Here is a 72,089-nt window from a genome sequence, read left to right as displayed (position 1 = left end):
TTTTTTTTAATTCATTTATGGGATGTGGGCGTCGCTGGCAAGGCCAGCATTTATTGCCCATCCCTAATTGCCCCTTGAGAAGGTGGTGAGCCGCCTTCTTGAACTGTTGCAGTCCGTGTGGTGAAGGTGCTCCCAGAGTGCAGTTAGGGAGGGAGTTCCAGGATTTTGACCCAGCGACGATGAAGGATCGGCGATATACTTCTAAGTCAGAATGATGTGTGACCTGGAGGGGAACTTGGAGGTGGTGGTGTTCCCATGCGCCTGCTGCCCGTGTCCTTCTAGATGGAAGAGGTCGCGGGTTTGGGAGGTGTTGCCGAAGAAGCCTTGGCGAGTTGCTGCAGTGCATCTTGTAGATGGTACACACTGCACAGTGCGCCGGTGGTGGAGGGAGTGAATGTTTCGGAGGTGGATGGGGTGCCAGTCAAACGGGCTGCTTTGTCCTGGATGGTGTCGAGCTTCTTGAGTGTTGTTGGAGCTGCACTCATCCAGGCAAGTGGAGTGTATTCCATCACACTCCTTACCTGTGCCTTGTAGATGGTGGAAAGGTTTTGGGGAGTCAGGAGGTGAGACACTCGCCACAGAATACCCAGCCTCTGACCTGCTCTTGTTGCCACAATATTTATGTGGCTGGTCCAGTTAAGTTTCTGGTTAATGGTGACCCCCAGGATATTGATAGTGGGGGATTCGGCGATGATAGTGCCATTGAATGTCATGAGGAGGTGGTTAGACTCTCGCGTGTTGGAGATAGTCATTGCCTGGCACTTCTGTGGTGTGAATGTTACCTGCCAATTATCAACCCAAGCCTGAACGTCGTCCAGGCCTTATTGCATGCGGGCATGGACTGCTTCATTATCTGAGGAGTTGTGAGTGGCGCTGAACACTGTGCAGTCATCAGCGAACATCCCTTTTTCTGACCTTATGTTGGAGGGAAAGTCATTGATGAAGCAGCTGAAGATGGTTGGGCCTAGGACACTGCCCTGAGGAACTCCTGCAGCGATGTCCTGGGGCTATGATGATTGACCTTCAACAACCACAAACATTTACTTGGAACATATTTGGACATTGTATTGCTAGAGCATCTTTATTGCTAAGAGTAGAGTAAGAAGGGCATTGTATTGCCAGGTAGATTAAGATGGGCATTGTATTGCCGGGTAGATTAAGACGGGCATTGTATTGCCAGGTAGAGTAAGACGGGCATTGTATTGCCAGGTAGATTAAGACGGGCGTTGTATTGCCAGGTAGATTAAGATGGACATTGTATTGCCAGGTAGATTAAGACGGGCGTTGTATTGCCAGGTAGATTAAGATGGACATTGTATTGCCAGGTAGAGTAAGACGGGCATTGTATTGCTGGGTAGATTAAGACGGGCATTGTATTGCCGGGTAGATTAAGATGGGCATTGTATTGCCGGGTAGATTAAGACGGGCATTGTATTGCCAGGTAGAGTAAGACGGGCATTGTATTGCCGGGTAGATTAAGACGGGCATTGTATTGCCAGGTAGAGTAAGAGGGGCATTGTATTGCCGGGTAGATTAAGACGGGCATTGTATTGCCGGGTAGAGTAAGAGGGGCATTGTATTGCCGGGTAGATTAAGACGGGCATTGTATTGCCGGGTAGATTAAGATGGGCATTGTATTGCCGGGTAGATTAAGACGGGCATTGTATTGCCGGGTAGATTAAGACGGGCATTGTATTGCCGGGTAGATTAAGACGGGCATTGTATTGCCGGGTAGATTAAGACGGGCATTGTATTGCCGGGTAGATTAAGACGGGCATTGTATTGCTGGGTAGATTAAGACGGGCATTGTATTGCTGGGTAGAGTAAGACGGGCATTGTATTGCCGGGTAGATTAAGACGGGCATTGTATTGCTGGGTAGATTAAGACGGGCATTGTATTGCCGGGTAGATTAAGACGGGCATTGTATTGCTGGGTAGATTAAGACGGGCATTGTATTGCCGGGTAGATTAAGACGGGCATTGTATTGCTGGGTAGATTAAGACGGGCATTGTATTGCCGGGTAGATTAAGACGGGCATTGTATTGCCGGGTAGAGTAAGATGGGCATTGTATTGCCGGGTAGGTTAAGACGGGCATTGTATTGCCGGGAAGATTAAGACGGGCATTGTATTGCCAGGTAGATTAAGACGGGCATTGTATTGCCGGGTAGGTTAAGACGGGCATTGTATTGCCGGGTAGATTAAGACGGGCATTGTATTGCCGGGTAGATTAAGACGGGCATTGTATTGCCGGGTAGATTAAGACGGGCATTGTATTGCCGGGTAGATTAAGACGGGCATTGTATTGACATTTAAATCTATAAGCATTTTTTTTCTCTTCTCTCTTCTTTTCCTTTAATAAACGACCTTATTTAACTTAAGAGCTTTTTGGTGATTCATTAATTGTTTCCCTTGTAATTCATGGGTAAAAATGAATTACAATCTTCAGAATAGAACAGCGAGCCTTACAATACCAAACCTAGCATCACAGGTACCAAACCTAGCATCACAGGTACCAAACCTAGCATCACAGGTACCAAACCTAGCATCACAGGTACCAAAGCCAGCATCATAGGTACCAAACCTAGCATCATAGGTACCAAACCCAGCATCACAGGTACCAAACCCAGCATCATAGGTACCAAACCTAGCATCATAGGTACCAAACCCAGCATCACAGGTACCAAACCTAGCATCATAGGTACCAAACCTAGCATCATAGGTACCAAACCTAGCATCACAGGTACCAAAGCCAGCATCATAGGTACCAAACCTAGCATCATAGGTACCAAACCCAGCATCACAGGTACCAAACCTAGCATCATAGGTACCAAACCTAGCATCATAGGTACCAAACCTAGCATCACAGGTACCAAAGCCAGCATCATAGGTACCAAACCTAGCATCATAGGTACCAAACCCAGCATCACAGGTACCAAACCTAGCATCACAGGTACCAAACCTAGCATCACAGGTACCAAACCTAGCATCACAGGTACCAAACCTAGCATCACAGGTACCAAAGCCAGCATCATAGGTACCAAACCTAGCATCATAGGTACCAAACCTAGCATCACAGGTACCAAACCTAGCATCACAGGTACCAAAGCCAGCATCATAGGTACCAAATCTAGCATCATAGGTACCAAACCTAGCATCACAGGTACCAAACGCAGCATCACAGGTACCAAACCTAGCATCATAGGTACCAAACCTAGCATCACAGGTACCAAAGCCAGCATCATAGGTACCAAACCTAGCATCACAGGTACCAAACGCAGCATCACAGGTACCAAACCCAGCATCACAGGTACCAAAGCCAGCATCATAGGTACCAAACCTAGCATCACAGGTACCAAACGCAGCATCACAGGTACCAAACCCAGCATCACAGGTACCAAAGCCAGCATCATAGGTTCGTTGGTGAGACACAACAAAAGTTCACACAGAAAGTGATGTTTGCTAAAGTGTTTAGCTGTGAGAGATTTCACCAAGACATCTTCATTCGATTGATCCCTGGGATGAGAGGGTTGTCCTATGAGGAGAGATTGAGTAGGTTGGGCCTTTACTCTCTGGAGTTTAGAAGAATGAGAGGTGATCTCATTGAAATGTATAAGATTCTGAGGGGGATTGACAGGGTAGATGCTGAGAGGTTGTTTCTCCTGGGTGGAGAATCCAGAACTAGGGGGCACAGTCTCAGGATAAGGGGTCGGCCGTTTACAACTGAGATGATGAGGAATTTCTTCATTCAGAAGGTTGTGAATCTTTGGAATTCTCGCCGCAGAGGGCTGTGGATGCTGAGTCCTTGAGTATATTCAAGGCTGAGATCGATAGATTTTTGGAATCCAGGGGAATCAAGGGATATGGGGATCGGGCGGGAAAGTGGAGTTGAGGTAGAAGATCAGCCATGATCTTATTGAATGGTGGAGCAGGCTCGAGGGGCCGTATGGCCTACTCCTGCTCCTAATTCTTATGTTCTTATGTTCTTAATCAAGATGTAGATGTGTAGACGAACCATCAACTGCTGTGTGCTATTATTAAGAAGACAATAAACATAGAAATATAGAAGATAGGAGCAGGAGTAGGACATTCGGCCCCTCGAGCCTGCTCCGCCATTTAATGAGGTCATGGCTGATCATCCAAATTCAGTACCCTGTCCCTGCTTTCTCCCCATATCCCTTGATCCCTTTAGCCTTAAGAAATATATCTAACTCCTTCTTGAATATATTTAATGAATTGGCCTCAACTGCCTTCTGTGGTAGTGAATTCCACAGGTTCACCACTCTCTGGGTGAAGAAATTCCTCCTCATCTCTGTCCTAAATGGCTTATCCCTTATCCTTAGACTGTGACCCCTGGTTCTGGACTCGGGAACATCCTTCCTGCATCTAGTCTGTCTAGTCCTGTTAGAATTTTATAAGTTTCAATGAGATCCCCTCTCATTCTTCTAAATTCTGGTGAATACAAGCCCAATCGACCCAATCTCTCCTCATACGTCATTCATGCCATCCCGGGTATCAGTCTGGTGAATCTTCGCTGCACTCCCTCCTTGGCAAGAACATCCTTCCTCTGATAAGGCGACCTAAACTGCACACAATACTCAGGGTGTGTTCTCACCAAAGCCCTGTACAACTGCAACAAGACATCCTTGCTCCTGTACTCGAATCCTCTCGCTATGACGGCCAACATTTGCCTTCTTAACCGCCTGCTGCACCTGCATGCTTACCTTCAGCGACTGGTGCACAAGGACACCCAGGTCTCGTTGCACTTCCCCTTCTCCCAATCTATTGCTGTTCAGATAATAATCTGCCTTCCTGTTTTTGCCACCAAAGTGGATAACCTCGCATTTATCCACATTATACTGCATCTCAAGAAGCAACACACGGTGACAACACTCTCCAGAATTGGGAAGTATTTCAACTTTGGTCAGATGCAGATCACAGGTGACTCTTAAATTAAGATATTATTCGCATTATGATTTAAAAAAAATCAGATTCCATGATGAATTATTGGCTCAGGTATCCGTGGAGACATGTGCCATTGCATCTACAAAAATTTAAACATATCTGACACAACTGTAGACTGATGAGAACCACCCTGTGCAGCACTCTGAAAAATTCAACTAGACCAGATTATAGAGGAATGATGAACAAAATAATGAAAACTAGCAATGGCAATCTATCATCATATGATCATAGTGAGGGGAAGTTGAAATGAATTATAGAAAGCATAAAAACAATTGTTGCTATATACAGCATTTCAGACGTGAAAGCAACCTAATAGATTGGATTATGAAGTATGAAGCACCTTTGTTTACAATGAAATCCCGTTTTACAAAATCAAAATTTGGTTACATTTTCAGCATGAAGATCAGTAGAGGTAGATGTTGACTTTGTGCGATAGTGCAAAATGAGTGATAGCGAGGCGGCCGCCCGTTTTACATCTCGCCCCAGTTTTCATTCCCTTTTCCGTAGTGTCTTAGCAGCAATTGCCTTTGAATGTGGCTCTTCGAATATTAGATACAAATGCACGTTGCATTCGGTTAGACTCCGTTTGGCTGCTATTTTAACAAAGGCAATGATCGATTCATTGCAATGGGTTGGCACTTTGAGGTTTGGTCATGGAAATTAAATGAATCTTGACAATAATAGAGGAGCCTAATTTCAAGGCATTTGAAGAGATAAAATAAGAGCTGTCATGTTAGATTGTGCTGTTCAGAGATGTGTTGGTGAGACACCTGTTGGAGTTAAGCAGTATTACAACAATCTGAGTTAAATGTTAGAATTTTCTAACTTATTTATAAATCCATGAATTTGATTCTTTGGTGTGTTCTATTCATGCAGGTTGTCCAGTCTTCCCATTTCTGCTTTTAACTTAACCATAGCACACTTATACACACCTCTGGGTAAGTACAATTGTACTTATTAAAGAGATAGAGTAACCCTAGGGTGAAAATGGTACAAATTGGCTGAATCATAGAATCATAGAAATTTACGGCACAGAATAAGGCCAATTGGCCCATCGTATCTGTGCCGGCTGAAAAAGAGCTCTCCACCCTAATCCCACTTTCCAGCTCTTGGTCCGTAGCCCTGTAGGTTTTGGCACTTCAAGTGCATATCCAAGTACTTTTTAAATGTGATGAGGGTTTCTGCCTCTACCACCCTTTCAGGCAGTGAGTTCCAGACCCCCACCACCCTCTGGGTGAAAAAAGTCCTCCTCTACTCCTCTTTAATCCTTCTACCAATTACTTTAAATCTATGCCCCCTGGCTACTGACCTCTTTGTTAAGGGAAATAGGTCCTTCCAACCCACTCTATCTAGGCCCCTCATAATTTTATACATCTCAATCAAGTCTCCCCTCAGCCTCCTCTGTTCCAAAGAAAACAACCCCAGCCTATCCAATCTTTCCTCATAGCTAAAATTCCCCAGTCCTGGCAACATCCTGGTAACTCTCCTCTGTACCCTCGCTAGTGCAATCACGTCTTTCCTGTAATGTGGTGACCAGACCTGTACGCCATACTCTAGCTGTGGCCTAACTAGTGTTTTATACAGTTCAAGCATAACCTCCCTGCTCTTATATTCTGTGCCTCAGCTAATAAAGGCAAGTATCCCGTATGCCTTCTTAACCACCTGAAATTTGGTATTTACAGATTCTCCAAAATGGCCTTATTTTAGGTTGTTTTGGCGATTGGATTTTACTCCTAGCTTAGGGTCAGCAGTCACCTGAGAACTCATTTTTAGTGTGGAAGCAAGTCGTCCTTGGTTCCGAGGGGCTGCCTAAGAAGAAGAGGGTATCAAAATTCTGTTAGATACAGCAGGGATGAGAAAAATGATACTTAAACATTACAATAATACCCATACCAGTACTCTGCAATAGGTGACGAATAAGCTTGGATTTAGTACAAAGTTGCCTTTACAGTGGATTTACTTGTTTTTGTTTTATTCATTGCTTATTGACAGTTTTTGCTCGCATTTCAAATAAAGTATTTGCAAAACTCATTTTTCTATGACATCATACTCTTTATTAATTAGTGTTTGTTGACACATATTTAAAAGCAGTACCAAACCACATAAGTACAATTATTGTCTTGTTTTAACAGTTAAATGTAACATCTGAGTTTAGTCAGGAAGTTTGGTTGCAAGTGACAGAGAAAACACTGAAGATTTTTTTCTGGGAGGCCATCAGTATTTGATAGATAAAACAGTGAGGTACTATCAAAGGAGCTTTTGAAGTTCACTGGTAGAAAGCTTGGGTGTCAATCCTGAGTGCCTCCCGTACCAAATATGGGAATCCTTGAAGCATCGTCTGGGAGCTTTGAGATAATGTAGAGTGCCTTGAATATCCGATGAAGGAAATTCTGTTGCCATCATTTGCTTTTGAATAGCCATCCAGGGACCGTCTAGCCTCAGGGCAGCCCAGTCCTCTCATCTGGGAAAAGCTGAAGAGACTGTAAAAGCCTTAAGCATCTGACAATGAGAAGGAGCGTTCAATAACTTGGGATTTGATCATGGAGATTAAATGTCTCACATCCTGTGATATAGTTAGCAAAAGGAGATTTGGTATTCTGGGTGAATTTTATTAGCAGGAAGGATAAGCTGATCAGAGTAAAAAAAAAATTGGTCTCAATGTTAATTAAATTTGGACAATTCATTGTAGTTGGACTGAAAATCTTGGCATGAATTCCTCATACCTTGCATTCGGATAACGTTTTTCGGATAGCATATTAAACTGAGGCCTCATCTGCTCTCTCAGGGAAGAGCAGGGGAGTTCGTCCCAGTGTCCTGGCCAATATTTAAACGATTCTGAGGGGGATTGAAAGATTTTGAGAGGGATTGACAGGGTAGATGCTGAGAGGTTGTTTCCCCCTGGATGGAGAGTCTCGAACCAGGGGGCATAGTCTCAGGATTAGGGTCCGGCCATTTAAGACTGAGATGAGGAGGAGTTTCTTCACTCAGAGGGTTGTGAATCTTTGGAATTCTCTGCCTCAGAGGGCTGTGAATGCTGAATTGTTGAGTATATTCAAGGCTGAGATCGATAGATAGATGGATTTTTGGACTCCAGGGGAATCAAGGGATATGGGAATCGGGCGGGAAAGTGGAGTTGAGGTTGAAGATCAGCCATGATCTTATTGAATGGCGGAGCAGGCTCGAGGGGCCGAATAGCCTACTCCTCATACTAATTCTTATGTTCTTATGTTCAGACTCCCTCAAGAGTCATTGAATTACAGAAATAATTAAAGTACCAGACAGGGTAAACATTTTTGAATGTGCTACAAAATTAGTTATTTTAATGCTGTTTTGAGAAACGTGTTACATAGGAATAGGACTTTACTTCTGTGATTTGTATAGACAAGTATTCTGAGAATTTTCAGAATCTATAACCTTTAATAATTGCATCACCGACATAGGAAAACAACTGTCAAATGGCTGTGTTGATTGTAGTGTATGTACCCGTCTATCTTTAAGGGAACTATTGAATGTAACCGTTCACCTTTAAGGGAACTACTTTAGGTGTGGCACTATTTGTTTGGCTTCTGTATACTGTAATACCAATAGTGACCACACCAGTATATAAGTGTTGTGCCAGGAGTTATTGGGCAGATTCGCCCGGACCTTCGAATAGTAAAGACCTGTTTGTTGTTATTTCTGAAGTCTGTGTATTTATTAACTGCACAACCCACAGACTTTACAGTGGCGACGAGTCCGATCGTACCCTGCGGCAAGATTACCAAAGCAAGAAGAGCGTCGAAGAGAGGCAACCGCCCTCGTCGTGCTGCTGGAAGAAAACACGAGGCTGCAGCAGGAGAGAGGTGGAAGACTTTAGCAACAAAAGCTTCCATTAGCAACAGGCACTGACTACCCTTCTACCACGGTGCGGAGTGAGCCGATCAGCAGGGAACAAGGCGGCCGAAGAGACTGTGAGTAGGGGAAGGTGTAGAAGTATCCGGAGGATAAGGGCAGAGCACTCGACCTCGGTCGAGGGGGAGCTGTGCCGGCCAAAAGTCGGGTCCAACGGCGTCGGGTGACAGCCGGACCGCGATCGGCGGGAAAAATCCGGGCAGCGACCGCAGCCACGAAGCGCTGAGCCTGCGAGTAGGCGCGGGAAGAGAAACCCAGCTGCAGCCGGGGAGGGAAACACCGGTCTGCGAGAGGGCTGGGGAGGCGAACGGGAACCGTGCGGGTGAGAGCCGGGTGCGGAGAGAGAGACTGCGAGGAGCCAGTCCAGCGGCTGAACTGTTCTCCACCAACGGGGTACCCAGGGCCGGTAGCACCGAACGTGCGGGTGAGAGAGCGACAGAGCCGGGTACGGAGAGAGAGACTGCGCGAGAGCCAGTCCAGCGGCTGAACTGTCCTCCGTTAACGGGGTGTACCCAGCGCCGGTTGGGCCGTGCGGGCGGGAGGAAAAGACATAGCCGAGTAAGGGGAGCTGTGCGGAAGCCAGCCAGCGGCTGAACCTGTCCGCTGTGGGGGAAGCATGCCCCTTCCACCGGGAAGAAACGCGGGAAGCCGCCATTAGGCGGAGAAGACGCCAGAAGCGGGAAACCGCCATTGAGGTGGGTGGGGCGAGAAAGGAAGAGCGGGAAACCGCCATTTTCGCGGGAAAACCGCCATCTTGATTGACATACCGCCATTGAAGTGGGCGGGGAGAGAAGGAAAGAGCGGGAAACCGCCGATTTCGCGGGAAAACCGCCATCTTAGAAATACACAAATAAATAAGAATACTTAAAGAAATACTGGTGCTGCTCCCAAGGGAAGAAAAATGCCTAAGCGAGGGAATATTAACGACTTTAATTCGGAAATAGAAGACTGGGCCACGTACGTGGAACGCATAGAGATCTATTGCGAAGCCAACAAAATAGAGGAAGACGACAAGGCGATAACATTGCTAAACTCGATGGGGGCAAAAACATACGGGCTCTTGAAGCATCTAATAGCACCAAATAAACCAGCAGATCAGACCTTCGAAGAGATTGTGGCTGTGCTGAAGGACCATTTGAACCCCACACCGCTGATGCTGGCTGAACGATTCAAATTCTACGCCTGAACGCAGAAGAAAGACGAAAGCAATGCGGAATACTTGGTCGAACTGCGTAGGCTAGCGAAATACTGCCAGTTCGGAGGGAATCTGACAGAAGCGCTGCGGGACAAGTTCGTATGCGGATTGTCCAAAGAAGGGACGCAGAAGCGACTACTGGAAGAGAACGACCTCACACTGGACAGGGCTGTCCTTATAGCTGCATCGCACGAAGCCGCAGCGAAAGGAACGGCGGAAATGCAACTAAAGGCGGCGGCACTTGGGGTGGACCAAATTACTTCAAGCACAACAAAATGCTACCGTTGTGGGAAGACCACGCATGACCAGAATCAATGCTGGTTTAAGAACCAAGAGTGTAGGAAATGTGGCAAACTGGGTCACATCGCGAAGGTATGCCGGTCCGGGAAAAAGACCAATAATCAAAGGAAGCCACCACAAGAAAAGTACAACAAGGTACACAAGGTGGCTGAGAAGAGTTCAGACGAACAGAATTCAGACTCAGACCCAAACAACCAGGAGCTGGGTAGTCTGAGAATCCACAATGTGGGTAAAGAAGCGGATCTACAGGCCATCTGGGTCATACTAAAAATAGCTGGAGTCCAAGCAAGAATGGAGCTGGACACTGGAACAGCTCTATCAGTCATCAACCGAAGGGACTACCACCGGCTATTCTCTCACATACCTTTAAGAAATACCAAGTTCGTATTACAGACATACACGGGGCATAACGTATACCCCGTGGGGAAAATAAGAGTCAAGGTGAGAGATAGGGGTAAAGAACACCCAAGAATGAACTTGTACGTATTACCTGAGGGAGGACCACCACTTCTAGGACGGGAGTGGATTAAGAAAATAGACATGGAATGGCATTACCTAAAAGCCATAATGAGGGAGGACTCGGTGCAAGCTATTAGCTCAGATTCTGAAATGGATGATGATAAGACCAAGTCGAATATGGAAGACAAGGCTAAAAGGGACTTGCCGACGATGGGAAAGAAAACGAAGACATGCAGAAGGACTTATGGTACCAAGAATAATAAAGCTGCAGAGCAGAACTCCAGGTTGACAGAGAATTCTGAGCCTGTTCAAGCAAAGGATTCATCCATGACGGAAGAACACCGAGCTCGGACGCAAACTTATGTCAAAGTACGACAACAATTAGAACAGTTGAGTGACCGTCTCGTACAAGAGATGAAAAATATGGAAAGGTTCTGGGACACCGAATGGGAGAACCTGGAAAGACTACAGAGACAGCTAGCTCAAGCAGAGAGCGACCATAGAGCCATCGTGGTCAAATACCAATCATATTCCCCTGATGCTGTTCAGGAACTAGAATATTTCCAGAATGAACCAAAGGAAGAGGAATCTTCAGGGAGCCAGGATTTTATTCCAGTTCTGCTCTACGGCTCCTTACAAGCAGAGTGTGAGAAGTTGAAAGAACAGTATGAACAGGCCCAGGCTACAATTCTGGAGGGGGTTAACTCGGCAGCCTCCGAAAAGCTAGTTTCAGTAGAAGCATATGAACAACTAAAGGTTGAACATGAGCAAGAAGTCCAACGGCTGCAGGAAATTCTTGATGAGCTCAAGGCCAAGACAGACTCATCGGTAGGAGATCCATCCATAGATGAGAAATTAGAGGTGAAAATCATGGCAGAGCATGAAAGACAGGATGTCCAAGAACTTATAAAAACATTGAAGGACACCCAAGACAAATATGAGGCGGCAATGACCGAGGTTCAACAATTTGAAGAACAGATTCAACTGGGAATCCTTTCAGTGGAAGAACAGGACACTGTAAGAATGGTCCCTGAACATGAACTAGAGAGCATCAGGGCGCAACTTTTCCGAGCGCTGAAAGCCAAAGTTCAAGAGGAACGTAAGGTGGAAGTATTGGAGAAAGAGGTGGAGGAAATGGAGAAGACTCTGATCCACCGTGTTCCCAGGGAAGAGTTAACGGTCAGCCAACTCCTTCATATGCTGAAGGACAAGACTCTGCAAGGGGAACAATCTGTACACGAGCTTCAATTTTCAGGGGGAACGAGTTCGGAGCTCTCAAAAGTCACGGAGATAGCTGAGGTGGCAACACAAATTTTACAAGGATGCCAAAAGTACGTTGAATCACGTCAAGGTGAACAGAAGAATGTGGAAACCGTTACTTCAGTAGAAGGGTTAAATAGCCTGATAACGCAATTACCGATGGAAAGGAAGGTATTGAACTCACAAATGAGGTCCGTCGTGAAGGAATGGCAGATAACCCAGGAAGAGCGGGATGAATATGAATGCATGAAGAAGGCTTTTCAAGAAAGATGTTTAGGGCAGGAACCACTGTCAGCTAACGTCCAGACGGGTGAGGAGGAAGAAGAAGTCTCTCTCGCTGGCCTAACTCAGGACGAACCCGAATATTACCATGACCTGTTGAGTGACACTGAATATTACGAGGATGTGGTCTGCCCAGCTTGTGATGAAAACTCTCAAAGTGCTGAAATCCGGAGGAAGCACTTAAGGTCTAAGGAACATAGAGAGTTGGTGGCGCTACAGCTGGCAGCCGAGAAAGGAGCTCCGAGAGTTTCAAAAAGGCAGAAAAGAAAAAGAAGAAGCAGAAGATAATAACTGTCTAAAATATTAGCACTTCTACCATTCCAGGCGGGACATTACGAAAGGAGCTAAATTAGTTGAAAAACTGGAAAATGTCAAGACAGCCAGTTGGTTGTAAAAGTCCGCACTGCTGGTTCAACAGGACGAAGGTTCAAGCTGTTACGTCAAGAAAAAGGCTATGGAGGAGTCACGCTAGCCAGGTAATCCGGCTACACCAAAGAAATGTTCGGAACGAGTCAAGATCAGAGACTGAATCTATGAACTGTTTCCGCAGAGACTGAACCTGTGAACTGTTTCCACCGAGATTATATCTGTAATTTGTTTTATAGGAAGTTGAAGATATGTATGTTTAACGGGGACTCTGTAAGTAATAAGCTAAAAAGGGAGGATTGTAGTGTATGTACCCGTCTATCTTTAAGGGAACTATTGAATATAACCGTTCACCTTTAAGGGAACTACTTTAGGTGTGGCACTATTTGTTTGGCTTCTGTACACTGTAATACCGATAGTGACCACACCAGTATATAAGTGTTGTGCCAGGAGTTATTGGGCAGATTCGCCCGGACCTTCGAATAGTAAAGACCTGTTTTGTTTGTTACTTCTGAAGTCTGTGTATTTATTAACTGCACAACCCACAGACTTTACATTGATCAGGGTGAACCTATAACCACAAAGTAAGTAATGATGTTGAAAGTGCTTCTCCCACAGAAGGAGATCTGGTGCTTCCTCCTTTTCTTCACTTGAATAAAGATCCTGCTGTTCTTCTGATGATATTAGCAAGTCAATCGTGGCCTCTTGCATAGAGAGTTCTTGCACAGGATTAACTTTCCATTCTTATTTACAACAAGTAGATTGACAAGACTTATTCCTATCTTTTCTTTGACAAAAAGAACGTGCCATTGTGAGTCCCGTAACTTTTTTTTTTCCTCACAGTTTTTATGCTCCCCTCTTTTCCTCAAGGCATTGAGCCCTTGCTGGGGAATGGGTCCACTGACACCGATCGTCCGGTAACGCACTCAAGTGACCAATCATCACCGGGTCGTTTTAACGGGATGATATGGCGTCAGCTGTCAGTTATGCACCTCTCCCGGTCAATGGAAGCAAAAAATCAGCAGGGATGTACAACAGGCGGCCGATCCAATAACGCCCCTGTTAACAAGATCACTAAAATTTCAGATCACCCCCCTGTTATAAATCTCATCATTCAAGAAACTACTCATGAAATAACGCTGGACGGCCAGCTGGTGGCGCCGTCCAAGGAGTATAAATACTTGGGTGTCGGCCCCAGCTTGCCAGGGACACTTTGTAAGACAAGGAACTAGTAAAGTACAACTAGACCTCCATGTTCTGAAACAAGTTGATTAAAGCCTTGCTTTATACTCAAACCAAGTGCGTAGTGAGTTTTATTACATCACCCCCCAATGATGGTTTGAACCTGAACAGTGAATGTCAGCAGGCTACTTAACTATAAGGGCATCACAACTGAAGATAATCTTATCCTCGTCTAATAGCGACGCACACAAACACATACTTGCAGGAGCGGGTTGCTGGGTGGAGATCAGCAATGAGAACCTTAGCCAATCACCGTCCAACCTGCCTCCACCACTGCCTTCCCCCCCCACCCCACCCACCCTCCTCCCTCCCTATGCCAGTACAGCAAAGACAATTGCAGCGACCAAACCACCTCCTGCTGGAGAGCAGTTAAACTCAGCACAGGCTGGGGATCAAACCAGCTTTGCATGGCTCAGCTACTCACTGTGTCAGCTGGCTCATTCATCAGGGGTGCGCCTTCTGATCTCTTTTCTAGTCTAAATCACTTATGAGCTACCAAATCAGGAGTATGCAGAGATTCGCAAAGTGCACAGATTAGCTTTCAAAGCCAATTCCAAATAACAAAAAAACATATGAATAATAATTTATAGAGGGCCTTTAAAAGGTCATTGCTTTTAAATCAGTTGACCCATTCTGGTGCACCCACCTTTCCTTCCCTTGAATACATGTCCCCGTGGCATCTCAGTTTATGAAGTCAACTATTCGATGCGAGAAGTCGAGGACTGAAGTAAAACCACAACAATTACGTCCCTCTCTGCGGATCGACAAGGTAACATGAACTTACAGTGTTCAAATGCCCAGACATTTTTCACATTGCAGCCGAGTAAAAAATAAATCGGAGGAGATCCCCGATTCCGGGCGGGAAGTCGAGAGGAAATGGCAGAAATTCGCACAAGCCCAGACAGCCCGTCCGCTGAAGCTTCCCACTCAGGTCACGTGGTAAAGTCGGGTCCCGATTTCACCACCGAGGCCTGACCTGACTCTCAGAAAAAAGGGCCCTGATCGGGACAGTAGGTGAAAATCGGGAGCTGTCAGTTCCCGGCGGCTCCAGAACGGGTCAATAACTTGGGCGATTTTAACTGCCCACTCGCCTGGTTACCGCCGGGAGTGAGGGTTTAAAGCCGCCCCCAGGATAACTACTGAATAAAACATTTACCAGATCAGGTCGGAATGGTAACCTATTGTACTAATCTAGCAGTATCTATATATATAAAAGGATATGTCTATCTGTCTGTCTCTCTGTCTGTCTCTCTGTCTGCCCCTCTGTCTGTTTCTCTTTCTGTCTCTCTGGCCGGCTATACAATCAAAAGTTATAGAGCGTACCTACGCATATGTTATATCAAAAGAAAGCTCATCATTAGGGGACTCTTGTAGGTGTATTTACTTTTTGCTCCGACAAAAATTGTGCCGACGGTCGGACAAAAATTGTGCCGACAGTATCCAAAAAATGTTCAAAATTCCTCTCATTATCCGCTCATTTGCATCGAGTGGGGGCGGGTTCATTGTGTGTGCAGGCGGGCCATCCTACAGTTGAATGACGTGATGATTGACCAATCGTACAGTTCAGTAACCTGACGGTTGACCAATCGGTGCATGTGTGGGCGGGCCTTATCATTCTGAACCGAGGTGAGTCGCCGCCATCTTGATTTCAAACTTTTCATTTCTTTTTCCCACTTTCTGCGTGTTTCTTTTCAAATCTACATTTCCAGCAAAAAAAAAGTTGCTTTTAAAACACAAATTGTTTTTAAAAAAAAGTTAATTAATTTGTAAATCTTTTCTCTAACCTCTATAATTCTCCTACCTTTCACTGTTTTTCCAGGCCCGGGGCCTAGGCTTCTCCAACTGCCAGCAGCGCAACTCTAGTCCCAGGCTCCCGGCCTAGACAGAGACAAACACTGGCAGAGGGGAGAGGGTGTGCTGCCTCAGCTCCATTCCCGGGGTCAGTATGTGGGGAGGCTTCATAAGCAACTGGGGTAGGTCGCAAGCCCTGAATAATAATCTGAAGATCCTGTGTTTGCAGCTGAGGAAATTTCTTCTGCTGACAGCCCCAGGTTAACGGCAGCCATCTTTGTCAAGGAGGGCAAAAAGTTTCAGTGCGACGCCATTTTGATTCAGTGTGTAACAGAGTGCATGCGTGGCCATCTTAGTACAGGAACATAGAGTGGGTGGGGCTTCTGTGCTCCAAATCGGGTCCTGGTGACCGAGACAGACAATCGACTGTGTGGGCGGGGCCTAATCTTTCCAACTGAAAAGCAAGTGGCGGCCATTGTTTGTGATACAACACACTGTAGGTGAGGACCTCTTTTTTAATAAAAAGATTGGTGAGGTTGTAAAGTGTATGTTATAGAAAGATTTACCAAAAATGTTTTATAAGTACTTTAAGTTTCATGTTTCCCCACCCCTTGCTCCCCCGCTCCCTTTCCCCCCTCCCTTTTCCCCCCTCTCCCTTTCCCCCCCTTCCCCCCTCCCTTCCCCCCTCCCTTTCCCACCTCCTTCCCCCACACCCCCTTCCCCCAACCGCCCCCTTCCCCCCCTCCCTTTCCACACTTCCCCCCCACACCCCCACCCTCCCTTCCCCCCACACCCCCACCCCCCTTCCCCAAACCCCCACCCCCCCTCCCCCCTTTCCCCCCACCTTCACCCCACCCCCCTTCCCCCCCATTTCACCCTCACACCCCCCCACACCCCCTTCCCCCCCACACCCCCCCTTCACCCCCCACACCCCTTCACCCCCCACACCCCCCTTCACCCCCCCCACACCCCCTTCCCCCCCACACCCCCCACACCCCCTCCCCCCCCACACCCCCCCCACACCCCCTTCCCCCCACACGCACCCCCACACCCCCTTCCCCCCCACACCCCCCTCCCCCCACACCCCCCTCCCACTTCCCTCCCCACCCCCCCTTCCCCCACCCACCCCCTTTCTCCCCCATCCACCCCTTTCTCTCACCCACCCACTCCTCCCATCCCACTCCACCCCACCCACCCCTTCTCCCCCCCACCCCACCCCACCCTTCTCCCCCCCACCCCACCCCACCCTTCTCCCCCCCACCCCACCCCACCCTTCTCCCCCCCACCCCACCCTTCTCCCCCCCACCCACCCAATCTTCTCCCCCCCCACCCACCCCACCCTTCTCCCCCACCCACCCCACTCTTCTCCCCCGCCGACCCATTTCTCCCCCACCCCTTGCTCCCCCACCCCTTGCTCCCCCACCCCTTGCTCCCCCACCTCTTTCCCCTTTCTCTCCTCCTCTCTCTGTCTCTCTCCTTCCCTCTCTCTCTCTCCTTCCCTCTCTCTCTCTCCTTCTCTCTCTCTCTCCTTCACTCTCTCTCCTTCCCTCTCTCTCTCTTTCCTTCCCTCTCTCCCTCTCTCTTCTCCCCCGTCTCTCTCTTCCCCCCCGTCGCTCTCTCTCTTCCCCCCTGTCGCTCTCTCTCTTCCCATCGCTCTCTCTCTTCCCCCCCAGTCGCTCTCTCTCTTCCCCCCCAGTCGCTCTCTCTCTTCCCCCCCAGTTGCTCTCTCTCTTCCCCCCAGTCGCTCTCTCTCTTCCCCCCCGTCGCTCGCTCTCTCTCTTCCCCTCCAGTCGCTCTCTCTCTCTCTTCCCCCCAGGCGCTCTCTCTCTCTTCCCCCATCGCTCTCTCTCTCTCTTCCCCCCAGTCGCTCTCTCTCTCTCTTCCCCCCCAGTCGCTCTCTCTCTTCCCCCCAGTCGCTCTCTCTCTTCCCCCCCAGTCGCTCTCTCTCTCTTCCCCCCAGTCGCTCTCTCTCTCTCTTCCCCCCAGTCGCTCTCTCTCTCTCTTCCCCCCAGTCGCTCTCTCTCTCTTCCCCCCCAGTCGCTCTCTCTCTTCCCCCCCAGTCGCTCTCTCTCTTCCCCCCCAGTCGCTCTCTCTCTTCCCCAATCGCTCTCTCTCTTCCCCCCCAGTCGCTCTCTCTCTTCCCCCCCGTCACTCTCTCTCTTCCCCCCCAGTCGCTCTCTCTCTTCCCCCGAGTTGCTCTCTCTCTTCCCCCCCAGTCGCTCTCTCTCTTCCCCCCGAGTTGCTCTCTCTCTTCCCCCCAGTCGCTCTCTCTCTTCCCCCCAGTCACTCTCTCTCTTCCCCCAGTCGCTCTCTCTCTTCCCCCCCAGTCGCTCTCTCTCTTCCCCCCAGTCGCTCTCTCTCTTCCCCCCAGTCGCTCTCTCTCTTCCCCCCAGTCGCTCTCTCTCTCTCTTCCACCAACAACATGCCCTCAAAAGACCCTCGGCACCGCCGGGCACTTCAGCTAGTTAATAATAACTGACTGAATTAATACATTTTTTACTGGTTCAGCTGCTCTGCATCACTTGCCTTCACAGGTGTTTTTTTATTTATGTATGAAATGCTCATGACTTATGAATAATTGTGATGAAACTGTGCCATTTCTCATTAGCTCCTTTAGATTCCCTTGGTTGCTGCCATTGCTTCAATACCTGAAAGGAAAGAGACATTCAATCCAGTTTAAAGAGTTTATAATGAGAAAATGCGGTGGATTATTTTGAAATGGATCCACATTTGGGTTAAGATTTATTTAACATTTCATCTATTATTTGATAGGACATTTGAGGGCAAGAGTTCTGCATGTCAATAATTTAAAGCACCAAACAGGCCTACTTGAAGAACTTGCATGCTTGATGAAGCCTCCTTCTCTCCATAGGTGACAGCAAGTTTTTGCGTTTTAAAAGCACGAAGGATGTAGGAGTAAGGGAGGTGAAGCGAATCACAGTTTGTGAGCCCTTGGGAAAGAACAAGATAAAGTAAATAAAGAGAAACTGTTTCCAATGGCTGAAGGGTGGATAACCAGAGGGCACAGCCTTAAGGGGTGATTGGCAAAAGAACCAGAGGCGACATGGGGAAAAACATTTTTTACGCAACGAGTGGTTAGAATTTTGGAATGGCTGGTGGAGACATATTCAACAGTAGCCTTCAGAAGGGAATTGGATAAATACTTGAAGGAGAAAAGGTTGCAGGGATATGGGGAGAGAGCGGGGGAGTGGGAATAACTGGATTGCTCTTCGAAAGAGCCAGCGCGGATTCGGTGGGCTGAATGGCCGCTTTCTGTGCTGTACTATTACATATTTCTATGATTCTACGTTAGAGGAGGAAATAGTGCAATGAATCTTGATTTCAATACTTTGCAGATATGGGGATGAGGAAGACCATGTGGGAAACATAGAAACATAGAAGATAGGAGCAGGAGTAGGCCATTCGGCCCCTCGAGCCTGCTCCGCCATTTAATGCGATAATGGCTGATCATCCAAATTCAGTACCCTGTCCCTGCTTTCTCCCCATATCCCTTGATCCCTTTAGCCTTAAGAAATATATCTAACTCCTTCTTGAATATATTTAATGAATTGGCCTCAACTGCCTTTTGTGGTAGAGAATTCCACAGGTTCACCACTCTCTGGGTGAAGAAATTCCTCTCATCTCTGTCCTAAATGGCTTATCCCTTATCTTTAGACTGTGATCCCTGGTTCTGGACTCCCCTGCCATCGGGAACATCCTTCCTGCATCTAGTCTGTCTAGTCCTGTTAGAAATGTATAAGTTTCAATGAGATCCCCTCTCATTCTTCTAAACTCCAGCGAATATATGCCCAATCGACCCAATCTCTCCTCATACGTCATTCGTGCCATCCCAGGTATCAGTCTGGTGAACCTTCACTGCACTCGCTCCAGGGCAAGAACATCCTTCCTCAGATAAGGCGACCAAAACTGCACACAATACTCAAGGTGTGGTCTCACCAAGGCCCTGTACAACTGCAGCAAGTCATCCTTGCTCCTGTACTCGAATCCTCTCACTATGAAGGCCAACATACCATTTGCCTTCAGAACCGCCTGCTGCACCTGCATGCTTACCTTCAGTGACTGGTGAACAAGGACACCCAGGTCTCATTGCACTTCCCCTTCTCCCAATCTATTGCCATTCAGATAATAATCTGCCTTCCTGTTTTTGCCACCGAAGTGGATAACCTCACATTTAACCACATTATACAGCATCTGCCATGCATCTGCCCAATCACTCAGCCTGTCCAAATCATACTGGAGTTTCTCGGCGTCCTCCTCACAGCACACACGCCCACCCAGCTTTGTGGCGTCTGCAAACTTGGAGATATTACATCTAGTTCCTTGTCTAGATCATTAATATATATTGTGAATAGCTGGGGTCCTAGCACCAATCCCTGCGGTACCCCACTCGTCACTGCCTGCCACTCGGAAAAAGACCCGTTTACTCCAACTCTTTGCTTCCTGTCTGCCAACCAGTTCTCTATCCAAGTCAGTACCTTATCGCCAATCCCATGTGCTTTAACTTTACACGCTAATCTCTTATGCGGGACCTTATCAAAAGCCTTCTGAAAGTCCAAATACATCATATCCACTGGTTCTCCCTTATCTATTCTACCAGTTACATCCTCAAAAAATTCCAGTAGATTAGTCAAGCACGATTTACCTTTTGTAAATCCATGTTGACTTTGTCCGATCCTGTCACTGTTTTCCAAGTGCGCTGCTATTCCATCTTTTATAATGGATTCTCGCATTTTCCCCACTACCGATGTCAGGCTTACCAATCTATAATTCCCCGTTTTCTCTCTACCACCTTTTTAGAATAGTGGGGTAACATTAGCTACCCTCCAATCCATTGGAACTGTTCCAGAGTCTATTGAATTTTGGAAGATGACCAGCAATGCATCTACTATTTCTAGGCCCACTTCCTTAAGTACCCTAGGATGTAGATTATCAGGCCCTGGGGATTTATCAGCCTTCAATCCCGTCAATTTCCCTAACACCGTTTCCCTCCAAATACTGATTTCTTTCAGTTCCTCCCTCTCATTAGACCCTATGTTCCCCGACATCTCTGGGAGGTTATTTGTGTCCTCCTTTGTGAAGACAGAACCAAAGTATGTATTTAATTGGTCAGCCATTTCTTTGTTCCCCATTATAAATTCCCCTGATTCTGACTGCAAGGGACCTACGCTTGACTTCACCAATCTTTTTCTCTTCACATATCTATAGAAGCTTTTACAGTCAGTTTTTATGTTCCCTGAAAGCTTACTCTCATACTCTATTTGCCCCCTCTTAATTAATCCCTTTGTCCTCCTTTGCTGAATCCTAAACTGCTCCCAATCCTCAGGTTTGCTGCTTTTTCTGGCCAAATTATATGTCCTCTCCTTGGATCTTATGCTATCCCTAATTTCCCTTGTTAGAGATGGTTGAGTCACCTTCTTTGTTTTATTTTTATGCCAAAAAGGGATGAACAAATTCTATAGTTCATCTATGCGATCTTCAAATGTTTGCCATTGCCTATCCACCGTCAACACTTTAAGTAACATTCCCCAATCCATCCTAGCCAACACGCGCCTCATACCATCTTAGTTTCCTGGAGGGTCGTCGGCTGTTGTTTCAGTGCATTCCGCAACTATGACCTAACGATGTTTTGTAGTATGGGACTGAGGTGAAGGATGTTACAATTTGTTTCAGCTCGTCGCAAAATGTGATTTATTCATGAATGTCTTCAAATGGCAATTTTGTCTTTACTGCCAGGCACTTTGCTGCAAATATTCTTCCGTCATTCCAGCCTGGGAAGACAGCCTCTGACACTCCTTGCTTCCGAGATACTCAAAATATTGGCTTGAAATATCTCTTAGTCTGCGGTAGTTTACATTGATTGCATTGTCTCTAGATCTAGTCTGATGGAGAGATGGCTCATATTTTTGCTTATTGATGCCAGGAATTTTACTTTGAGGTATCACTTCAGTTATTTGATCAGTCGCTATTTCAAAATGACTCACCCGTTGCCTACACTCAAGTTTTTTAGGAGTAAAAGGATATGAGAAAAATTACTTTAGCAATTTATTCCCTGACCCTGAAGTACCCTTGGCAGTCTCCTACTTAAACTGTGCAATCTAGTTGTCAGTACTAACACTAGCTCGGTTTGTGCACTTTGTTGTGCTTACAGGTTCCTAAACAAGTACCTTTGGGAACCGTAGTTGTAGTGGTTGTGTTACTGGACTGGTAATCCAAGAGACCTGGACTATAATCCAAGAGACCTGGACTATAATCCACGAGACTGGAATATAATCCACGAGACCTGGACTATAATGCACGAGACTGGAATATAATCCACGAGACGTGGACGATAATCCAAGAGACCTGGACCAAAATCCACGAGACCTGGACTATAATCCAAGAGACCTGGACAATAATCCACGAGACCTGGGGCTAGATTTTCAGTCGCTTGCGCCAGCAGTTAGCGCCTTAAGAGAAGTGATTTCCGGGCGCTATGCGTGTAGCGCCCGGGCGCAGCGCAGTTTGCGCCCCGCCCCAAATTAAGTTGCCCGTTAGCGCCGGCGCAAAGTTTAGCGCCCGCCCGGATGCGCGCGCAGAAAATGACGTCACATCCTCGTGCAACGCCCTTTGGCCGCCTCGATTCCAAACTTCAGCCGGACCGCCCCATTGTGCGGCGGGCGGCCGGAGCGTTTGGAAAAAGGAACGCAACACAACCAGCGCGGGCCCCGGGGGGTGCTAATTAAAGGGAACGTCCTCTCCAGTATAAAGGCCAGCCTTTTTTCAGAAAACAGTCTTGTGCAATGCATTTCTGGAGACACAACAAGGAGGATAGCTAACTGGTTTCAAGCAGCAAGAGCCAGGTATTTTTGGACTCAGGCCATAGCGCTGCAAGTGGCCATTTGGAAATTAGACTGTTTGCCAGGATTTGATGGGGCCTGCATGGGGTGCCAACGCGGAGCTGCAGCGCCATGTCCGTAGGGCTCGCAGACGCATTGTGAGAGGGGCAGCCCTGGCTAGAGGCAGAGGGGGCTACAGGCGTCGGCCACGTAGGCCTTACCCAGTCAGGCTATACCGCCAGCAGCGCTCCTACCTAAACATGAGTGCCGCGCGATGTGTTAAAAGGCTCCGATTCCGAAAGGAGGTGATTGCAGAGATCTGCCACCTGCTTCGCCGAGATCTGCGGCCAAAGCTCAGGTGCAGGACGTCTCTGTCGGTGGAAGTGAAGGTGACGGTGGCATTGAACTTCTATGCCACCGGCTCCTTCCAATACGCTGCTGGGGACATAGCAAACATCTCCCAGTATGGCGCGCATCGCTGCATCCGCCAGGTGACCGAAGCACTGTTCAGAAGGAGAAGCCAATTCATCTCCTTCCCCATGGCCCTCGAGAGCCAGCATCAGCGCGCATTGGGATTTGCCAGACTAGGGGAATTCCCCTTGGTGCAGGGCGCCATTGACTGTACGCATGTGGCTTTGCGGGCCCCTCTGGAGCATGGCGAGCAGCATCGCAACAGGAAGGGCTACCATTCTCTGAATGTGCAGCTGGTATGTGACCACAAGCAGCGCATCATGGCAGTCAATGCCAGCTTCCCAGGCAGCAGCCACGATGCCTTTATCCTGCGGCAGAGTACTGTGCATGACATGTTCCAGGCACAGCCTCCCCCAAGAGGATGGCTCATCGGGGACAAAGGCTATCCTTTGTGCACCTGGCTCATGACCCCGCTCCGCGCGCCCAGGACCGCTGCTGAAGAGGCCTAGAACGAGAGCCATCAAACCACCCGCAACATCATCGAGCTAACTATTGGGGTCCTCAAGCAGCGGTTCCGCTGCCTTGATCGCTCCGGAGGAGCTCTCCAGTATTCGCCGGACCGGGTCTCCCAATTTGTGGTGGTTTGCTGCATGCTACACAACCTGGCTATCCGCAGGACTCAGGCACTGCCACCTGACGTTGGACCAGCACCTCAGGAGGAGGAGCAGGAGGAGCATGAGGAGGAGGAGGAGGAGCAGGAGTACGTTCCCAGGAGGGAGCGACCAGGGCCAAGGGCCGCACGACGCCACCTTATTACACGGTACTTCTAAGCCCCCTGTCAGGGAATGGCCAGGGGCCATGAGGGAAGATGAATGCAGCCGCTCCGCAAGCCCTCAGCCGGCGAAGCCAACAAACACTAAGAAGAACAACCATGGAGACTGCATGAATAAAGATAATTTTTTATTGCACAAAAATGAAAAGCCCTTCCCACATGAATCCCCAAAAACAATAAACGGGCCCCACACAAAGCCCAACAAACGACTCACTCCCACAAACTGGGGAGGAGTCACTCCACCTTTCTTCAAACCGGGCCTCAACGTCGGCCTAACGCAAAAAATAAGCCCTCCAACAACACAACCATGGGCAAAATAAAGATGGCCACCGCCATATTAAAGGAAAGCTGCCCACACCCTCTACTGAGTGGCCCGCGAGGGCGAGACCTTGGCCAGCCTTTTGCCTCCCCTGCCCGGCCTGCTGCTCCTTCGCAAGCTCTGCCCAGTGGCTGCTGCGAGGCTGGGGGAAGGCGCCTGAGGCTCAGATGCCCTTCCGCCAGATGCCGCTGGGGGGCGGCCTACACGGCGTTTGGGCCTCGAGGGGCCGTCTGCTGAGTGGCGCACCTGAGCCTGGCCACCATCAGCTGCAGCCGCTTGCCCTTGACGCCCCAGTGGGGGAATGGCGGCGACGGATGGCGCAATGTGGGCCAGCTGGCGTCTGGGATGCGCTGGCTGGTGCTGTGGCGCGGTGGCACTCGGCCGGGCCCGCACTGCAGGATCCGCAGCAATCAGCCGAGGGGCGGCTTGCTGGGATGGTCCAGCGCGGCGGCTGCCCTGGCGATGCCTGCCTGAGACAGCGCGTGTGGCAGCAGTGAGTGCCCCTGTGGTCCTGCTGTGCGCGCGCATCACAGCCGCCAGGGTCTTGACGGCATCAGTCAGCATGTGGCCACTCACGGCAGTTGCTGCCCCGAACTCGCGCACACTGGTCGCCAGCGACTCGATGGCCTCAGGCATGCGCCCCACCATGCTCATGAGCTCCGTGTGGCGCCGGTCCGAGTCCTCGGCCATCTTATCCAGCTTCCGCACCTCCTCCGAAGTGAAGGTGTCCGGACTGGAGTCGCGACTCTCCCGCTGGGGAGGAGGGGGCCGAACTAGGGGACCCTTGCCGCGTTGGTGGCGGCGAGTGTGCCGAGCAGCAGCACTCCCCTCTGATCCTTGCCCCCTTTGGGGGGAAGGCCGCGGGCCACGCGCACGGCTCCTGGGTGGCTGGACGCCACTGGTCCCAGAAGCTGCATTGCCCTGCGACAGTTCCTCCAGGCACTCGTCCAGTGAGGAGGTGTCAAGCATTTCCTCCTCTCCTGCGGGACGTGACTGTTCCCCCGAAGGTCCGGCTTGCTCCTCCTCCTCCTCCTGGTCGGAGGTGCTGTCACTGGCAGCTTCAGGGTCCTGGTCGTCACCAGCTGAAAGCAGGAATGCACAAGAGTAGCTTCAGAGTGAGGAGACGGCGTCAGCGAGGGAGTTAGGACTGGTGGCATTCAGCGCATTGGTGGGACAGTGGCAAAGGAGGTAGCTCGGATGGGCCAGTGCGACGCGAGAGGGCCAAAAGGCGAGATCCTTACCATTGCTGGGCAGTGGAGGGTCGGATACACCGCACGCTGTGGGGACAATCACACGGGCTCCCATGAGCACACACACGCGCTTCTCCAGCCGAGTGAGCTTCTGCAGCTTGGCGCGGCCACCCCTGGCACGGGCCTGGCGATTAAACGCTACTTTAGCCTGCAAGAGAAAGGACAGGCTGTAAGTGCGCAGTGAAGCCCTGATGTAGTGTGCACTGCCTCCCATGGTGGAATAGCTTGGACAGAGTGAAGCCCTGATGTAGAGTGCATTGCCTCCCATGGTGGAATAGCTTGGACAGAGTGAAGCCCTGATGTAGAGTGCACTGCCTCCCATGGTGGAATAGCTTGGACAGAGTGAAGCCCTGATGTAGAGTGCACTGCCTCCCATGGTGGAATAGCTTGGACAGAGTGAAGCCCTGATGTAGAGTGCACTGCCTCCCATGGTGGAATAGCTTGGACAGAGTGAAGCCCTGATGTAGAGTGCACTGCCTCCCATGGTGGAATAGCTTGGACAGAGTGAAGCCCTGATGTAGAGTGCACTGCCTCCCATGGTGGAATAGCTTGGACAGAGTGAAGCCCTGATGTAGTGTGCACTGCCTCCCATGGTGGAATAGCTTGGCCAAAGTGTAGAGTGCCGAATGGCCATTTGATGCTCATAACTGTCCCAGTGCTGCTGGCTGAGGGCTGGCCAATAGGACTTTCAGCTCCCTTTGCCCATCATGTCAGGTGTACATGCAAGAATGAGGAGGAGACTGGAAAGGCTACTCACCTTCACAATCCTGGTCAGATCGTTGTATTTTTTACGACATTGTTTGTGGGTCCTGGGGGCATTGCCGGTGAACGTCACCCTCTGGGCGATCTGCTTCCAGGCTTTGGTGTAGTCATGGTGGGTTGGATTCCTCCCACTCTCTGGAAACAAGATCTTGCGCCTCACCTCCAGAGCTGTGGCCATTATGTCCAGATCACCCTCTGAGAAGCGCAGGGCACGCTGACGGGCCTTCTCTGGCGTTGCCATGACTCCCTGGGGCTGAGCAGCAGTGTTGAGGCCTCTTTGCAAGGCTGCAGTGTGCAGGGCGTGGCAACAGACCAATTCGTCCCTTCCCCCTTTAACAGCTGGTCGGCACCACGGGGTCTGCTGTCAGTGCAAAAATGACCGCACCCGCGCTGCGCCCCGCCTGGGCGCTATCCCTCTGGACCGCCGGCTTAGCGCCTAAAGGTAGGAGTGGAACGCCTCTTTTAGCGCTCCACCACTCTCTTAGGGCGAAGCCACTGAATTTCCGGCAACGGGGCGCTACTTTGGGGCGGGCGCTAACTTCGGGCGGGCGTTAAGGTTAGCGCCCTAAAACTGTCTATACTGAAAATCTAGCCCCTGGACTATAATCCAGGAGACCTGGACTATAATCCACGAGACCTGGACTATAATCCACGAGACCTGGACTATAATCCACGAGACCTGGACTATAATCCAAGAGACCTGGACTATAATCCACGAGACCTGGACTATAATCCACGAGACCTGGACTATAATCCACGAGACCTGCACTATAATCCACGAGACCTGGACTACAATCCACGAGACCTGCACTATAATCCAAGAGACCTGGACTATAATCCAAGAGACCTGGAGTATAATCCACGAGACCTGGACTATAATCCACGAGACCTGGACTATAATCCAAGAGACCTGGACTATATTCTAAGAGACTGGACTAAAATCCACGAGACTGGACTATAACCCACGAAACCTGGACTATAATCTAAGAGACCTGGACTATAATCCACGAGACCTGGACTATAATCCACGAGACCTGGACTATAATCCACGAGACCTGGACTATAATCCAAGAGACCTGTTGAATCCGTAACTCTTAAGGTATGGTGTTCTTCAATAACTAGACAGAGGCTGTAGATTAACAATCAACAGGTGTTTACTGGAGGAGGGTAGTCTAAAGACTAACAGTACAGATGCCTGCTCAAGGCTTATATACAGGTGTGGTCACTGCCGGTACTACAGTATACAGGAGCTGTAAAAGTAGTTCTCTCTTAAAGGTACATACACTACAATTCCTCCCCTTTTAGATTAACAGTACCCATAACATTCAAATAACAGTTAACACTTTAACATGCACATTTAACTGAAATAGTCCGTTTATAGATTCAGTCTTTGGGGCGGCTCCCTGATCCTTTCTGGATAGTGCCTTTCCTGAGTGTCTTGTTCTTGGTGCGGAGGCGATTCTGACCCCCTTTCGTCGGTTAGTTCATCAGTTTCCGCTGCTACTGTTTCTGGGGTAGATGCTACCGGTATGTCGGGTTCATCCCCAGGTACGCGAGACATAGAGTTGACTCGTTCCTGTGACGCTAGGATCTGGTCGACGTGGCGTCTCACAATGTTCTCCCCGACATCCACTATGCATATTAGTGGCCCCTGCCGTGTGCATATCGTTCCGGGTTGCCATTTCTCTGTTCGGTAGTCGCGGGCCAAGACTGGTTGTCCTACATTGAAGCTCCTTGTCGGCTTCTCATTGATGTGCTGGAATTGCTTATCCTCAACATTTCTTCGCACATTTGGTCTGAGCAAATCTAGACGAGATCTCAACCTTCGGTTAAAGAACATCATGGCCGGGGTCTGGTTGGTAACTGCATGTGTCGCATTTCTGTAGGCTAACAGGAAATTGTCCACCTTATGCTGTAGTGGAATGTCATCATCGCACATGGCCCTTATTGCCTTTTTAAAGGTTTGTACGAACCTCTCAGCCAATCCATTTGTGGCTGGATGATACGGGGCGGATGTGTAACGCCTTACCCCATTCCTTCTCATAAATTTCCGAAATTCTTCGACACAAACTGTGGTCCGTTATCAGAGCAAATCTGCTCTGGCAAGCCGTTCCTGGCAAACATGGTCCATAGGACTGCAATCGTCTTCTCTGTAGTGGTGGAGGACATTTTGATCACCTCAGGCCATTTCGAGTGTGCATCCACTGCTATTAAGAACATTGAGTCCATGAATGGACCAGCAAAATCAATATTCACCCGTCGCCATGGAGAGGAGGGCCACTCCCATGGGTGTAGAGGGGCCTGTGGTGGTGCATTTTGGACCTTCTGGCATCCTGAGCAGCTCTTTGTTAGGTCCTCGATTTGTTGATCGATCCCCGGCCACCACACATAAGCCCTAGCAAGGCTTTCATTTTCAGCCCTCCCAGATGGCATTCGTGAAGCTCATTGAGTACTCTCTCCCTTAACTTGGGTGGAATTACCACTCGGGATCCACACATCAAGGTCCCCTGGCAAACTGACAGCTGTTCTCTTCTGGATGAGAATGCTGGCAACAGTGAGTCGCCATGTGTTGGCCATCCCCTCACCGTCAAATCATATACCCGAGACAGTGTCGGATCATTTCGGGTCTCCTTCTCTATATCCGCGTTAGTTACTGGCAAGCATTCAATTATCGACGAATAAAATATTTCGATAGGGTCCACTGCTGGTGCTTCCTCCACAGTAGGCAGTGGCAGGCGTGATAGCCCATCAGCGTTTCCATGCTGTTTCGTGCCCTTATACTCGATTTCATATTGGTTCGCCACTAGAAAAAGGGACCATCTTTGTAGCCGTTGTGCAGTCATCACCGGAATGCCCTTCTTTGGATTAAAGATGGAGACAAGTGGTTGGTGGTCAGTCAGCAAGGTGAACTTCTGCCCATGCAGATAGTGGTTGAATTTTTTTACTCCCCATACTAGGCTGAGGGCCTCCCTGTCAACCTGGGCATAGTTGCGCTCGGCTGAGGTTCATGACCGAGACGCAAAGGCTACTGGCCTCTCCAACCCGTCCGGGAATTTGTGCGATAGCACCGCTCCAATACCATAGGGTGATTCATCACACGCCAACCGAATTGGTAGTGCTGGGTTGAAATGGGCCAACACCTCTTTTGATGTGATCAATTCTTTGCACTTCTGGAAAGCTCGTTTACATTCGTCATTCCACTTCCATGGTACCCCCGTTTGCAGTAGGGTGTTCAGTGGGTGTAATACTGCAGACAAATTTGGTAAGAACTTATGGTAGTAGTTCACCAGTCCGAGGAACGACCTCAGTTGTGACACATTTTCCGGTGCTGGAGCCTTGACTACTGCCTCAATCTTTTCAGGAGACTTATGTAACCACTCTTCATCAATAACGTGGCCACAATACGAGATCTGCTTCTGGAAAAACTTGCACTTGTGGCGATTAGCTCGTAGCCCATATTCCTTTAATCTAGTGAGCACCTTCTCCAGGTTGGCGAGGTGATCACTGTCATTTTCACCCGTGACCAGGATGTCGTCCAAATAACACTTGGTCCCTGAAATCCCTTGCAGGACTTGATCCATTGCCCTTTGCCAAATAGCCGGAGCCGATGCTACCCCGAACACCAGCCGGTTGTATTGGTAGAGACCTTTATGAGTGTTGATCGTGAGGTATTGTTTCGAGGCTTCTTCTACCTCCATTTGCAGGTACGCCTGGGCCAGATCAATCTTAGTGAAGCATTTACCTCCAGATAGCGAGGCGAAAATATCTTCAATCCGTGGAAGCGGATATTGTACCGTGTGAAGGAATGGGTTCACTGTCACCTTAAAATCCCCACAGATGCGGACCTTCTTTGGTTCCCCAGGCGTATTACTCAATGACCTCTTAATTACAGGAACGATGGGTGTAGCCCACTCGCTCCAGTCCACTTTGGACAGTACTCCTGAACGTTCCAAACCTTCCAGCTCTGCTTCGACGGCTGGTCGGATCGCATAAGGCACCGGTCTGGCCTTAAAAAACTTTGGGCTTGCATTTTCCTCTATTTTAATCATCGCTGTTATGCCTTTTAGTGTTCCGAGTCCCTCCTGGAACACTTCTTGTGTGTCAGTTAGCATTTTTGACAGTCGTCCAGGTGTGACGTCATCATCCTTTTTGGCCTCAACCTTCAGTGCCTGTATGGAATGCCAATCTAATTGTATCTTCCGGATCCTTTCACGTCCTAGTAGTGGTGGTCCTCCATCTGGCAATACATATAGGTCCATTTTTGGTATTTCCTGGCCTTTGTATATCACGTTCACCCTTATTTTTCATTTGGGGTAGACTTTTTGCCCCATGTACATCTTCAAGACAATCTCTGTAGCTTTCAAGGGTATATGTGAGAATAGCCGCTTGTAGTCCCTTCGGTTTATGACTGTTAGGGCTGATCCTGTGTCCAATTCCATTTTCACTTGGACTCCGTCTATCTTGAGCGTGACCAGATAGTCTGGTGATCCTCCATTTTGATTAATTTATGTAGTTTCAGACAACCCAGCTCCTTGCTTCCGGAGTCTGTATCACTTTTCTGTTCATCTGAACTACTGTCCATCACCTTATGTACCTTTTTGTACTTCTCCTGTGGAGATTTCTTGCTGCTGGTTTTCTTCCCTGACCTGCAGACTCTTGCTATGTGTCCTGCTTTTCTACACAGTCTGCACACTTGGTCTTTGAACCAACAATCCTTCTGGTCGTGTGTTGTTCTGCCGCAGCGATAACACTTTCCTGCTCCATATGACATTTCATTGATGCTATAATCTTGCGGTCTCCGTTGTATCTCTGCAGTGCCCCGTGCGGCTGCTTCATGTGATACTGCCATGCTGAAAGCCTTGTCCAGCGTAATGTCCTTTTCTGATAGAAGCCGTTTCTGGGTACCTTCACTTTGAAGCCCACACACAAACTTGTCCCTTAACGTATCTGCTAGTCCCATTCCAAACTGGCAGTGTTTCGATAGCTTGCGCAGTTCCGTTAAATACTCAGCATTACTTTCGTATTTCTGCTGGTTCCTTTTGTGGAACTTAAATCTTTCTGCTATCAGCAGCGGTGTGGGGTTTAAGTGGTCCTGTAGGATTTCCACTATGCTTTCGAAATCCTTATCCCCTGGCTTCTCTGGAGTTATTAGGTTTCGCAGTAAGCCATACGTTTTTGCACGCATGGAATTCAACAAAACCAGTGCTTTCCTGGCATCTGGCACTTCATTCGCCTTGCAGTACACCTCAATGCGTTCCACATATGTCGCCCAATCTTCGACTTCATTGTCGAACGCAGTGACACTGCCACTCTTCGGCATCCCTGGGTGTGGTTAGACTTTCAAAAATGGTGTCTCCCGCGCTCTCCCTTCTTCTCTGCTGGCTCAAAATGGCGTCTCCCGGGCTTTCCTTTCTTCCCGCGCTCGCCCTTCTTCTCCGCTGCGGCTTCAAAAATAAAAATGGTGTCTCCCACGCTCTCCCTTCATCTCCGCAGCTCAAATGGCGCGCTCTCCCTTCTTCTCCGCAGCTCAAATGGCGACTCCCGCGCTCCCTTTCTTTCCCCGCGGACGCTGCTCAGCCCTTGAGCCCTAGCTGCACTCTGCGCGTTCTCCTGTGCGCCTCTCTCGTTGCCGCCGCTCTGTCCTGAACCCCGGCTGTGCTTTACCCTCTCTCTCTTTTTGTTTTCCGTCGACGCCGCTCGGTCTTCAAACCCCGGCTGCGCCCTGTGCGCTCTTCCCTCTCTCTTACCCCCTCGACGCTGCTCGGCCTTTTCTGTGTCGTCGGTCGGCTCCAGCCGCCGCTGTCCGGGAAGGGTCTGCGCTGTACCTGTTGCCAGTCTGTTGCTGGATCATCATGGCTGGAGAACCAAGCCCAGCTCTCAACAGCCTCCCCTGCGATGTTCACTCTCTCTGCCGGATGACTGGGCGGTTGCTCGTGGTCGACGTCCGTGCTTCTGGCCTTGAATTTCTTCCACTGTCCTCCCGGAGCGAACCCTTGGAAGGAAATGCAGAGTTGCAGGTAGATTCGAATCGACCTCGTCGCCACTGTTGAATCCGTAACTCTTAAGGTATGGTGTTCTTCAATAACTAGACAGAGGCTGTAGATTAACAATCAACGGGTGTTTACTGGAGGAGGGTAGTCTAAAGACTAACAGTACAGATGCCTGCTCAAGGCTTATATACAGGTGTGGTCACTGCCGGTACTACAGTATACAGGAGCTGTAAAAGTAGTTCTCCCTTAAAGGTACATACACTACAAGACCTGAACTATAATCCAAGAGACCGGACTATAATCCACGAGACCTGGACTATAATCCACGAGACCTGGACTATAATCCACGAGACCTGGACTATAATCCACGAGACTGGACTATAATCCACGAGACCTGGACTATAATCCACGAGACCTGGAATATAATCCAAGAGACTGGACTATAATCCACGAGACCTGGACTATAATCCAAGAGACCTGAACTATAAGCCATGAGACCTGGAATATAATACAAGAGACTGGACTGTAATCCAAGAGACCTGGACTATAATCCAAGAGACCTGGGCCTAGAAATTCATTGTAGCCACTTTTGGGGCGTTAAAGTCAGGCGGCCGCGAAAGTTTGCGCCCGCCGCCAAATCGAGGCCACTTCTGCGATATTCATTAGCTTCGCCCTAAGAGTTTGCTCGAGCGCTAAAACTGGTGCTGGACGCCTCTCTTTAGGCGCTAAGCCGGAGGTGCTGAGCGAGAGCGCCCAGGCCGGGCGCAGCACAGGTGCGGCCATCTCGTGATTGACAGCAGACACCCTGGCGCCGGCCAGCTCTTAAGGGGGAAGGGTCGACTTTGTCTGCTGCCACGCCCTGGATAGTAGAACCCTCCAGCTAGGCCTGAACACTGCTGCTGGACCCAAATAGCACCTGAAGCCATGCAGAGGGCCCGTGAACGAGCGCAGCGCTCCTCAGAGCGTGATCTGAGTGTGCTGGTTGGTGGTGTGGAGAAGAGGCGCCATATTTTGTACCCGGACAATGGCAGGAAGGCGCCGGTCCGCGCCTACCGGAGAGCCTGGAGGCATGTCGCCAGCAAGGTGTCAGCCAACAGCGAGGTCCCCAGGACCGGTGTCCAATGCCGCAAAAAGTTTAATGACCTCACGCGGATTGTCAGGGTGAGTACCCTTTCCATTGACCTCCTCATCCTTGCATGTGCACCTCACATTATGGGCAAAGGGACCTGAAAGCCCTAATGGCCAGCCCTCATCCAGCAGCTATGGCACTGGCATGAACATCAATTGCACATTCGGCACTTAACACACTGGCCAAGCTATTCCACCATGGGAGGCAGTGCACACAAGATCAGGGCGACACACTGGCCAGGCTATTCCACCATGGGAGGCAGTGCACACAAGATCAGGGCGACACACTGGCCAGGCTATTCCACCATGGGAGGCAGTGCACACAAGATCAGGGCGACATACTGTACTTAGAGGCCGTCCTTTCTCTTGCAGGCCAAGCTGGCTAATAATAGGAAGAGCCGGACTGCGACCGGGGGAGGCCGACCCCAGGTCCAGCCGCTCACCGAGCTGCAACATCACGTGGAGCGCATCATGGGTGGTCGGGTGATTGGCCCCGTTGCATGTGGAGATGCCGACCCTGTTCTGGCCACCAATGGTAAGGACATCAATGTTTGGACCTCTCTCATCCCACTTGCGCATCAGATCTACATCCTTTGCCACTGTCCGACCAATGCGTTGAATGCCACCACTCATGCATCCCTCGCTGACGCCCTCTCCTCACTCTAAAGCTACTCTTGTGCCTTCCTGCTTTCAGATGGTGAGGAGGAGGTCCCTGAACTTGCCAGTGACAGCCCCTCAGAGGAGGAGGAGGAGGAGGAGCAAGAGGAAGGCGGCCCATCAGGGGAACCCTCAGCCGTGGCAACCCATGCTAATGTAGGGGACACGTCTTCCCTGGAGGGGAGCGTCGCGGAAGTGTCGGAGGGGAGGAGAGCTCATGGGACCTGCGGCCTGCAGAAACGCGGGAGGGGGGTGCCAGCTCGGCGGCCTTCTCCCCAGAGGGGGGAAGGGTCGGAGGGGAGTCCAATTGCTGGGCCCAGCGGCCTCCAGCAACGCAGGAAGGGTCGGCCAGCTCAGCGGCTTTCTCCCCAGAGGGAGAGTCTGGCCTCCAGTCCGGAGATGGTCTTCACCGAGGAGATGGAACGCCTCGAGGACTTGTCCGCGGACTTGGAGCGCCGGCACATGGAGCTCATGGGGGTAGTGGCACGGTTGCCTGAGGCCATCGAGTCCCTCTCTCGGAGTGTCACTGACGTCGGGGCCTCACAGGCCATCAGTTTGGCGGAATTCGGGGCAGAGCAGGCAGCGAGTCGGGCGGCATTCGGGGCAGATCAGGCAGCGAGTCGTGCGGCATTCGGGGCAGCTCAGGCAGCGAGTGGGCAGCTGATCAGTGGTGCCGTGCAGTCACTGGGTGCTCTGATGAGGTCACTGAACAGGTCAACACGGGCACTCACTGCTGCCACACTCGCTGTGTCAGCCAGGCACCGCCAGGGCACCCGGCGCGCTGCAGCAGCACAGCGGTCTGTCCCTCGGCAGATTGGTGCGCATGCTGCAGTGCTAACCCGGGCGAGTGCCAGTGTCTCAGGCGACCAGCGAGCGCCTGCCATCCGCCAGCTTGCCCCCATTCCTCCAGCCGCCACTGCCACTCCCCCAGTGGAGCTGCCAGGAGCTGCTGCAGCGACTGATGCTGGCCAGCCACAGCTGCAGCATTCAACAGCCGCCCGCTCGACGGCCAGACCTCGACTAGGCCGACCCCCAAGGGCATCTGCCGTCACGACATGTGCCCCTCTGGAGCCTGCCCCCAGCCTTGCAGCAGCCAATGGCCTTACTTTGAGGAGGAGCAGCAGGGCGGGCAGGGGCCACACAAAGATGGCCAAGGCATCGATCTAGCGGGCCAAAAAGTCGAATGTGTGGCCAGTTGTGTTTGTTTTTTGAGGCCGAAAATTGGATGTTTGTTTTTTGAAGGCCGAGGATGTGATGTTTGTTTTTTACGAAGGCCGAGGCTGATGGCCATTTTAGTTGCACTGTTTTGTTAATCCTCTCCAGGTTGTGGGAGCGAGTAATGTGTTTGAGTGTGTTTTGGGGGTTTCGTCTGTTATTGGTTTTCATGTGGGAAGGGCCCTGAGTTTGTACAATAAAGCATTTTATTTGTTAACATTGTCCATGTTTGATCTTTGAAGTGTTTGTTGCCTTAACCGGCTGAGGGCTTGCGGAGCGGCTGCAATCATGTTCTTTCATTGGCACAAGCCATTCCCTGACAGGGGGCCTAGAAGTGACGTTCAATAAGCCGCTGACGGGCGGCCCTTGGACCTTGTGCCTCCCTCCTGGGCTGGTACTCCTCGTCCTCCTCCTCCTCATGCTCCTCCTGCTCCTCCTCCTGAGGTGGGGGTCCAATGTGAGGTGGCAGTGCCTGAGTCCTGCGGATAGCCAGGTTGTGCAGCATGCAGCAAACAACGACGAATTGGGAGACTCAGTCCTGCGAATACTGGAGGGCTCCCCCGGAGCGATCGAGACAGCGGAACCGTTGCTTGAGGACGCCGATTGTTTGTTCTATGATGTTCCTAGTCGCTTGATGGCTCTCGTTGTATGCCTCTTCAGCAGGGGTCGTGGGCACGCGGAGCGGGGTCATGAGCCAGGTACACAAAGGATAGCCTTTGTCGCTGATAAGCCATCCTCTTGGGGGAGGCTGTGCCTGGAACATGTCAGCCACAGTTGTCTGTCGCAGGATAAAGGCATCGTGGCTGCTGCCTGGAAAGTGGGCATTGACAGCTAGGATGCGCTGCCTGTGGTCACACACCAGCTGTACGTTGAGGGAATGGTAGCCCTTCCGGTTGCGGTAATCCTCGGCATGCTCCAGAGGTGCCCGCTGATGCGCTATCAATTACTCATAAAAGACTGAGAGTTAAGAGAGTAACTAAAGGCTTTTATTAACAAAAGAATGAAGGTCTGCCTCGAGTGGTCGACCGGTCCAGAATACAAAGGGGCTGGGGAGCAGTCACCTTTATACTAGGACTTGTGGGAGGAGTCAGCCGAGGCATGTCCAGGCATGTACACAGTGGAATACAAACAGTGGTTTACCACACCCGCAAAGCCACATGCGTGCAGTCAATGGCGCCCTGCACCATGGGGAAGCCCGCTATTCTTGCAAATCCCACTGCACGCTGCTGCTGCTTGTCCAGGGTCATGGGGAAGGAGATGAATTGATGTCTCCTTCTGAAAAGGGCTTCAGTCACCTGGCGGATGCAGCAATGCACGGCGAACTGGGAGATGTTAGCGATGTCCCCAGCAGCGGATTGGAAGGAGCCGGTGGCATAGAAGTTGAGAGCCACCGTCACCTTCACTGCCACCGACAGAGACGTCCTGCGCATCAGCTGTGGCTGCAGATCTCTCTGAAGCAGCTGGCAGATGTCTGCAACCACCTCCCTTCTGAATCGCAGCCTCCTTACACACATCGCGGCAGACATGGTCAGATAGGAGGACTGCTGGCGGTATACCCTGGGTGGGTAAGGCCTCAGTTGGCGACGCCTGTTGCCCCCTCTGCGTCTAGCCAGGGCTGCAACTCTCTCACGGCGTCTGTAAGCCCTTCTGGCATAAGGCTGAAAGTCAGCGTTGGCACCCAATGCAGCCCCCATTATATGCTGGCAAACAATGAGCTCTCAATGAAGGCAAAGATAATTGCTAAGCTCTGGCCTGAGCCAAAAATACCTGTCCTAGTGTTGGTCCAAACCAGTAAGCTCTCCTCCTTGGTCTCTCTCCAAAAAACCGTTGCACAAGAGTGAATGCTGCAAAATGGCTGGCCTTTATAGTGCAGGGTAAGTGCCCTTTAATTAGCGCTCCCCGCGGCCCACCTCGGCTGTGTACCGTTCCACTTCACAGTTGTTCGGGCCGCCCAGCGCACAATGGGGCAGCATGAGTGAAGTTCCGGTTCGGGGCGCACAAAGGGCGTTGCACTAGTAAATGACGTCATGATCTGCGCGCGCAGCAGGGCGCGTGCTAAGACTTTGTGCCGGCGCTAAATGTGTACTGAAGTTGGGGCGAGGCGCAGATCGCGCTGCGCCCGGGCGCTAAGCGCCTAGCGCTCGAGATCTACTCCTCCTAAGGCGCTAACTGTTGTGTATGTAATATGTGTGCTACTTTGAACCTATGGACAGGACTGCACTACTTGTTGGGCGTAGTGATACGCAGTACCACTCCTGGCCATAGGGGTATAAATAGTACTGTGGGTACTGATCTCCCCTCAGTTCCCGCCTGTGGGCATGAAGTAAAGACCTATGTGCAGTCCCTACCTCCAACCAGTAAAGGCCTGTTTGAGTTATACGTTTAAGTCTTTGTGTTAATTGTTCAATACAATACACATACTTAACACTGGCGACGAGTCAGGCTCTTACCCTGCGGCAGTTATTCCAGGCGGCTTCGTCCAAAGACAGGACGTTGAAGAGAGGTTTCAATTCTCAACACCCCACTCAAAACTGAAGGGCAGCAGAAATCCTGACAGCTTCCAGCGACTGGAAGAGACAGGCATTAGGACCCTGAAGCCTCCATCAGCTTGTGAACCGGAGTAAAGACAGGACTGGGGAAGAGAGAGAGGTAGGGCGATAGCGATCGGCAGATAAGGGCCGGGCCGCTTTGAAGTGAGGGGCGCAGCCGGGCCAGCGATCGGGACCAAAGATAAGAGCCGCACTCGGACTGAAAGGCGCGGCGGCTGCAGAAGCTCAAGGTGCGAGAGTCGCGGTGCACAGCGCGGGCTATCGATCGCGGCGAAGATAAGGGCCGCACTCGAGGGCTGAAGGGAGACGGCGTCGGGGGACGGGTGAAGACCGCCAAGCGCGGGAAAACCGCCATTTTGTGGGCGGAGGACGACGGCAAGAGCGGGAAGCCGCCATCTTTGATAACAAGTAAAGAAAATAAAATCTGAGAAATTGCAAATCTACAATGCCTAAACACGGGAATATTAGCACCTTTGATAGTGACCTCGAAGATTGGGCCATATATGTTGAAAGAGTAAAAAATTATTGTAAGGCCAATAAAATTCGTGACCAAGATAAAGCTCTAACATTATTAAATTTAATGGGTGCGAAGACGTACGGGCAATTGAAACACCTGTTATCACCAGATGAACCGGCGGATAAGACGTTCGATGAGATTGTTACTGTCCTGAAAGATCATCTAAACCCCACGCCGCTGATGCTAGCGGAACGATTTAAATTTTACGACAGAAGGCAGCTACAGCATGAAAGCAATGCTGAATATTTGCTGGAATTGCGTAAATTAGCGAAATATTGCCAGTTTGGAACGGGATTGACAGATGCACTACGAGACAAATTTGTGTGTGGTTTATTTAAACAGGATACACAAAAGCGACTGCTCGAGGAGAATGAGCTGACGCTTGAGAAGGCGGTCACTATGGCAGCAGCACACGAAGCCGCAGCGAGAGGCACGGCAGTAATGCAGCTACGGTCACCGGAGCTCAGTGCACACAAATTGGGTGTGAGTTCTGGCAAATGTTATCGTTGTGGAAAGACAACGCATGATCAGAACCAGTGTTGGTTTAAAAACCAAGAATGTAGAACTTGTGGTAGGCTTGGACATATAGCTAGAGTATGCAGGTCAGGGAAGAAGACCAGCAACAAGAAGTCACCGCAAGGAAAATACGCAAAGGTACACAAGGTGACCGAACAGGAGTCCGATTCAGACGCTAGCAGTAATGAACTGGCTAGCTTAAGAGTACTCAACGCTGGTAAGGGTGCAGACCTCCAGACAATTTGGGTCACTCTTCAGATAGAAGGAGTCCAAGTAAAACTGGAATTGGACACTGGATCGGCATTGACGGTCATAAATAAGAAAGATTACGGAAAGTTATTCCAACATATTCCCCTACAGGATACGGGGATTATATTGGAAACATACACGGAGCAAAGAGTGTACCCCATCGGGAAAATAGAGGTTGCAGTGGTCCACAAGGGCGAAGACAGTCAAATAATGGACTTATATGTGATATCTGAAGGAGGTCCTCCACTACTAGGACGGGAGTGGATTAGGAAAATGAATATGGACTGGCATTTCCTACAAACAATAACGAGTGAGAACTCGGTGAAGATAGTCGGCCCAGACTCTGGAACGGATGATGGTAAGCCCAACTCAGGTGCAAAAGACAAAGTTTCAGCACAGAATTCCACTGAGCAACAACAACATAGTTTAACTGTGGATTCTGAGTCTGGCAAGTCTACTGATGTGCCCATTTCTGAGGGACACCGGGTTCGAACTCAACTCCATTTCAAACTACAACAGCAATTAGAACAAATGCTTCGCCGTTGTGAGCAAGAGTTGAATGCAACGAAAGAGTTCTTTGATATAGAGTTGGAGAATCTGGAAAGACAACAGAAGCAGCTGATGGAGAAAATGGAACAGGAGCACACAAAACGTCTGATGTCAGAGGAGTTAACGGTCAGCCAACTCCTGCATATGCTGAAGGACAGGACTCTGAAATGGGAAAAACTTGAACACGAACTTCAATATTCAAATGAAAGGGGTTCGGAGCTCTCAAAGGTTATTGGAAGAGCTGAGGTGGCAACACAGACTGAGATGACTGCAACAGAGCAGCCCTTGGATGCCAAAAGTACGCTGACTCACGTCAACGTAGAACAACAGACCGCTGAAACAGCTGCTCCGGTAGAGGGATTGCATAGTCCGATCAATCAATCTCCAAAGGAAGTTGAAGTATTAAAATCACAAATGAGGTCACTAGTAAACGACTTGCTGAAAGCCCAGAAAAAGCTGGATGCAGAGGTACACATGAAGAAGTCTCTTCAGGAAAGATGTCTGGATTTGGAACAAGAGCTGGCTAACGTCCAGCTGGGTATGGAGGAAATAGACGACCCTCTCACTGGTCTAGCTCAGGACGACACCGAATATTACTATGACCTGGTGGACGACACCGAATATTACGATGTCCTGTCCTGCCCAGCTTGTAACTTCGACTCCCAAAGTGCAGAAATCATGGAGGAGCACCAAAAGTCTACGGAACATCGGGAGAAGCTGGCTCTACGACGGAAACAGGAGGAAGAGAAGGAGGAACTGCGCATGCAGCTGGCAGCTGTGGCAGCTGACAATGGAGCCCAGAGAGTCTCCAAGAAGCAGAAAAGGAAAAGTAAAAACAGAAGATGACCCATCTGAACCATTATCACCTCTACCAGATCACACACGTGGTCCCTCCGAACGGAGCCAATTCAGTTCGGAAGTTCAAACTGTTAAATCCATGGAAGGACTATTGAATGAGTCACTCCAGCAACGTGAACCGACTCCACCACAGAGATTGAATCTGTGAACTGTTTTCCGCAGAGACTGAATCTGTGATCTGTTTTGACATGAAGTTATCTATGTATCGATGTTATTCTGTTATGTAAACCTGAAGTTATATATGTATATATGTTATTACGTTATGTTAAATGGGGAGATGACTGTAAAGCTAGGAAGGGAGGAATGTTGTGTATGTAATATGTGTGCTACTTTGAACCTATGGACAGGACTGCACTACTTGTTGGGCGTAGTGATACGCAGTACCACTCCTGGCCATAGGGGTATAAATAGTACTGTGGGTACTGATCTCCCCTCAGTTCCCGCCTGTGGGCATGAAGTAAAGACCTATGTGCAGTCCCTACCTCCAACCAGTAAAGGCCTGTTTGAGTTATACGTTTAAGTCTTTGTGTTAATTGTTCAATACAATACACATACTTAACACTAACGGCTGGCGCACCCCACTGAATTTCTAGGCCCCGGACTATAATCCAAGAGACCTGGACTATAATCCAAGAGACCTGGACAATAATCCATGAGACCTGGACTATAATCTAAGAGACCTGTACTATAATTCAAGAGACTGGACTATAATCCAAGAGACCTGGGCCTAGAAATTGGGCTGGTAGCGCCGGCGCTGAGCGCCTAAAGAGACCTAGAATTGGGGCGAATCCCTATGTTGGGGCGAGCGCTATGAAGATAGCGCCAACTCAGATATTGACTATACATTTAGCGCCTGCGCTAAGTGTTTGCGCGCGCCCGCGAGCGCAAGCAGCTCATGACGTCATTTCAGAGTGCAACGCCTTTTAGGAGCGCCTGAGCGCATATTGGGTGGCGCCCGGAGCCTTAGCGCCCAGCGCTATTAGTGACAGTTCGAGGGAGGGCTAACAGGCACTTCTCGGAGTAGGGCGGCGCTATTTAAAGGAGACAGCTCTAGTGCAGAATCTTCTGCCACTTGGCCTGCTCATTGCGATCGCTGCTACAGAGAGTTGGCGAGCTAATGTGGAGCGGAGTTCTGGGATTTGAGCTGTACAGTACTTGGGACCTTCAACCCTGTCCGAAGCACTTGCAGCACTACACCTAAAAGCCTTTTGACCAACTGGCATCGGAATGGGAGCTTGTTTGGAGGGCGACGGCCTCATCGCCCAACACTGTGAAGGGGCAGAGAGACGGCAGGAGAGAGGGCCGGGATTGACCAGAATGAGGAGGGGCAATGGAGGTCGGCCAATCCGACGGGATGCTGCGAGGGTCTTTAGGCAGCAGGTGACAAGCCTTGACATGTCGGAGGAGCAGCGTTTGCAAAGGCTCCGAATCTGGAGGGACATTGTTACTGATCTGTGCCACCTGCTTGGTCAGGATCTGCAGCCGCGTGAACGCTGCAGAACCTCTCTGTCCGTGATGGCTAAACTGACTGATGGCCTCCATTTTTATGCCAACGGATCCTTTCAGTCAGCCATTGGGGACAATGCGACTGTCGCTCAGGCTGCAGTCCGCTGTTGCATCCGGCAAGTGACAGATGTCCTTTATAGGCGAACGCGTCAATTCATTACCTTCCCTCGGACCCTGCACAAGCAGGCGGAGGAGGAGGAGTATGAGGAGGAGGAGGAGCAGGCGGAGGAGGAGGAGGAGGAGGAGGAGGAAGATGGAAGGGCTGCTGAAAGTGGAAGGTCCATACGTCAGAGGTTCCTCTGGACTCATGTCGACACCCCTGTGGCGGAATGATGAGAGTCTTAACTCATGCGCACTTTGGATGTTTGAGGGCCTCTGAATGCCAGCATCACTGAAAGTAGTCACATGCACCGTGCAACATTGAAACTTCTGTTTATTGACACAAAAGTCTTTCATTACAGCTAAACAACGTAATGTGAGCACAAACCATAACTTTCAAAATAACTGTTAACTGTTCGGCCAAGCCGCAAAACTCAACAAACCTCAGCAAATATAACAGCAGGTGAGGGTGTCCTTGAGTTTGGAGAAACAAACGTCTCAGCACCTCCCTCTACAACTGGCCCCTTGAGGAAGAATGACTTCTCTTCTGCGCCCGGCCCCTTCCCTCCCTGCTGCTCCTACGTAATTGGACCCCAGTGGCGGGCTCAAGGCTGGGGGACGCCTCCTGACTGTCTGGAAGCGCAGAAGCCCCTGAGGGACGGCCTGGCCGACCTCTGGGCTTGGAGGGTGCGGACGCAGGATGCTTGCTGTGACCATGGCTGGAAGCAGTGTGGCCTGCAGGTGGTGGCAGCTGCAATGCAGGCGTCCCAGCGCTGGCATGTGCAATGCTCTCCTGCCGAGAGAGGACACCTGCACCATGGTCGGACGACACACTGGCTATCTGAGGGGAGCGGCTCGGCTCATCCGCCACAATCGCATGCTCCACTGATTCCTGGCCTTGTACGGGAGTGGAAGGGCCCGGGGTGATCCTATCTGATGCAGAGAGGGTGGCTGCAGTGAGAGATCGCGTTGCGTCAATCTGGCTGTGGAGGAGCCCAGCAAGTGACTGCGTGGCAACAGTGAGGACCTGTGTGCCAGGTGCCAGTGCTTCGGAGAAGGCCTGGACAGTTCTTCCCATGGCTTCGGACAAGGCAGGTGCCGACCGCTCCACTGCCTCGGACAAGCCCTGCACAGACCTTTCCAGGGATTGTCCGAAGCCCTGAACAGTCCTTTCCATTGCCGACTCAAAGCCGTGGACAGTCCTCTCCATTGTTGGGCCGAAGCCCTGGACAGTCCTGTCCATTGTGGCCCCGAAGCCCTGGATAGACCTGTCCATTGTTTCCCCGAACACCTGGAGAGTCCTCTCCATTGTTGCCCCAAAGCCCTGCAGAGTCCTCTCCATTGTTGCCCCAAAGCCCTGCAGAGTCCTCTCCATTGTTGCCCCGAAGTCCAACATACTCCTAGCCAATGAATCTATTGACTCAGGCATCTTCTCCACTGCAGCCATCAGCTCCGTGTGTCTGACCCGGGCCTGTTTGCTCATCTCAGCCAGGCGACGGACCTCATCTGCACTCTGTGCAGCAGTCATGACGACCTGCCTTGCCCTGCGGGGAGACGGTGGCCGAACTTGCCTATCCCCCGTGCGTTGCTGCATGCCGCTTGGTCCGGCAACTGGTTCATCCTCAGAGCCACCTCCCCTCCCCTCCAGGGGACTACTATCCCCAGTCTGCAGATGTCTCAGCTCCCCGGATTCTGCAGCGGCTGGTCCGGATTCCTCCTGGTCCTCGCCTCCGGTAGCACTGGCACTGGCAGCTTCAGCGCGTTGAGCCCGAGTTGGTGCTGCTTCATCTGAAAGTGAGAGGTGGAAGAGTGGCTTTAGCAAAAGGACAGGTTTGCTGAAAGGCATGCCAGATTGCGGCAAGGCTCTGACATGGCTGCACATTGAGGATGCATGCTGGCGGGGGGACCAAGTGGAAGGCAACCGGTGAAAAAGGTACGAGTCTTACCCTCGCTGTCGGTAATGGGGTCGGCAGATGCAGTGGTCACAGGACCAGACAGACGTCCTCCAAGTATCTGGTGCACTCTCTCCTCCAGATCCGTGAGAGTGACCACTTGTGCAGGTCCGCCACCGGTTCGACGCTGCTCCTTTCGAATCATCGCCAGCTTGGACTGCAGGGGAAAGAAGGGGAGGTTCTGTTACATGATGCCTTGAGACCTCATCGCATGCCCCCCATGGTGCAAGAGCCCTTACATGAGGCCTTGAGACCTCATCGCATGCCCCCCATGGTGCAAGAGCCCTTACATGAGGCCTTGAGACCTCATCGCATGCCCCCATGGTGCAAGAGCCCTTACATGAGGCCTTGAGACCTCATCGCATGCCCCCCATGGTGCAAGAGCCCTTACATGAGGCCTTGAGACATCTGTCCATGTGTGTGCCCAGAAAGGGCCATGGGTGCATACTGACAGATGGCCATTGGTGCATCATTGCAGCAGGGTGCCCGAAGTCAGCTGCAGATGGAGGGAAGCACAAGTTTGGTAAACCATCACTTACCCTAACGATCCGTGTGAGGTCGTTGAATTTCTTCCTGCACTGAACAGGGGTCCTGGTCGCCATGCTGCTGGAGTTCACCCTCACAGCAACCGCCCTCCAAGATCGGCGATAAGCCTTCTGATTCGGCCTCTTGCCATTATCCGGATACAGGACCTCTCGACGGTGTTCAACTGCAGCCACCAAGTGGTCCATAGCCTCAGTGCTGAAGTGCTCTGCTATCTGCCTAACCTTCTCCATGATGAACAAGTTTGTACCGCCAGACAAGGGCGAGCGCTGAATCTGAGGCCTACAGGGCGTTGGGTGTTGAAGCTGAGGCTGACTGACCCACCCCTTTAAGAGCCGGCCGGCGCCTGGAGGTCTCGTGCTTTCCCGTAATTGAGTTCACCTGCGCTGCGCCCGTCCGCGTCGAAATTGAGTAGCGCCTGACCTTTTGCGCCTTAAGAGCACCGTGCAACGGCTGATTTAGCGCCTGAATCCCCTTTGGGGGCGATGCAACCCAATATCGCGCCAGGCGGCGATAAGTTTCGTCTGGCTAAAAATTTTGCGCATCGCCAGTTCTAACGCCTCAAGCGGGGCTATACCCAATTTCTAGGCCAAGGACTATAATCCATGAGACCTGGACTATAATCCAAGAGACTGGACTGTAATCCAAGAGACCTGGACTATAAACCATGAGACCTGGACTATAATCCAAGAGACTGGACTATAATCCAAGAGACCTGGACTATAATCCAAGAGACCTGGACTATAATCCACGAGACCTGGACTATAATCCACGAGACCTGGACTTTAATCCACGAGACTGGACTGTAATCCAAGAGGCCTGGACTATAATCCACGAAACCTGGACTAAAATCCACGAGACCTGGACTATAATCCAAGAGACTGGACTATAATCCAAGAGACTGGGACTATAATCCAAGAGACTGGACTATAATCCAAGAGACCTGAACTATAATCCAAGAGACCTGGACTATAATCCAAGAGACTGGACTATAATCCAAGAGACCTGGATTATAATCCAAGAGACTGGACTATAACCCAAGAGACTGGGACTATAATCCAAGAGACTGGACTATAATCCAAGAGACCTGGATTATAATCCAAGCGACCTGGACTATAATCCAAGCGACCTGGACTATAATCCAAGAGACCTGGATTATAATCCAAGAGACCTGGATTATAATGCAGAGAATGGGATTTCAAATCCTACCATGGCAGTTTGAGAATTTGAATAGTTTTTTTTCAATCTGGAAATAAGGAAGTTGGTATCAACAAAGAAAGATTTGAAAAAGACGAGCATTTATATAGTGCCTTTCATGACCACCGGACGTCTCAAAGTGCTTTACGGCCAATGAACTTTTTTTTTGAAGTGCGGTCACTGTTTGAATGTAGGAAACGCAGCGGCCAATTTGCGCACAGCAAGCTCCCACAAACAGCAATGTGACAATGACCAGATCATTTTTTTTTAGCGGTGTTGATTGAGGGATAAATATTGGCTGGGACACCGGGGAGAATTGTAAGAAATAGCTGTTGGATTCAAAGATGGGTTTTAATTCTTAGAGCAGAGACTGACAACAGGCAAGAGGAAAAAGATAGCATAAATGCCAGCAAGGTCGAATATCAAGCATCAAAAGACAAATAGAAGTGATAAGGGAATGGTAAAATGCAAGGAAACAGGGGGGATAGCACCTGCTAGATAACAAGGAGCCACAAAGCCATAAAAACCCTTGAAGAAACTTGACAAAACATTCCTCAGAAAGATAAGAGGGAGGCCTCGTCAGCCATGCAGAAAGGGACGGCGAGGGTTGCCTTCCCGCTTCACAATTGGACAATAGGATGGGGATCAAATGATTGACACCAGGTGATAACCAGCCCACCGAAATAAATATAGATGACCAAGAGAGGAGATCAGGCAGTCATGGCCTAACACCTTGGTCAAGTTTAGCCTCTGAGGTGGCTGATGGCCTAACACCTCCAGCAGCTTGAGAGATGACCCAACGGAAGTGACCGCTGCAGCAGACTGCAGGAATTCACCCAATCCGAGACCACCATACTGCCTCCCCGTCCGTCTGGTCGTGGCATTCCGATTCGGGAGTCGTAGATCGCTCCTACTGTCACGGGTTGTATGTCTATTATACTCGGCTTAAACCATATGAAATATCTGATTATGCTTTAAAACTGTAGCTCTTTAATAAAAGCCTTGCAACTTCTAAAGCCCTGTTGGGTAATCTGTGTGTGAGCCTGTGATCCTAATCTTACAGTGGTGTCAGAAGTGGGATCACAGAGTTGGGAGTTGTAAGGTTCCGATCGGGGTGACCAGAGGGACTCGGTCAAATAAAAGCCTTGCAACTCCTAAAACGCTTTGGGTAATCTGTGTGTGGCCTGTGATTCTAATCTTACAGAACTCCCCTGCTCTTCTTCAAAATTGGACCATGGGTGGATAGTTGTAAAACCCCCAGCTGGTTCACTAATGTCCTGTAGGGGAGGAAACCTGCCAACCTTACTCGATCTGGCCTATATGTGACTCCAGTCCCACACTTAACTGCCCTCTTATGTGGTCTAGAAAGCCACTCAGTTGTACCAAACAGCTACAATACAGCCACAGTTCAATAAGAAGGGTGATTATCACCTTGACAGGGCAACTGGGGATGGGCAATAAATGCTGGTCTTGCCAGTGACGTCTGCATCACAAAAATGAAGATAAAAAAAATTCACCCTGATTATAGGCCACAGCTGTCAAGAGTTTGTTCAGTGATTGAACTTCCTTGATTAAACTTCAAAGACAAATAGACGGTTTTGCCTCTCCCATTCTCAATGCAAGCATATCTCTCAGATGAGAGGATCTCATTTACCAAAAAGGCTGATGGGGTGAAAGTCGCTTCTGTCTGCTGAGTCCGCCGAGAAGTAAGGTTGAGCGGCTTCAATCCACATCATAGTGGGCATCGACTGACAGGACAAAACATCCCCAAACTCATTACTAATTGCAGCTTTCGGATGAGATGTTAAACCGAGGCCCTCTCGGATGGACATAAAAGATCCTTTCGCACAATTTCAAAGAAGAGTTCTCCCTGGTGTCCTGGCCAATATTTATCCCTCAACCAACATCACTAAAAACACTAATGCAAAAGCAAAATACTGCGAATGCTGGTAATCTGAAATAAAAACAGAAAATGCTGGAAATACTCAGCAGGTCAGACAGCATCGGTGAAGAGAGAAACAGAGTTAACGTTTCAGGTTGATGACATAGAATCATAGAAACATAAAAGATAGGAGCAGGAGTATGCCATTCGGCCCCTCGAGCCCGTTCCGCCATTTAATGAGATCACGGCTGGTCATCCAAATTCAGTACCCTGTCCCTGCTTTCTCCCCATATCCCTTGATCCCTTTAGCCTTAAGAAATATATCTAAATCCTTCTTGAATATATTTAATGAGTTGGCCTCAACTGCCTTGTGTGGTAGAGAATTTCACAGGTTCACCACTCTCTGGGTGAAGAAATTCCTCCTCATTTCAGTCCTAAATGGCTTACCCCTTATCCATAGACTGTGACCCCTGGTTCTGGACTCCCCACCATCGGGAACATCCTTCCTGCATCCAGTCTGTGTAGTCCTGTTAGAATTTTATAAGTTTCAATGAGATCCCCTCTCATTCTTCTAAAGTCTAGCGAAAACAAGCCCAATCGGCCCAATCTCTTTTCATATGACCCGTCGTCAGAACTGGAAAGAGTTAGTTAAGATGTAACAGATATTTAAGCAAGTGTGGGGCAGGGAAAGGGAGGAGGGGAGGAAAGAACAAAAGGGGAGGTCTGCGATAGGATGGAAGGCAGGAGAGATTAAATGACAAAAGGGCTGATGGTGCGAGGCGAAAGGAGATGGTAATGGGCAGACAGAAGGCAAGGAAGATGCACAAGGTAAAAGAGACAAACGGAAATCCTGTCGGAGCGAAGAGCAGAACTTCTTCAACGTGGCCATTTTAAAACTGCTGCTGTGGAGCCAGGAGAATCAAGGGTGCTCTCCCGACTCCACAGTATCCTAATCGAGCCACCCCCACCCCGTTGCCACTCCATTCCCTTCAGGCCGCTGCCAGTGAGGTAAGCAGTCCGCTATTAATTTTGTTCAAATGGGCGAGCTGTCAGTGTCTGCTGTACTGTTAATATTAATGAGGCCTGAGGACCAATTTCGGGGCGGCCTCGGGCCTCCCGGTTTGGGCCTTCATCCCCGAAACTAGGTGCTGATGAATTTCTACCCCAGTGTACCGAGACTTCCAAAGGGCCTTTGATAAAATGCTGCTGGAGATCTTCCTTTGCAAACTAAGTTCACTGATTACCAAAAGTAAGGCATGGATGTGGACGAGTAACTGCTTGAAGGAGAAGAAGCAGGAGCTATTACTGCTACTGATAATAACATTGTGACTATTGCTCCTATTTATATAGTGCCAATAATGTAGAAAAATGCCTCAAGGTGCTTCACAGAGAGTAAAAAATGGGCAGCAAGTTAGAGAAGGAGATATTAGGGGGGTTGACTAAAAGCTCAGTCAAAAGAGATGGGTTTTAAGGGGGGTCTTAAAGCAGGAGAGGGAGTTGGAGAGATAGATCTGTTTAGGGATGAAATTCCACAGCATGGGGCTAGACAGTTGAAGGCGTTGCCGCCAATGGTGGGATGAAACGGGTGGAGATGCGCAGGCCAGAGTCAGAGGAATGTAGAATTAGGGAGAGTTGCAGCATTGTAGAAGGCTGTGAACGGATTGAGAATTCACAGCATAGGACAAAGTTCTGAAGTGCATGAAAATCGTTCCCAAGGGTCCAGGAAATTAACCTGTTTTAGGAAAGCGAAGACCCACAGGCTATTTTCTGTTCTTTTTACTGCATGTTCCTTGATTAACAGTTTCATTATTGACCTTTTCAGGGATTCAGTGCAGTTATGAAATTAATTTTGCACTGAGAGCTAAAGCGAAGCAACACTTACTGAAAAGAAGCTGATCAGAGGTCATTGCTAAGATGCTAATCCAATAATCAATCCCTGATACTCCTGGGTTGTTTATGACTATCGATGATGAACATTAATACTTACGGTGGCAGCTACCTAGTGGTTGGGTAGTTCCATATTAGAAATCAGTATGATCATGTTTCCAAACAAAATAATAAACAAAATTATCATAATTATCAGTCACTTAAAGTCATTTCAAGAAGATCATTTTTCACTAACACGGCAAGTTGTACTAGAAAGAAAGAAAGCTTGCTTTCCGTGTTTAATGTGTTTGTCCTTTAAAATAAAGGTGTAGTTGTTTAATTCACGTCAAAAAATGTCACCGTCTTTCGGATGAGTCGTTAAAACCAAAAGAAAGAGTTGCATTTCTATAGCGCCTTTCACAACCTCAGAAGGTCCCAAAGCGCTTTACAGCCAATGATGTACTTTTGAAGTGTAGTCACTGTTGTAATGTAGGAAACGCGGCAGATAAATTGCGCACAGCAAGGTCCCACAAACAGCAATGCGATAATGACCAGATAACCTGTTTTAGCGATGTTAGTTGAGGGATAAATATTGACCCCAGGACACCGGGGAGAACTCACCTGCTCTTCTTCAAAATAGTGCCATGGGATCTATTATGTTCACCTCGGGGGGCAGACGAGGCCTCAGTTTAACGCCTCATCTGAAAGACGGCACCTCCGACAGTGCAGCACACCCTCAGTACTGGACTGGAGTATTGCTGTCTTAAAACAGACTTCTGGTATTCACTTGAGTACTGACGAATTCAGTCTTCTGCTAATAATAATTTTATTCTTTAAGTTCAGCATAGAAAGCAATTTACAAGCGGAGTATAGTCACAGATAGACACACAAACCTAGGCATGGATCCCGTCTAGTGCCGCTTGAACAAAAGAAAAAGCTTATATTTTATACACTATTCTCTTTATCAAACTGGAAGTAACCTTGTCTTATTTGGTAGTCTCCGATCAAAAGCACCGTCCTTCAGCCAATGCACGCAAGTTTACATTTCTCGGACATCAGCATTCAGCAGTTTATGTTCCATGTACCGTCCTTCAACTGGCTGGTGCTTCAACATTCTCTTGCAAAGATTGCAATGGTATGTGATGGGAATGTTTACAGTATGGTGAAACTATAAACATCCCAAGACCCTACTTCAATCCTGAACAATGGCTGTTGCTAAGTGAAATCTGTATCTCCCTCTCTCTCTCTAATGATGCCAACCACTTTTTTCCCCATATTGAATGAACTAAACATGAACACCTTTCGGAAGCTGAATTAACCGAGTTCCCTATGCCAACAAGTATCAGCCTGGATTTTGTGCTCAAGTCTCTTGAATCCACAGCCTTCTGACTCACAGGTGAGAGTGCTACCTGTTGTGTATGTAACCTGTTCCACCTTAAGAGAGCTTAAGCCTGTTCCACCTTAAGAGATGTACTACTTTCTCAGGCTGCTGTAGACGTAATACCGGGGGTGAACACACCGGTATATAAGCACTGTGCAGTAATCTTGTATTCAGTATAGTCCCTACCTCCAACCAGTAAAGAGCTGTTTTTATTGTTACTCATTAGTCTGTGTTTTAATTAACTAAATAATTCACAGACTTAACATTGGCGACGAGTCGGTTCGAACCCTGCGGCAGTTATTCCACGGCGGCTTCGTCCAAAGACAGGACGTTGAAGAGAGGTTTCAATCCTCAACACCCCACTCAAAACTGAAGGGCAGCAGAAATCCTGACAGCTTCCAGCGACTGGAAGCGACAGGCATTAGGACCCTGAAGCCTCCATAACCTCGTGGGTAAGCCAGAGCCCGGGAGGGAGCGAGCAAGAGCCGCGCGAGCGGGTGAGCCAGAGGCCGGGAGCTGCTTCAAGCGGGAGGCGCTTAGCGGACCAGCAATCGCACCGGTGATAAGGGTTGAGAACCGCTTCGGGCGGGCGGCGCACCAGCGATCGCACAGGAGATAAGGGCCGCAGTCGGGCTGAAAGTCAGCGACGAGAAGCGCGGGAAAACCGCCATTGAAGTGGGCGGGGAGAGCGAGAAGCGCGGGAAAGCCGCCATTTTTCGCGGGAAAACCGCTGGGGAAGAAGGCAGAAGTGGGAAACCGCCATCTTAGAAAATTAATAAGAATTTTCAGAAACAAGAAAATTAATAATAAGTAAAGAAATACTTGTGTTGTTCTCGAGAAGAGAAGAAGATGCCTAAACGAGGTAATATCACCAAATGCTATCGTTGTGGGAAGTCAACACACGACCAAAAGCAATGCTGGGGTAAAAACCAGGAATGCTGGAAATGTGGCAAGATCGGGCACATAGCTAAAGTGTGCCGGTCAGGAACGACGTGCAACAATAATGAGTCCTCACAAAAATGGGACAGAAAGGTACATGACGCAAATAGGAAGAGTCTGAAGGAACAGAAGTCGGACACACATGCCAAAGGCAGAGGACTGGACGGTCTAAGAATTCACAACGTGAGCAATGAAGCCGACCGTCAAACTATTTGGATAACGCTACCGATTGAAAAGGTCCCAGTAAAAATGGAAGTGGACACTGGATCGGCGTTGACGGTCATGAATAAGCATGACTATCAAAAGTTTTTCAAGCATATTCCACTACGGGATGCGGATCTGATACTGAAGACATACACGGGGCAAAAAGTATTCCCCATCGGGAAGATAGAGGTCAAGGTGAAATACAAAGATAAAGTTCACCACCGGTTGGAGCTGTATGTGTTGTCTGAGGGAGGCCCACCACTTCTGGGACGGGAGTGGATCAGAAACATAAATATGGACTGGCATTCGCTAAAAGCCATAAAGAGTGAGAACTCGGTGCAGATAATCAGCCCAGACTCTAGAACTGATGATGGTAAGACCAAACCATGTGCAAAAGACAAAGTTTCAGCACAGAATTCCACTGAGCAACAACAACATAGTTTAACAGAGAATTCTGAGTCTGTCAAGTCTACTGATATGCACATTCTTGAGGGACACTGGGCTCGAACTCAACTCCATTTCAAACTACAACAGCAATTAGAACAAATGATTCGCCGTTTTGAGCAAGAGATGAATGAAATAAAAAAGTTCTTTGTTACAGAGTGGGAGAATCTGGAAAGGCAACAGAAGCAACTGATGGAGAAAATGGAGCAGGAGCACACCAACCATCTGCGCGAGGAGGCCGAACGAATCAAAGCTGATTCAGGTTCTGAAGGTGCGTGCCATAATCTGGTGTCAGAAGAGTTAACGGTCAGCCAACTCCTTCATATGCTGAGGGACAAGACTCTGAAATGGGAAAAACTTGAACACGAGCTGCGATCTTCAAAGGAAAAGGGTTCGGAGCTTTCAAAAGTCATTGAGATGGCTGATGTGACGACACAGACTGAAACGACTGCAACAGAGCAGCCATTGGATGCCAAAAGTACGCTGACTCATGTCAATGTAGAACAACAGACCGCTGAAACATCTGCTCCGGTAGAGGGATTGCATAGTCCGATCAATCAATCTCCAAAGGAAGTTGAAGTATTAAAATCACAAATGAGGTCACTAGTAAACGACTTGCTGAAAGCCCAGAAAAAGCTGGATGCAGAGGTACACATGAAGAAGTCTCTTCAGGAAAGATGTCTGGATTTGGAACAAGAGCTGGCTAACGTCCAGCTGGGTATGGAGGAAATAGACGACCCTCTCGCTGACCTGTCGGACGACTCCGAATATTACTATGTCCTGTCCTGCCCAACTTGTAACTTCGACTCCCACCATACAGAAATCATGGAGGAGCACCGAAAGTCTACGGAACATCGGGAGAAGGTGGCTCTACTACGAAAAAAGGAGGAAGAGAAGGAGGAACTGCGCATGCAGCTGGCAGCTGTGGCAGCTGACAATGGAGCCCAGAGAGTCTCCAAGAAGCAGAAAAGGAAAAGTAAAAACAGAAGATGACCTATCTGAACCATTATCACCTCTACCAGATCACACACGTGGTCCCTCCGAACGGAGCCAAATCAGTTCGGAAGTTCAAGCTGTTAAATCCATGAAAGGACTATTGAATGAGTAACGTGAACCGACTACACCACAGAGATTGAATCTGTGAACTGTTTTCCGCAGAGACTGAATCTGTGATATGTTACGTTAAACATGAAGTTATATATGTATATATGTTATTACGTTATGTTAAATGGGGGGGTGACTATAAAGCTAAGAAGGGAGGAGTGTTGTGTATGTAACCTGTTCCACCTTAAGAGAGCTTAAGCCTGTTCCACCTTAAGAGATGTACTACTTTCTCAGGCTGCTGTAGACGTAATACCGGGGGTGAACACACCGGTATATAAGCACTGTGCAGTAATCTTGTATTCAGTATAGTCCCTACCTCCAACCAGTAAAGAGCTGTTTTTATTGTTACTCATTAGTCTGTGTTTTAATTAACTAAATAATTCACAGACTTAACACTACCCACTGAGCCATGGCTGCAAGGCTGCATCTTCCCATTCAGGTGGATATAAAAGATCCCATGCCACTATTCAAAGAAGAGCAGGGGAGTTCTCTCGGTGTCCTGGCCAGTATTTATTTTGCAAGCAACATCACTGAGAAAAAAACAGCTGCTCTAGTCATTAACTCATTACTGTTTGTGGGACCTTACTGTGCTTAAATTGGATGCCATGTTTCCCTACATTACAAAAATGATTATAATCCAAAAGTATTTTGTCGGTTGTGAAGTGCTTTGGGATGGCCTGAGGTCCCTAAAAGTGTTATGTAAATGCAAGCTCTTTCTTTCATTAATTAGGCACTGCATTGCACAGACAATATGCAAAATTAGCAATATCGTCTTCTCCCTTGTGGGGAAGTCAAATGTTTGAAATTTAAATTCTGTTTGCCATACTGAGTGAAACGCCAGACAATGCACCAAGATGCTCCTTCAAGAGAATAAAGGGGAAAAAGTGAGTTGGTTAGCACCTCCCGTTAGCACCTGGCGGGGGCGCTAATGGGACGCTGAAGCAGCAGCGCCGGGGCGAGGCGAATCCAGCGACCCACGCGAAATCCGGCGCCCCTGTAGCACCGCCATCAGCAGTTAGCGTCGGAGACTTCAGCGCCAGGCAGATCGTGATGTCAGTGTGTGTGCAATGCTCACTGGGCGCCCGATCTGCAAAATTCATTGTTGTCCTCTGCCTTAGCGCCTCACCCTGACAGCGACAGGGAGAGGAGGCGTCAAGCAGGCGGATGCCGGCTCCAGGGGCGCTACTTAAAGAGATCATGAGTCACAGCTGTCAGGTTAGTGCTGTTTCACTGCTTCCTTGTCAGTTTGACATTGTGCAACAGTTTAAATCAGTCATTTAAAGATTGTTAAGTATCAGGAGTGTTGTGGCCACTAACAATTAATTACATTTATTCTCACAACATATCAAAGTGCTACACTTGGTTACATTAATGGGGGCTCTACTGGCAGTCAACCTCGCCCTGCAGGATCTATGGTGGAGGGAGCGGAGGCAATGAGAAAGATTGGAACATGTGGCCAGAGGGAGGAGGAGGGCCATGAGGGCTCCTTTTCCTTGACCTGCTGCTGCTGGCTGAGATGGCTGCACAGCCAGCAATGATGAGAATGAGATGCTGCAGCATCAATGAATCTCCCCTTTAAAAACTGGAAAGAGCCTTTGGCAATGATGACTTGTGATTAGACTGCACCTGATATTGGTTAGAGCTTTGAGTGTCGTGCCACTGAGCTAGGCCATTAGTGCTTGATTTAGCGCTCCAATACTTTCTTTGTGCAATGAGACTTAATTTTGCATGCAGTCTGAAGCATTAGTGCCTGGCGCTAATTCTAAAACTTTTCAAACGTTACCGCCCATTCCCGGGCTATAATGAATTTCTCCCCCTAAGACTAGTATAATACTAACAGGTCACAAGTATTAAATGTTAACCCATCGTACAGCACACCATGCACTTTCACCCAGTAAATAAACATCAGAAGTATTGCAGATTCTTCATTTTCCCCAGATAGTCACCAGGGCTCTGCTACATCCTGGACTGAATTAACAATGATGAACTGTTTCTTTTCACAAAGAAAAACTTCAATTAGTAGGATTCTGGCAGCGTAACCAAGAAGTTCACTACGCAAATTGGATTTAAAATATTCTGATTTCTGTATCAGCATTTGGATTCTGGTGAGAAGCTCCTTGAAGGGCTGAGCTGGTTAAGGTGGAAGGGTCGAGAACCAGAGGACACAGATTTAATGTGATTGGTAGAAGTCCAAAGGGGACCTGAGGAAAAACTTTTTTATGCAGCGAGTGGTTAGGATCTGGAAGCACTGCCTGAAAGGGTGGTGGAGGCAGATTCAATAGTGGCTTTCAAAAGGGAATTAGGTAAGTACCTGAAAGAAAAAAAAATTGCAGGACTACAGGGAAAGGGCGGGGGAGTGGGACTAGCTGAAGTGCTCTTGCAGAGAGCCGGCATGGGCTCGATGGGCCAAATGGCCTCCTTCTGTGCTGTAACCATTCTATGATTCTAGGTGATGGGTAGCTGAGACAAGCAGACTGGAAAGTCCCATGTACAATCCCCACTCAGAGCTATGATTCTTGAGACTTGTAATTCCATAATATAATTCCAACTCCTTGTTACCCTCATAATAATACATGTGTAATGTTGTGAACATTGTTATTCACAGCTATATCTTTGGATTGAAACATTAGCTTTAAGAGAGTGCAATATTCGATGCAAATGAGCTGACTGTGGATGAGCAGTAACATTAACCAAACTGCTCCAAGCTGCTTTATTTTCCCTTGGATTTTAACCTGCTGTGAAGTTCCTTCTACTTCCCTAATCTGTTCAGGCATTCAACTGATTTTGGCCGACGTGGCTACATCCTGCTACCTTGGGGATCAGGTGTGGATCACACGGGCCTTGTTGTTCCAAAGGGGCAGGTCAGAAGAGAGACAGCTAGCCATTGCATTTCCCTTTTCAGAACAACCGAATATCGCAGTTCTTCACAGGAGAAAAGCCTGTGGCTTTGGGGGAGTGGGTGGGTGTCAGAAGGTCAGGTGTAAAAACTTCTTCCATCTCTGGATCATTTCCAGCTTCAGGTAACCTAGCATAGAAGAGGCAGAGCCAAGCCTCTAATTCCAGTGTTGTTTTCCCTCGCCTTTTGGTTTGAGATTCAAATGGCTCCTTAGCTTCCCATAGCTTTCCAAACCGGTTTTGATTTCTAAACCATCTTAGTCCTCAGGAGGCTCGCGCAATGTGCATGGATTGGTGTTTTTCTTATGGAGTCCACCGATAGGCTGCTTCTGAGCCAGGCATCATTCAGGCAGCTCAGGAAATCTGATGGTGGCGGCCAACTGAGCAATGGAGTCCCATTTCTGCTGGAAGTGCAGTCATCAGAGTTTGGAATCTGTGCCACCAGTGGGCCAGAAGACTTTGCTTGGTTCTGGCTGTGCCTCACTTCTCATGGTAGTTTGGCATGAGCTTGTGATCCCTGTCTCAGCTGGCTCAGGTGGCTAAAACCAACAACTATTGCAACCCCAATGCTTCATTCTTATTTTATAGGCAAGCAAGCTAATCATATTTTCACCAGTTTTTGGCTATTCCTTTTTCATTTTTCCTTTTTCATTTTTCCTTCCATTTGCAATAGGTCAGGAGTGTGCTTTATTACAGTGATGGACCTGTTTGTTTAATGTTATTGGATGCCAACACTTGTATGTACTTGAATAGAAAAAGAAAATGAAAGACTTGCATTTATATAGCACATTTCACAACCTCAGCACGTCTCAAAGCGCTTTAAAGCCAATGAAATACTTTTGAAGTGTAGTCACTGTTGTAATGTGGGAAACGCGGCAGCCAATTTGTGCACAACAAGCTCCCACAAATAGCACTGTGATAATGACCAAATAATCTGCTCTAGTGATGTTGGTTGAGGGATAAATATTGGCTGGGACACCGGGGATAACTCCTCTGCTCTTCTTCAAAATAGTGCCAGGGGATCTTTTGCATCCACCTGAAAGGGCAGGTTTAACATCTCACCCGAAAGACGGCACCTCTGACAGTGCAGCGCTCCCTCAGTACTGCACTGTGAGTGTCAGCCTAGATTTGCTGTACTCAAGTTTCATGGGGTGGGTATTTGAACTCTCAACCTTCTGAGCCAGAGCCAAGAGTGCTACCCACTGAGCCACAGCTAACACTGTGGAGCGTAGCCATCAAATTGTGCCAACAGCTATTTAGTCAGTCAAGTGTTCCTTCCATTAGTGTAACTAAAAAGTTGTATTTAAAGGCCATGTAGCTGCTACAGAAAGGACCATTCCACCTTTCAGACAGAGGGGCGAATGGAATACTAAATTAAGGAAAAGACTTAAATTTCATCCTTAAAAGGGAGCATTTTTTGTTGGGGCATTGCTTTCAATGAGACAACTAGTTCCTTTCCAAAAATGAAATGAGTACTCAATAAATTAGGGAGCTTTGATGAACCTTGATAACATACTGGTTCGGCCTCAACTGGAGTATTCTGGGCACCGCACTTTAGGAAGAATGTGACGGCCTTAGAAAAAAGATTTACAAGAATGGTTCCAGGGATGAGGTGCTTCAGTTACATGAATAGGCTGGAGAAGCTGAGGTTGTTCTTCTTAGAGCAGAGAAGGTTGAGAGGAGATTTGATAGAGGTGTTCAAAATCATCAGACAGAGTAGACAGAGAGAAACTGCTTGAAAGGGTGGTGGAGGCAGATTCAATCGTGGCTTTCAAAAGGGAGTTGGATAAGTAGCCTGTTGAGTCTGTGTTTTCAAATGTAGTTATGCTGAATAACAGGACACAGATTACAGAAGTAATTAAACAGGTCTTTAGTGATTGAGGGTCAGGGCTGAACTGGGATACACTTTGCTCTGCAGGGTTTATATACCAGTGTGGTCACCACCGGTACTACAATGTACAGGAGCCATCAAAAAGTAGTCCATCACCTTAAGGTATCCTCTTAAGGTGGTACAGGTTACATACACTACAATTCCTCCCCTTTTAGCTTAACAGTGTACACCCCAAATTAAACATTACATGGATAACATATATACAATTTTCACACAAAACTGTTCAAAGATTCAGGCCTAGAAATTCAGTTGGGCGCGCCAGCCATTAGCGCCTTAGGGGGAGTAGATCTCGAGCGCTAGGCGCTTATCGCCCGGGCGCAGCGCGATCTGCGCCTCTCCCCAACTTCAGGACACATTTAGCGCCGGCGCAAAGTCTTAGCGCGCGCCCTGCTGCGCGCGCAGATCATGACGTCATTTAATAGTGCAACGCCCTTTGTGCGCCCCAAACCGGAACTTCACTCGCGCCAGCCCATTGTTGCGCCGGGCGTCCCGAGCGACTGTGAAGTGGAACGGTACACAGGCCAGCTGGGCCGGGGGGAGCGCTAATTAAAGGGCACTTACCCAGCAGTATAAAGGCCAGCCATTTTGCAGCATTCACTCTTGTGCAACGGTTTTTTGGACAGAGACCAAGGAGGAGAGTTTACTGGTTTGGACCAACACTTGGACAGGTATTTTTGGCTCAGGCCAGAGCGTACCAATTATCTTTGCCTTCATTCAGGGCTCAGTGTTTGCCAGCATATAATGGGGGCTGCATTGGGTGGCAACGCTGAATTTCAGCCTTATGCCAGAAGGGCTTACAGACGCCGTGAGAGAGTGGCAGCCCTGGCTAGACGCAGAGGGGGCAACAGGCGTCGCCAACTGAGGCCTTACCCACGCAGGGTATACTGCCAGCAGACCTCCTATCTGACCATGTCTGCCGCGATGTGTGTTAGGAGGCTGCGATTCCGAAGGGAGGTGGTTGCAGACATCTGCCGGCTGCTTCAGAGAGATCTGCAGCCACAGCTGATGCGCAGGACGTCTCTGTCGGTGGCAGTGAAGGTGACGGTGGCTCTCAACTTCTATGCCTCCGGCTCCTTCCAATCTGCTACTGGGGACATCGCTAACATCTCCCAGTTCGCCGTGCATTGCTGCATCCGCCAGGTGACCGAAGCCCTTTTCAGAAGGAGACATCAATTCATCTCCTTCCCCATGACCCTGGACAAGCAGCAGCAGCGTGCAGTGGGGTTTGCAAGAATAGCGGGCTTCCCCATGGTGCAGGGCGCCATTGACTGCACGCATGTGGCTTTGCGGGCACCTCTTGAGCATGCCGAGGAGTACCGCAACCGGAAGGGCTACCATTCCCTCAATGTACAGCTGGTGTGTGACCACAGGCAGCGCATCCTAGCTGTCAATGCCCGCTTTCCAGGCAGCAGCCACGATGCCTTTATCCTGCGACAGACAACTGTGGCTGACATGTTCCAGGCACAGCCTCCCCCAAGAGGATGGCTTATCGGGGACAAAGGCTATCCTTTGTGTACCTGGCTCATGACCCCGCTCCGCGCGCCCACGACCCCTGCTGAAGAGGCATACAACGAGAGCCATCAAGCGACGAGGAACCTCACAGAACAAACAATCGGCGTGCTCAAGCAACGGTTCCGCTGTCTCGACCGCTCCGGGGGAGCCCTCCAGTATTCGCAGGATCGAGTCTCCCAATTCGTCGTCGTTTGCTGCATGCTGCACAACCTGGCTATCCGCAGGACTCAGGCACTGCCACCTCACGTTGGACCACCACCTCAGGAGGAGGAGCAGGAGGAGCATGAGGACGACGAGGATGAGGAGTACCAGCCCAGGAGGGACGCACAAGGTCCAAGGGCCGCCCGTCGTCGGCTTATTGAACGTCACTTCTAGGCCCCCTGTCAGGGAATGGCTTGTGCCAATGATAGAACATGATTGCAGCCGCTCCGCAAGCCCTCAGCCGGTTAAGGCAACAAACACTTCAAAGATCAAACATCGACAATGTGAATAAATAAAATGCTTTATTGTACAAATTCTGGGCCCTTCCCACATGAAAACCAAAAACAGATGAAACCCCCAAAAAACACTCAATCACATTACTCGCTCCCACAACCTGGGGAGGATTAACAAAATAGGGCAACTAAAATGGCCGTCATTCTCCGCCTTCGTCCAAAACAAACATCACATCATCGGCCTTCAAAAAACAAACATCCAATTCTCGGCCTCAAGAAACAAACACAAATGGCCACACATTCGACTATTTGGCCCGCTAGGGCGATGCCTTGGCCATCTTTGGGTGGCCCCTGCCCGCCCTGCTGCTCCACCTCAAAGTAAGGCCATTGGCTGCTGCAAGGCTGGGGGCAGGCTCCTGAGGGGCACATGTCGTGACGGCAGATGCCGTTGGGGGTCGGCCTAGTCGAGGTCTGGCCGTTGAGCGGCCGGCTGTTGATTGCTGCAGCTGTGGCTGGCCAGCATCAGTCGCTGCAGCAGCTCCTGGCAGCTCCACTGGGGGAGTGGCAGTGGCGGCTGGAGGAATGGCGGCAAGCTGGCGGATGGCAGGCGCTCGCTGGTCGCCTGAGACACTGGCACTCGCCCGGGCCAGCACTGCAGCATGCGCATCAATCTGCCGAGGGACAGACCGATGTGCTGCTGCAGCGCGCCGGGTGCCCTGGTGATGCCTGGCTGACACAGCGAGTGTGGCAGCAGTGAGTGCCCGTGTTGACCTGTTCACTGACCGCAGCAGAGCAGCCAGTGACTGGACGGCACCACTAATCACCTGGCCAGTCGCTGACAGATCTGCCCGGTATTCCGCCCGACTGGTGGCCTCTAAGGGCCCGAACTCGGCCACACTCCGAGAGAGGGAATCGATGGACTCAGGCAACCGTGCCACTGCCGCCATGAGCTCCGTGTGCCGGCGCTCCGAGTCCGCGGACAAGTCTTCGAGGCGTCCCATCTCCTCGGCGAAGAGCAACTCCTGACTGGAGGCCGGACTCTCCCTCTGGGGAGAAGGCCGCCGAGCTGGCCGACCCTTCCTGCGTTGCTGGAGGCCGCTGGGCCCAGCAATTGGACTCCCCTCCGACGCATCCCCCCTCTGGGGAGAAGGCCGCCGAGCTTCCACCCCCTCCCGCCTTTCTGCAGCACGCAGGTCCCAGGAGCTCCCCTCCCCTTCGACACTTCTGCCACGCTGCCCTCCAGTGAAGACGTGTCCCCTACATTGGCCTGGGTGGCCGCGGCTGAGGGTTCCCCTGATGGGCCGCCTTCCTCTTGCTCCTCCTCCTGCTCCTCCTCGGAGGGTCTGTCACTTGCAAGTTGAGGGACCTCCTCTTGACCATCTGAAAGCAGGAAGGCACAAGAGTAGCTTTAGAGTGAGGAGAGGGCATCAGTGCAGGATGCATGAGTGGTGGCATTCAGCGCATTGGTCGGACAGTGGCAAAGGATGTAGATCTGATGCGCAAGTGGGACGAGAGAGGTGCAAAAGGTGATGTCCTTACCATTGCTGCCCAGAACAGGGTCGGCATCTCCACATGCAACGGGCCCAATCACCCGGCCACCCATGAGGCGCTCCACGCGATGTTGCAGGTCGGTGAGTGGCTGGATATGGGGTCGGCCTCCCCCGGTCGCAGTCCGGCTCTTGCGATTATTCACCAGCTTGGCCTGCAAGAGAAAGGACGGCCTCTAAGTACAGTGTGTCACCGTGATCTTGTGTGCACTGCCTCCCATGGTGGAATAGCCTGGCCAGTGTGTCGCCATGATCTGGTGTGCACTGCCTCCCATGGTGGAATAGCCTGGCCAGTGTGTCGCCATGATCTGGTGTGCACTGCCTCCCATGGTGGAATAGCTTGGCCAGTGTGTTCAGTGCAGAATGTGCAATTGATGCTCATGCCTGTGCCATAGCTGCTGGATGAAGGCTGGCCATTAGAGCTTTCAGGTCCCTTTGCCCATAATGTGAGGTGCACATGCAAGGATGAGGAGGTCATTGGAAAGGGTACTCACCCTGACAATGCATGTGAGGTCATTTAACTTTTTGCGGTATTGGGCACCGCTCCTGGGGACGTCGCTGTTGGCTGACATCTTGCTGGCGACATGCCTCCAGGCTCTCCTGTAGACGCGGACCGTTGCCTTCTTGCCATTGTCCGGGTACAAAACATGGCGCCTCTTCTCCACAGCAGCAAGCATCACACTCAGATCACGCTCTGAGAAGCGCTGCGCACGTTCACGGGCCTTCTCCATGTCTTCAGGCGCTATTTGGGTCCAGCAGCAGTGTTCAGGCCTAGCTGGAGGGCTCCACTATCCAGGGCGTGGCAGCAGACACAGTCGACCCTTCCCCCTTAAGAGCTGGCCGGCGCCAGGGTGTCTGCTGTCAATCACGAGATGGCCGCAGCTGCGCTGCGCCCGGCCTCGGTGCTATCGATCACCACCTCCGGCTTAGCGCCCAAAGAGAGGCGTCCAGCAGCAGTTTTAGCGCTCGCCCGAACTAGTCGGGCGAAGCTAATGAATATCGGAGAAGTGACCTAGATTTGGCGGCGGACACAAACTTTAGCGGACGCCCCACTTTGGCTCCCCAAAAGTGGCGTCAATGAATTTCTAGGCCTCAGTCTCTGAGGAGGCCTCCTGATCCGGGCCGGATAACGCCTTTCAGGCGTCTCTGGTTCTCGTTGCTGGGGTGACTCATCCATTTGATCTCCTATGGATTGAACATCATCATGTACGTTCAAGTCTGAGGTAGATGCTACAGGCTCAATAACTTCTTCAACTGGTGTCTCTGCCGTAGACATGGGGTCGACCCTTGTTCTCGATTCCACAAGTTGGTCAGCATGACGCCGTATTACGTTCTCTCCAACGTCTACCGTGTAAATCAAGGGTCCTTGTCAGGCACGAATTGTTCCGGATTGCCATTTATCATCCCTATAGTCCCCTGGCCAACACTGGTTGTCCTATTTCGAAACTCCGAGTGGCCTTGTTATTTACGTGCTGGAATTGCTTGTTTTTGACTTCCCTTCGCACATTGGGTTTTAACAAATCCAACCGGGACCACAACCTCCTGTTATAGAACATCATGGCAGGGCTTTGATTTGTCACTGCATGCGTGGCGTTTCGATATGCCATCAGGAAATTGTCCACCTTGTGTTGTAGTGGAATATGGTCTTCGCTCATGGCCTTTATCGCCTTTTTGAACGTTTGTACAAATCTCTCGGCCAACCCATTTGTAGCCGGATGATATGGGGCAGATGTATAGTGTTTCACCCCATTCTTTTTCATGAATTTCTGGAATTCTTCTGACACGAACTGTGGTCCATTGTCTGAACATATTTGTTCCGGCAACCCATTCCTTGCAAATATTGTTCTTAGAACTGCGATCGTCTTCTCAGAGGTAGTGGTCGACGTCTTAATCACTTCTGGCCATTTAGAATGTGCGTCTACTGCTATCAAAAACATGGAATCCATGAATGGACCTGCAAAGTCGATATGCACACATTGCCATGGGGTTGAAGGCCATTCCCACGGATGCAGCGGTGCAATTGGAGGTGCATTTTGAACTTTCTGGCACCCTGAGCAGCTTTTAGTCAGATCCTCTATTTGTTTGTCGATACCTGGCCACCACACATAAGCCCTAGCAAGGCTTTTCATCTTGACTCCCCCCAGATGACCTTCATGCAACTCTTTCAGAACTCTCTCCCTTAATTTAGGAGGAATAATCACCCTTGTTCCATACATCAATGTTCCTTGACATACGGACAGCTGTTCTCATCTGGCTGAGAATGCTGGTAACAGTGGTTCGCCATGTGCTGGCCATCCCTTCACTGTCAAGTCGTAGACCCGAGACAGTGTCGGGTCATTTCGGGTCTCTCTCTCAATACCCGCATTGGTGACTGGTAAGCATTCGATGATGGTCGAGTGAAATATCTCGACAGGGTCAACTGCCGGTGCCTCTTCCGCTATAGGTAGTGGCAGGCGCGACAGCCCATCAGCATTACCATGTTGCTTTGTACTTTTGAATTCAATATCATATTGATGTGCCCCTAGGAAAAGGGACCATCTCTGAAGCCTCTGCGCCATCATTACCGGAACACCCTTCTTAGGGTTGAAAATGGAAACCAACAGCTGGTGATCTGTCAGCAGCATAAACTTTGTGGCCTTGCAGGTAATGGTTAAATTTCTTAACTCCCTATCTATCTGAGCATAGTTGCGCTCAGCGGAGGTCAATGATCTGGATGCGAACGCGACTGGCCTTTCCGAGCCATTTGGAAACTTATGTGAGAGCACTGCCCCGATACCATATGGAGAAGCATCACAAGCTAAGCGAATAGGCAGCGTTGGGTTAAAGTGAGCCAACACTTCCTTAGAGGTGATCAGTGCCTTGCTCTTTTGAAAAGCCCGCTTACAATCATCGCTCCACTTCCATGGTATTCCCATTTGCAAAAGAATGTTCAGCGGGTGTAACACCGTGGATAAATTTGGAAGAAACTTGTGGTAATAGTTAACCAACCCAAGGAACAACCTCAACTGGGATACATTTTCCGGTGCAGGAGCTTTTACAACAGCCTCGATCTTGTCAGGTGACTTATGGAGCCCCTGCTGATCCATGACGTGGCCGCAGTACGAGATTCGCTTTTGAAAGAACTCACATTTCTGGCGATTAACTCTGAGCCCATATTCCTTCAATCTGATGAGCACCTGCTCCAAATTCGCGAGGTGTTCCTTATCGTCATCTCCTGTAATCAGGATGTCATCCAGGTAGCATTGAGTGCCTGGGATTCCCTGCAATACCTGCTCCATGGCCCTTTGCGAAATCGCTGGAGCCGATGCCACTCCAAAAACCAGTCTATTATACCGATATAATCCCTTATGTGTGTTGATCCTGAGATACTGGCGTGACGCTTCATCAACTTCCATCTGTAGGTACGCCTGCGCCAGGTCTATCTTGGTGAAGTGTTTCCCGCCAGACAGCGAAGCGAAGATATCTTCAATCCGCGGAAGTGGATATTGCACCGTGTGAAGAACCGGATTAACAGTGATGTTGAAATCGCCACAGATGCGAACCTTCCCAGGTTCCCCCGGCTTGTTGCTCAACGAACGCTTCATGACAGGAACAATGGGTGTGGCCCACTCGCTCCTGTCCACCTTGGACAGTACCCCTGAACGTTCTAGCCCTTCCAGCTCTGCTTCCACAGCAGGTCGTATCACATAAGGTACCGGTATGGCTTTGAAAAATGTTGGGTTTGCATGTTCTTCAACTTTGATGTTTGCTGTAATTCCTTTCAGTGTTCCCAGTCCCTGTTGGAACACCTCCTTAGCATCGTCTAATATTTTGGACAGTCGTTTAGGTTTGACGTCGTCCTCCTTACAGGCATCTACAGTCAGTGCTTGTATGGAATGCCAGTCCTCATTTATTCTCCAGATCCATTCCCGCCCCAGTAGTGGCGGACCTCCATCAGGTAACACATACAAGTCCATTTTCTGACTTGCTTTACCATTGTAGACACGTTTACTTTTATCTTTCCTTTGGGGTATACTATTTGCCCCGTGTATGTTTTCAATACAATCCCCGTATCCCTCAGGGGAATGTGCAAGAATAACCTTTTGTAATCATGCTTATTCATGACCGTTAATGCCGATCCAGTGTCCAATTCCATCTTCACTTGGACTCCTGCTATCCGAAGCATAACCCAGGTAGTCTGGTGGTCTGCTGTGTTACCTACATTATGTATTTTTAGACAACCCAGTTCCTTACTGCTGGAGTTTGAATCCATCTTCTGTTCATCCAAACTGTTCTCTGTCACCTTGTGTACTTTTTTGTACTTCTCCTGCGGCGACTTTTTGCTGCTGGTCTTCTTTCCTGACCGGCATACTCTCGCTATGTGACCAAGTTTGCCACATTGCCTGCATTCTTTATCTTTGAACCAGCACTGGTTCTGGTCATGCGTTGTCCTTCCGCAACGATAGCACTTTACTGCGCCCAATGCCATTTCATTGGTGCTGAATTCCAATGGCCTTTGCTGTATCTCTGCAGCGCCTCGTGCTGCTGCCTCATGCAATGCTGCAATGCTGAAAGCTTTGTCCAGCGTAAGATCCTTTTCCTCTAGCAGTCGCTTCTGGGTTCCTTCCCTTAGGAGCCCACACACAAACTTATCTCTCAGTGCGTCTGCTAGTCCTGTACCGAACTGACAGTACTTTGATAACTTGCGCAGTTCGGTTAAGAATTCAGTGTTGCTTTCTTCTTTAAGTTGAATTCTTTTGTAGAATTTAAATCGTTCCGCTATCAGCAGTGGCGTGGGGTTTAAATGCTCTTGCAGGATAGTAACAATATCCGCGAAACTCTTTCCTACCAGTTTATCTGGTGTTACAAGGTTCCTTAATAACCCGTACGTCTTCGCACCCATCGAGTTTAATAGGGTTAGTGCTTTCTTATCCTCCGGTACCTCATTCGTTGTACAGTAAACTTCGATGCGTTCCACATAAGTGGCCCAATCTTCCACATTGCTATCAAATGCAGTGATGTTACCCGTTTTTGGCATCCTTGTTGAGTTTCCTTTCCTTCGGATATGATTATTATTTTATTTTATTTATTTTTTTTTTTTTCAAAATGGCGGCTTCCCACGCTTGGCGGCTTTTCCCGCGCTTGGCGGCTTTTCCCGCGCTTGTCTTCTTCCCCCGCCAACTCAAAATGGCGATTACCGCGCTGTTGCCGTTCGCCTCCCAGCGGTCCTTTATTTTCCCCTACGCTGCTGCTCTTGTTCCCCGCCGCTCCCGCGGTCCTTGTGGTCATAAACGCTTTTCTGGCTGCTGCACGTCTCTGCCCCGATTGCAGTCTGGCCCCTGACACCGGCTGCGGTCGTGTTCTCCGCCCTTTTCGTCGTTTCCCTCCCCTTCTCTTACTGACAACTCGGCCGACTTCCCCCCCGTGCTGCTTGATCGGGCTTACCCACCGCTGTCGTCGAAGGGATGTTCACTGATGTTTGACTTCGTGGCCAGAAACCAACCCGGGTTCCCGATGGCCTCCCGTGCGATGCAGTGCCCAGCAGGATGTTGAGGGTGGATGTCCTTGTTCGACGCCCGTTTCAGAGGGCGAAGCTTCCTTTGATGCAACTGCCGCTAGGTAAGATCAGACTCGCCGCCACTGTTGAGTCTGTGTTTTCAAATGTAGTTATGCTGAATAACAGGACACAGACTACAGAAGTAATTAAACAGGTCTTTAGTGATTGAGGGTCAGGGCTGAACTGGGATACACTTTGCTCCGCAGGGTTTATATACCGGTGTGGTCACCACCGGTACTACAATGTACAGGAGCCATCAAAAAGTAGTCCATCACCTTAAGGTATCCTGTTAAGGTGGTACAGGTTACATACACTACATAGCCGAAGGAAAAAAATTTGCAGGGCTACGGGGAATGGGCGAGGGAGTGAGACTAGCTGAAGTGCTCTTGCAGAGAGCTGGCATGGGCTTGATGGGCCAAATGGCCTCCTTCTGTGCTGTAACCATTCTTCCATTCCAAAAAAAAGGATGCCATGGTGATAGGTTGATATATTTATATGTATATTACATTCCACTTGAGTTTGCAACCTCCATTTAATTATGCTGCATGACTTGTAGATTTACAATGTAAACTGAAACATAAAACAATAGAACGTGAATGGAAGTAGATTATTTTCAAATGTCGATACTGGAGTATTATTATTGAACTTATTTATTCTAGATTAAACACCTTGTTTGATTTGTTGTGTCAAGTTAATCGTTTGAGGAGTGCAGATGAATTGCTGCAAAAGTGTAAAATTATCACCTTTGCCTTCTTTCAGAAAGTGTGGAAATTAAAATACTTCCCATATGTTGTAGATTCTGTTCCTTGCATTCAACAATATTACTTTTTCCCCAGAAACTGAACTGCTAATCTGAAATGTCCAGTTTCTACAGTTTTCAGTTGGCTAAACGAAATATGGTTACATTCATCCCCCTCTCCCCACCCCACCTGTAATCCGAAGTTGTAGAATGGACATCACACCTTTTCTGGAACAGCATGATGAACTCTCATCACTTACGTTTATCAAAATGCCTGGATGAGTGCCGCTCCAACAACACTCAAGAAGCTCGACACCATTCAGGACAAAGCAGTCTGCTTGATTGGCACCCCATTCACTACATTAAACATTCACTCCCTCCACCACCGGCGTACCGTGGCTGCAGTGTGTACCATCTACAAGATGCACTGCAGCAACTCGCCAAGGCTTCTTCGACAGCACCTCCCAAACCCGCGACCTCTACCACCTAGAAGGACAAGGGCAGCTGGTGCGTGGGAACACCACCACCTCCAAGTCACACACCATCCTGACTTGGAAATATATCGCCGTTCCTTCATCATTACTATTAGCCAAAAATAGTAGTAAGCCTGAGGATTGGGAGAATTTTAGAATTCATCAAGGGGGGGACCAAGAAAGTGATATAGAAAGGGAAAATAGAATATGAGAGTAAACTAGGGAGAGACATAAAAACAGGCTGTAAAAGCTTCTATAGGTATGTAAAAAGGAAAAGATTAGCAAAAGTAAACATGGGTCCCTTACAGGCTGAGACAGGAGAAATTATAATGGGGAATAAGGAAATGGCAGAGAAATTAAACAAATACTTTCTGTCTGCCTTCACGGAAGAAGACGCAAAAAACCTCCCAGAAATAGTGGAAAACCAAGGGTCCAGTGAGAATGAGGAACTGAAAGAAATTAGTATTATTAAAAAATTAGTACTGGAGAAATTAATGGGACTGAAAGCCAATAAATCCTGTGGACCTGATGTCCTATACCCTACGGTTTTGAAAGAGGTGGCTATAGAGCTAGTGGATGCATTGGTTGTCATCTTCCAAAATTCCATAGATTCTAGACAGTTCCCGTGGATTGGAAGGTAGTAAAAAAAAACACTATTTAAGAAAGGCGGGAGAGAGAAAACAGGGAACTATAGACCAGTTAGTCTGACATCAGTAGTAGGGAAAGTGCTAGAAACTATAATTAAGGACGTGGTAACAGGGCACTTAGAAAATAATAATAGGATTGGGTAGAGTCAACACAGATTTATGAAAGGGAAATCATGTTTGATGAATCTGTTACAGTTTTTTGAGGTTGTAACTAGCAGAATAGATAAGGGGGAACCAGTGGATGTGGTGTATTTGGATTTTCAGATGGCATTCAATAAGGTGTCACACAAAAGGTTATTAAACAAAATTAGGGCTCATGGGATTGAGGGCAATATACTAGCATGGATTGAGGATTGGATGATGGACAGAAAACAAAGAGTGGGATTAAACGGGTCATTTTCGGGTTGGCAGGCTGTAACTAGTGGGGTACCGCAAGGATCAGTGCTTGGGCCTCAGCTATTCACAAACTATATCAATGATTTGGATGAGGGGACCAAATGTAATATATCCAAGTTTGCTTATGATACAAAGCTAGGTGGGAATGTAAGTTGTGAGGAGGATGCAAAGAGGCTTCAAGGGGATATAGACAGGCCAAGTGAGTGCGCAAGAACATGGCAAATGGAATATAATGTGGAGAAATGTGAAGTTATCCACTTTGGTAGGAAAAATAGAAAAGCAGAGTATTTTTTAAATGGTGAGAGATTGGGAAATATTAGTGTTTAGAGGGACCTGGGTGTCTTTGTACACGAATCACTGAAATTTAACATGCAGGTACATCAAGCAAGTAAGAAAGCAAATGTTGGCCTTTATTGCAAGAGAATTTGAGTATAAGAGTAAAGATGTCTTACTTCAATTATATAGGGCCCTGGTTAGACCACACCTGGAGTATTGTGTACAGTTTTGGTCTCCTTACCTAAGGAAGAATATACTTGCCATAGCGAGAGTGCAACGAAGGTTCACCAGACTGGTTCCTGGGATGGCGCGATTGTCCTATGAGGAGAGATTGAGTAGACTAGGCCTATATTCTCTAGAGTTTAGAAGAATGAAAGGTGATCTCATTGAAACATATAAAATTCTTACAGGGCTTGACAGGGGTAGATGCAGGGAGGATGTTTCACCTGGCTGGGGAGTCTAGAACCAGGGGTCACAGTCTCAGAATAAGAGGTCGGCCATTTAGGACTGAGTTGAGGAGAAATTTCTTCACTCAGAGGGTGGTGAATCTTTGGAATTCTCTACCCCAGAGGGCTGTGGTGGATCAGTCGTTGAGTATATTCAAGGCTGAGAGCGATAGATTTTTGGATATTAAGGGAGTCAAGGAATCGGGCAGGAAAGTGGAGTTGAGGTCTAAGATCAGCCATGATCTTATTGAATGTCGGAGCAGGCTCGAGGGGCCGTATGGCTGACTCCTGCTCTTATTTCTTATGTTCTTATGTTCTAATTGCTGGGTCAAAATCCTGGAACTCCCTCCCTAACAGCTCTATGGAAGTCCCTACACCACACGGACTGCAGCGCTTCAAGAAGGCGGCTCACCACCACCTACTCCAGGGCAACTAGGGATGGGCAATAAATGCTGGCCTTGCCAGCGATGCCCACATCCCAGGAACGAATAAAAGAAAGGTTCAATATCATTTCAGGGACAGGCTTTATCAGGACAATCAACTCCCTCCATCAGTTGTTACTGATGTTAGTAATCACAGAATCACAGAAACCCCACAGTGCAGATAGAGGCCATTTCAGCCCATCGAGCCTGCACCGACACATATCCCACCCAATCCCCGTAACCCCTACACCTAACACATATCCCCATTTAATCCCCCTAACACTAAGGGTCAATTTATCATAGCCAATCAACCTAACCCGCACATCTTTGGACTGTGGGAGGAAACCGGAGCACCCGGAGGAAACCACGCAAACACGTTTGGCATTACTGGAGTTGAGGGTAACTGAAATAGTTTGGAAATTTGCAAGAGATTTACGAGACCCTGTTGCATGCTCCAAGCCAATGAAGGAATGAGCAGACTGATCTGCCATGACATCAAGCTCCAGGTTACTTGAGAATTTAATAATAAGATGTCGGATGGAGATATTTCAGACATCAAAAGGAAAGCCACTCACAGAAAGAAAGCTTAATGAACAAAGGAACTAATCCAGATACTTTGGTACATGGAAACTATTTTCATAGAACAGAATATTTACTGTTTAGGTGCTTGGTACTGAATGTATGCCACTTTTAAAAAGACTGAATTAGTTATGAGGACTGGACAGTATAACATGCTAAAATATTCTACATACAGCAACTAAACAGCAAATATTCTGTTGTTCCCACAAATTGAGTAAACAATATAAATTTATAAAATGCAGCATTTTAATTGTAGTTTTCTACATACTTATTGTAGTGTCAACTATAATGAGCATTGAACCTTGTTTAATATGCCCATTGCTTTATGTGAGGTGATTTTCAACTCTGGCTGCTAAGGTTTGAATTGAATCTCAAAATTCCCACAAGTAATTACCCAATTCAAAAACTTGAGCAAGTTTCCCTGATGGTTCAGTGAATAACTAGACTACCTGGTATGGTTCTGTTCATAAAGATTAAGAGGGTTTCAGCTATGGTCATTGGTCTCTGAGGAGTTGAGAGATTGAAGCCAGTAAGATGGTGGAGTTACAGAATGAAAAGCAAAAGAGCTTGCATTTATGCCCTCAGGCCATGCAAAGCACTTCACAGCCAACGGAATACCTTTGAAGTGCAGTCCCCTGCTCTTCCTGAAATAAAGCCATGTGATTTTGCCATAAAACTTCGATTCATCTTCGAATGGCACTGTGGGTTCTTTTACATCCATCTGGATGGAAGGAACTGCAGGGCAAAGCTAAGGGAGTGCCGCAGTGTCAGAGGTGCCGTCTTTCAGAAGA

The sequence above is a fragment of the Somniosus microcephalus genome, chromosome 5, assembly GCF_052327205.1.
Source record: "Somniosus microcephalus isolate GS21.2 chromosome 5, FLI_Smic_1.0, whole genome shotgun sequence".
NCBI lineage: Eukaryota > Metazoa > Chordata > Chondrichthyes > Squaliformes > Somniosidae > Somniosus > Somniosus microcephalus.
The sequence above is the reverse complement of the archived record's forward strand: the minus strand, read 5'-3'. Positions refer to the sequence as shown.